Raw genomic sequence first — 72,089 nt, 5'->3', positions numbered from 1 at the left:
GCAAAAAAAAAAAAAAATACTAAAATCACTAAGGTGAGCAAATACCTTTAAACTCTAATATGTGTTGCTTATCTTGACAGATAGGCCTATTTCGTCTGCGACTTACAGACTTCTTCAGTGTCGAGTGCTCGACTTAATACGTTGCGAAACGAAATTATTCCGTTTTAATCAACACACAAAATATGATTTTTTATTTTCCAAATGTTAAGAATATAAACAAAATACTAGTTTTGAAGCAATTCAAATGCTTTTCAACAGCCTCAGAGTTGAATTTTCTAAATTATGTTAAAGTTGAGCACCTACGATACATGGTAGGTGTCAAATCATATACGATTCAATAAGGTTCGACTCCTTCTTTTACACTAATCAAATGTAATTTTTAAACTAAGCATTTTCTGTTGGATAAGATTGACCCATCCTTCAACGATCGAAGGTTGCTCTGGCCACGTCCTAGCAACTACTGGAATTTGTGATTAGTTCAATACGCACTTGAGAGAGTTGATAAGAATTCTTTTTTTTTTTCTTATATAACAAGGCATAGAAGAATTTTCTATGTAATTTGATAGACATAGGAGCTGTCCATTAATTACGTTAGACAATTTTGGCGAATTTTCGACCCCCTCCCCCTATGGTATGATTTTGTATGAAAATAAAAAAAAATAATAAAAATAAATACTAGGAAAAAGGGGCTTTGTACTAGCAGCAAAAAACTCAGCTAGAAAATTTGTGCATCAGCATTCACGTCAATCCTTGAAAAACCAGTACTTTACAGTCCTTGTTGAGGTTATTCTCATGATTGTTATCCCGGCTTCAAGTGTAGTCTCGGGCTGATGAACTCCGAGGTTTTAATAATCTGCTAGGTAAAATAAATTCAATTCCAGAAACTGTTGCCAGTAACAAGAAACTGTTGCGACAAACAAGATGAGACTAGGGTTCAAATTGTTAGATCTTACTCCGTAACGCACCACGAAAAGGAGATCTACCCGCGTTATGGGTAACCCCTTATGTGATTAATGGACGATTCCATATATATGTTCAGTTCTTTTTTTTATAAGGAATGCACTGGGAATGAACTCAAGAATGTTTGGGCAACAGAAAGAGACATGATGCCATAAAGAAGCAGACGGATGAGTAGAAAAAGAAGTTGTTTGTTGTATAATCTTTCTTATAAAAACAGTGATCAGCTTGACCCACTTCTTCGTAGATATTTTACCAATAAGATGCAAAGGACATTTATGTGATTATCGTTTTATTTTCTATATTACATTTATTATAATTCTTACCAAGAAAACTAAAACTATTGATGATTTATTACAAAATCATACTGATCGATAGGAGTCTGCAATCAACTTTCATTATGAACCTACAAGCTAAGCTGAACCTATAAGCACAGCTCCTTAACATCAATATTGTGCATTTATATGATGAAAATGTGTGTTATCCTGATAAAATTGCAATCTTCTTTTCAAATTTGTAAAATATTATGTGTAAAGAAATTATTCCGCTTTTGTCTCGGTTCCGTTTTTGTCAACTGAAAATTGCCAATCGTGTTGATAAAAACGGAACATATCTGTACTGCCCATAACTGCATATTTGTAACAATCGACAAAAGTAGGCATTGAGTAAATGGAACATTTAGTGTGCATTTTACGACAGTATGGAAGGAAACTAAAATTTCTATAAATAACCAGGAACTCAAAAGTGCTCATTTGAGGTTGATATTTTGTACAACTGATATCGCATACTAGGTGAATAGTCAGAAAATAATTCTGATAGAAATTTTATTGCTATTACATTACGAGGCTCATTTAGAATCTCAGTGTGACTGTTATGCGGTTATAATTACCAATGTGACAAAACAACTTGGTATTTTTCTCGAATTTTCCAGAACATTCTCACAGATTTCAGTAAGTTAATCGAAAGTATTTATCATTTGATGACTCTCCATGATATAAACTCCAATTTGTCAAAAATGTCGAATGTGACTGTTATGCAGTTATGGGCAGTGTATTGCAATACAAAATTATCATAAATTTATGCATAAAAAATGAAAAATAAGAATATCACAAAACATACACCGGATAATCAAGTCCAAAAATTTTGGACCAAAATTCCGGATAATAGAGTCCAAACTATACTAAGAAGAATGCAGAATTTCCTTAGGGAATTTCCTACCTGTAGGCGTATACGGCGGTTAAAGTTGTTTTTATTTTTTAAATAACTTAAAAAAATAATGACTTGCAAGAGTTTGGCCTTTATATTCAGCTTCAGGGGCCATGATTTTTTTTAAGTAACGCCATTTTCAATAATACCAATAATTGTTTACTTGAGTGATCAATGTTACCCTATATCAGCGAAATTAAAAAATCCCAAAAACATTTTTATAAAGATGCTTAAGTCTTTCAGAAAACAAAATACAATATATATAGTCATTAGCAATGGGTGCCAGTATTTGTTTCAAAAATATAAAACTTGCAACATTTACATTTCCAAATTAAATTTTTAACAAATATCCATAAAAATAACACAGCGTAACAAAAATGACACTTTTGCGTGTTTCAAGGATCAAATTATGTGTCTCTAGTAGATTTTGGGTCGCTGAATCTGATGCCGTTCTCAGAAATGTTCCAGCACGTCACAATTTTTAGCTACAGGTCGCCAAAGTTGTATAAAACACTGTTTTAAGTGATGTTTACATGAAATTCAAAGTATGATTTATCAACCTTTTTTGTGATATGATCTTCCGAACATGCTAAATAGGACTTGAACTTTCAATTTAGATACAAATCAGTTGATATTTAATGATAAAATCTAGTTTAAATCGATTTTTTTTTAACATGCTTGCAGTCTTCATATAAAATTGTTCGTTTCTCTTATATGGCATAATACAATACTTTTCAGAACCACCAAAAAATAACATTTTACCATCGAAAATATTATGAACTTCGATGATAATTATTGTTCTATACATGAAGTTTGAATTCAGTGACAAATTGAGCAAATAAATTACCGAACAAGTTGGAACACTTGCATGCAAGTTGGCTAACACAGTCATATTTTGCATTTTCAACAGTCAATATCTCAAAAACTAGACGTGCCATGATATTTCTGAAAACGGCAATGGACTCAGCAACCCTTAATTTAGTGAATAGCGGTATTTTGGTGCTTGAGACAAAACCGTGTTCCGCAGTGTAATCAATGTTAACCCGAATTCCGATACAAGTTATGTTCGTAAGAAATAATTTTTTTTAACAAAGCGCAAAACAATACTGAGATCGATGGGTTACAATCCCTTCGGTCGATAATCTTTCCGGATTGAAAATTTTCTCCACTTTCCTGGACAAAGAGTAATTGTAGAAGTGCCCTCTTAAATGTTGTGCCTCATAGAAAAATTAAAAAAGTCACCTACTGGATAACTGACAAAAACAGCTGGAATATGGAAGGAGAAAAAATATACGATGAGAATTTCACCGGAGCATTTTGCGGACCATTAGTTACCCTTTAGTTACACTTTTCAGGGTAATTGCTCATTCGGGATAATGGCATTCGGAGTAACGACCTGTTCGGGGTAATGGCTTTCAGGGTGGTGACACTTTCGGGGTAATGGGCTGGAGCCATTCTTGTTATCAAGTTTGTTATGTTGCCTGCTTATTCAACCAAAATTAAACCGAATTAAGTCATCAGAAGCTTGTTATCGAATAACTCAATGTGTTATCTTTTAGTTACTCAACTTTGATCGGAAATACCTTACGGTTTTAACTGAAAAACAAAGTATACTGTTTCTTTCAAGAAATGTAGAAGATGTTCAACAAATTTTCTACTAAATTTTCCAATTGAAATTCGATCGAAAAAAAAATACTCTTCATTTCAAACTACTGGTCCCGAAAAACTTTATCTTGTCATCAAGTGAGCGGTTCCACAGAAAATGACGACTTTTTTCCCAAATATCATTTTTATATTTTTTGATTTGGATGAAATTTTGCACATGCTTTCTTTATGCCCAAAAATGCCTTTTTGCATCATCGGCTCGCCATTTTGACTCTAGCCTTACTTTTGAGAAAGGCCTAAGAAAAAAATCCTTAATAATTTTCAAAAAATTATAACTTAGAAACGGTTTGTCCGATCAGTTTGGTGCCTTCCGCAAAGTTTTAGGTTATTGTTGGGACTATCTGGAAAAAAATATACACTGTAAAAAATATGTTGTAATTTTTATATATCGAAAATAAAGCTTAAAAATCAATTTTCTCAAAAATCGTTTTTTTGATTTTTTTTTATTTTTTTATATGTTTAAGTAGACAAAAAATGAAGTCTTTTGCACAGTGGGTCAAGATGGAGAAATCATGGACAAAAAAGTTATGATTTTTTAAAAATAGCTTGATTTTTCAATATGGTCTAAATAAACTTTTTGAATGCTTTTCGACCCGATTTTATGAAAGTACGCAAAATTTTCAACAAAAAAGGTATATGAGAAAATTTTGCTAATGGCTACCGAAACATTTGAAAAGTTTATTATGACCATTTTCAACAAATTCACCTTTTTTTAAAAATCATAACTTTTTTGTCCATGATTTCTCCATCTTGACCCACTGTGCAAAAGACTTCATTTTTTGTCTACTTTAACATATAAAAAAATAAAAAAAAATCAAAAATACGATTTTTGAGAAAATTGATTTTTAAGCTTTATTTTCGATATATAAAAAATTACAACATTTTTTACAGTGTATATTTTTTTTCCAGATAGTCCCAACAATAATCTAAAACTTTGCGGAACACACCAAACTGATCGGACAAACCGTTTCTAAGTTACATTATAATGACCGAAAATTGAAAATTATATCATAATTTTGTATTAAAATCGATGTATCTTTAAAACGGTAAAAGTTAGTCTGATTTTTCCGTATACATTTTTTGTTGTAAATTTTGCGTACTTTCATAAAATCGAGTTTAAAAATATTTAAAAAGTTTATTATGACCATTTCCAAAAATTCACCTATTTTCAAAAAATCATAACTTTTTTGTCCATGATTTCTCCATCTTGACCCACTGTGCAAAAGACTTCATTTTTTGTCTACTTTAACATATAAAAAAATAAAAAAATTAAAAATACGATTTTTGAGAAAATTGATTTTTAAGCTTTATTTTCGATAAAAAAATTACAACATTTTTTTTTACAGTGTATATTTTTTTTCCAGATAGTCCCAACCTGGGAGGGAGAAACCACACTGAGGCAAAAAAACTTAATAATTTCTTAAGGAATAATTATGATTTGGCGCCACAACGATTATTGTTGAAATTTGTAAGTTTTACTTATGATTTTGGTGAAGAATTTCAGTAATAAATTTCATAAGTCAATCGATGAAATTCGGTAATAAACGCAATTGTATTTACTCAATTCGTTTTATCATTCGATAATGTTGTTCGCCTTTTATTTCAGGCGTGCACAAAAATTGACATGTTTTGATAACATGTGATCTGCCATCGATTAACTTGTAGCCAACATCGAAAGCGGAGTAGTTCTTCTAGCGATTGCTATGATAAACATTTCAAGTAATTGTTGTTAAAGAATTCAAAGCTCTCACTTATGAAACTTATGATACCATTTTCGAAATGTTTAAGCGTGCAATGAAACCATAATTTGGTTGGTTCATAAGTCTTGATTTATGGAAAACATAAGTATTTTTGCCTCAGTGCAATACAAAATTTCTGTACGTCATAGTGAGCCGAGATTCCGCTGTCACGAACTGTCACTGTGAGCCCAGATCTCAAACATTGGACTAACATGAAAAAAGCGCGTAACTGATTAAAACACATTTTCGTATTTCTTCAAAAGTGATAAAAATCGAATGAAACTCATTGCATGCACATAATGCAAGTAATGTCACGTGAGCACCATTTAATCTGATTGAACATAAAGCATTGAAAAACGCATCGTTCTACTTTTTCCAATGAAAATGAATATTTAGTGCATAGAAAACTGTGGCCCTTTTTTCATGTTTGTCAGGAAAGATCGAAGGTGCACAACAAAAGGAAACTACCGATTTTCTCGAAGCCTGCCTTGATTGTTGTTGGCATACTGGAGTTATCTTGCAGTGCAAAATATCGTTGTCTTATATTTCGTGTGTAGTATCGGTGCCTCCCTCCCAGGTCCCAACAATAACCTAAAACTTTGCGGAAGGCACCAAACTGATCGGACAAACCGTTTTCCCGTTGTATATCCTAAGTCTTTAATACACACAATACGTCGGAAGGTTAACGAACTGTTAATGAAAGAACTTTCAAAATCTGATAGCCGGTTCGCAAACCATTTCGTGACATGTAAACATCAATCCACTTTTATTCATATACAGTGTCCGTTTGATTTTGGCAACACGTCCGAAAATTGCATCGAACCGTCTTTTTATGATGTATTTTTCTAACACTTTTTATCGAAAGTTGAATTACAAAGTCAGTTTGAAACTTTGATTGAATTTTTGGAAATTGTTGATAGTAATTACAAAAATCTGAGCAATTTTTGAAAATCGTTCGATTTTAGCCAGCACGTCGTCTAAATCGAATGGACACTGTAGATAGATTGATAACTGGATTACACTTTGTAGATATTTTAGGTGATAGAATCTGGGCTCTTGAAAATTTAAGTATTTAGAGATGAAAAACCGAATTTAGTACTATACCATTAAATCCAATAGAGTTTGAATCTTTTGGCAGATACGCGTAATTCAACTGTAAGGCCGTCTTCAGTGTTGTGTACTAGACTCGACTTGTCTAGTCAAGTCTAGTGCACGACGCTGAAAACGGCCTTACAGTTGACGTCAAAATACGCGTATCTAACAAAAGATTCAAACTCTAGTGGAATTAAATTGTATGGTACTAAATTTGGTTTTTCATCTTCCTATAGGTATTCCAGTTAACAGCTCGAAGATTTGTTATAAAGTATTAAATTAGACTGCATTTTTGACGACCATCTCTGATTTCTAGCAACTTTTTTCTTCAACAAAAAGTTCAATGGCCGAAGCTTTGCTGCAGTGAGGACAACTAATTTTGTAAACGCCAGCCTTGTTCAGTGTGTTAACCAGTTCCTTGGTAGAGCAAAGTCTATGTTGGTCAATGAAGTAGTCTCTAGAGTCAAGGAACACTTATCGGAAATAGGAAAAGCTCAGAAGACGATAGACAAGGGGGTGACTCACGATTTCAAATATTAGGTAGCAGAGCATGCCTTTACAAAGGGTCATGCAATAACCATGGCGGATATCAATATTTTGTGAAATGTTTCTTCACCTTGGAATGAGACTCTATTTGGAATACTGATTCTCAGTTATTATTGGTACAGTCATGTCTTTAGCAAAATATTTGCATGATATATCATCAAATTTACCCTAAGTACCGTTGATAGGTTGATATTTGTTGATGCTGATAAACAATTAATTACTTATCCAAGCAAAATTATTGATGATAATGGAACATTAAATGCCAATGATTTATATGACATTTTACTGAAGCAACAGAACTTAAAAGTTCCTTAATGATTCACATCTAATAAAATTTCTCACCGTTTGTAATACCTTTAGAAAATCATGTCCGTTACTGCCCCACAACAATTTGACCAATAAATTGACCACTCTCACGGCTCTCAAAACCCACCCTGATCACCATCGTACCTTCAAACCAACAAGGAGGGAGGGCGTAACACAAGTGGCTTCTTGTCACATTTGAATTCATAATCCGTCCACTCTCTCATCTTGCCTTATTATATTTTCGCCGTTTTGATATACATAATGGCAGTCCACCTAGCTTCAAGCCCCTCCTGCTTCTCCTCATCCGATGGAATACGACAATGACGACTCGCGAAGCATCTCAGAAACAGTAGCAGGTCGAGCTGTCCGATATCAACGAAGCTACTGACCACCGCACAGTGGTCCAGAGTTTAGAAATGCAAAATTTATGCATTCTCATTATTTGACAAGTTTCGATCAAGACCAGCGTTGCGGATTCTTTTTGGAAATAATATTTTTTTGGTTTTCGTAGAGCTCGTTGTTTCTCAACCAAACATATTTGGAAATTGAGTTTGTGAAAGCTTCATAGAATTCAAGACCCCTGTGTTCCACCTCCCCGTCGAAGTCATGCTGCGCGATCAGGGGTCTCGTGAGGGGTTCATCAGCCAAAGCAACCGACGTGATCTTCATACTTTGCTGGTGGCTCCGCAGAGTGGCCCTCCAAGCGGTCATCAAACGATCAAATTAGCTATAAAGTGGACCCCGGAGACTCTTTGATTAGTGCAGTGGGGAGGTGAGGTAGGAATGGCTGTCTGTCTCTTTGCTAGACACGCCAAGCGTTCACCTCGTCATGATCGGACGGTCGGTCTTTGGTTCGATCGGCGATCGGTGGAATCGACAGGCACTTTGATTGGAATGGAGAGACAGCACCATGGGCGTAGCTAAAGAATTGCTTAAAAATCAGGATTAACTGACATGGTATGGTAACTTCCATTACACCTCTTTATCAATCGAAAATCCCAACGGAGAATCATCAGAAAAGGTACCTACTTCTTGTAATTTCCCTCCCTTTGATTTTTATTTTCTAATTGAACAATCGGGGTACGGGGTAAGTGGGGCCTCCCGTGACGGGAGTCCTGTCATAGCTCACTTAGGAAAAGTTTTTCATTGGGGTATTCTTCTAGAAAGTCGACTACACGCAAAAAATGCGGACTGTGCAAAAAGTCTAGTGAAACTAGAGAGTATTGTCTTTGAAATCGTTCTTACACCCCCTCCCCTCTCATGAAAATCCCGGTTACCCCTATGAACAAGACGAGAGCAAGATCGATCAGAGTCCGAAGGGGGAACTCCGGGAGCCGAAGTCTGGTTTTGATGTGTTTTTAGTCATAAAGACCGCGAGATGGACAGCGGAATAGTTGGTATGATGGGACGTGGTAATTTAATCGAAATCAATTTTATGTAAATCAATAGCCAAGGAAGAAGTGGTAAGTAAGAGTGTGCCTTTTCGAAACACAAAATCTCTTCCACGAGCATGTTTAGATCGGAGAAGATTGAATTGATGTTTGGAATTTAAAATCATTATTTTTATAGTGCTTTTGAACATAAAAATTAGCTGATCGAAGTCTTAGCTACCAAAACCGAAAGCACAGAGGAAAATGTCAAGAAGGATGTCGTTTTCGAGAAACAATTCCAAAACCGACGCTTCACTCGAGATGCCTTCGATGGATTAGCAGGAATGCATAAAATTAACTACGCGCATTGCAGCGACGCGATCCGGCTGAGTTCCAACACTTGCAAGTGTCACTAAATTGCTGTCAGTCAGTGGTAATCAAGACATTTTTATTCCTGTCGTCACGCTCCCGATGACAACGCGACGTCGCTTTGATAAACTGTCAGACACTTTTCCTTCGCGAGTGAGAAAAATTCAGTAGCACATCTGTGAGCTTGACGACGAAGACGGGTGGACACGCCGTGAAAAACGAGCTTTCTCAACAAAGAGAAGTGCACATCACGATCGATTCGGGTTTCGGATCGCGATCGCGCACGCGGGTGCTTTCCGATGGGAGTTTGTATAGTAACCGTGCAGAAGTGAACCTTAAATCAACTGTAAACTGAAAGAAAAACCATCGCAAAGGAAATGGGATGACTGACGGGAAACATGGCATTTAGACACAAAGACTCGGAAAATATGGACAGATGGGAATGCATGCGGTCAGGTTGGCGTGAGTATTTTACCCGTTACAGTAAGAATTGGAGGAGTTGAATGTGACTATTGAGAGAAATCCATCAAAGAGACAGATGACTAGGAAACATCTCTGACTCCCGGAGGATTTGACAAGTAAGGAATTCAGTAATCCTAAAACGATTTTCAATCCTAGTGGTAGAATCCAAGGCTTTAATACAAAATCTTGCTTTATAGCACTGTTGCTCAACTTTGACGATCACTGAAAAATGGCTCGTTGCAAGATGCTCGTTTGAGAGATCTTCTCACCCCCTGTTGAGAAACATGGTTGTAATGCCTGAGAACAGCGTTGCGGTTAAAAATACTATATCAGAGGGTTAAATTAAATAGGGGGAGATCCCCCAGTACCGGACAGCACCCAAGACCGGACAAAGTCCAAACATTGAGAAATCATGGTCCAATCAAGATGGTGTATTAGTAGGAAAGAAAGCTATTATGAAGACAAATGTTTGCGTAGAATGACCCATCCTTGAAATATGCATGCGTTTAAAAAAAAAAGTATAAAAGTTTGAAAATCCTAAAAAAAATACGTATCGCCTGAATTCTGAGCCTATTTAGTAATTATTATGAACATGAAAAATAAATACTTTGGATTGCGCAAGCATGATCGAATATAATCGCAATTTGATAGTATGAATTAATGTTCTGTCATAATTGAATTAAACATGGACAAATTACAATTTTGGTTAAGCACCTCCTGTCCCCCAGTTTCGGACAGCTTGATTTGTTATACGATATATTTGTAATTATTGCACCAGTGTCTCGAAATACATTTATTTTTCATGGATTCCATCGATCATGATATCAAACAAGTAATAAAATTAAGAAGAATGAACATTCAGAACATCGTAAAATGTGCCACTTTTCATCATATAAGAGAGAGGTTTTTTATGGAGTTGTGTTTGATCCTTCGACCTTGACGCTTGCTCCTGCGGGGGCGGGCGATGAGGGCAGGATCAAACATGTCGCGCAGCGGTCGAGTAAAGTGAAAAAGTGCCGCGTTCGATTAGTTCTTTTTGATCTTTCGACGTTGATGCTTGCTCCTGTGCAGTGCGTCAAAAAAGCCCGAGCAGTCGTCAGTTGTTTTCGCTCTCGGGTCGCGCGCCTATTTTCTATGAGTGCTTTTGTATAGCCGAGCAAACGAGTGAAGCTGAAAGTGGATTGTTGCTGCTCAAGGATGACGGATCAATTGGTGAGTTCGTTTCATGCTACTATTTCTAATCTATAAAATATGTATAACTGCACCTTTAATCGTTACAACGGTGAGACGTAAATATAATTTTCCAACAAACTATGAAAGGTTCGTCACTGTGAGTGTCGACATAAACTCTGATTCATAAATTATTTATGTCTAATTTATTATTCAAAACACCTTTTTACCTTTATTTTTGTAATCAAAAAAACTTTGAATGGTTCGACACTACAAGTATAGACTTGCGAAAGGTCCACTTTATTCAACAAACTTTGAAAGGTTCGTCACCTCAAGTGTCGGCATAATTTTTCTCTACATAGATATTGTTCATATCAATCAAATATATTATATTTACATGTAAGCATGTTTATATCTCACCAATAATTATTTATCATGGTCTAATCGCTTATCAAAGTGAATCCTGTGACCCAACGATCCACCCCATTAACAAGCATCCCTCCCAGTAACCTTTGTGGAGATGCAGAGGCAAACACGGTCTCCAAATAGCAAATTTTTCGCACTAACATTCCTTCCCCCAATCCCACCTGACTGCAATGACTTGGCCGGCGCCGTTATTGACCATTTATAAATAGAGGCACTGAATTATGCACACTGGAGGAGATTATAGCCAATCCCAGCCGATCTTCTAGTTGATTCTTTGTGCATTTTCACTGACTTCGGTCAATCACGGAATAGCAACCATTGATATGTATAGTCAGTCTAAGCTATGCTAAGCTAAGCTATAAGAGAGAGGTTTTTTATGGATATCTTGCAAACTAAAAACAACTCAATTGTTCTTGTAAATGTTGCAAATGCGTTAATTTAGTAAACACATTCAATGATGTTCAAATTGAAAGAATTCGAGGCATTTTCAGATCATGTCCGATATTGGGTGCCACCTTCCAAGATCGATCAATTTGGTACTAAAATACATCATCAAAATTCAATGTAAAAATTAATATTTATATTTTCAAATTTATTTTTGTGTACTATAAAAATGATAATACATATCATAAATGGGTAATACGAGCACATAAAACTAATATTTTTTGAATTATGAATTCCATGAACATCGAGATGCATGTGGAAAGAATTATATGTGTTTTAATTCATAACATTTGAACAAGATTAAAGACAATAGAATGCCCTTTCAACTTATTTGAAATTACTCAGCAAACCGAACATCGTATATCAATGTACAACAAAAATTATATATCTAGATGAACTTTATCGGAATCATATAGTGATATGTATAAGAAACGTCAAGGGTGATAATAAATCATATTTTTCGACAATTGATATCATTTTACGATTATGTTTCTCAGAATCGTATTATACCTTATACGGGAATAACCAAACTCGTATGACATCGGATAGCATCGGACGAATTCCTAAAGAGATAAGTAGTTAAGTTGGCATGCGAATCTATGAATGTCGTTTATCTGGTCATGTTCAGTTATGAAAATCATCTTTCCATCATCACTAGACTGGCCCAGCTCAGTATGGGAGAAAAATAAAGTTGAATGATTCCACGGGGCACCCCCCAGGATCATTTCTTGGGGTTAAACGAAGCCTTTCTGAAAAATTCAGCTCATTTGGTCGTTCCATGAACTGGCGCATTTGAATTGAAGTTAATATGGGATTTTCAGCTCAAACATATGAGCAACAGCACATCATGTACTGTTTGGTTCAGGAAAATTGATGATCGCGTTCAATTGGACCCAGAATGTCAAAAACACTACTTGATGTAATAGCGAAGAATATTGTAGAAGATTGTACCATGATGAAAAATAATAAAGTTGGTGTTTTAGCTATCTGAAGTAAATCATGCAACACTGCTTGTATTTCTTTAACATAGCTTGGAGGTAGCCACAAAGCGCATCATAGCCACCTATGACGCTGGGCGAACTGAGGCACATGTCGCATGCATATAAGTGACTGTACGGGAGTGCTGATCTAAGCCTAACTTTCAACAACTGAAAGAGTAATGAAAATGATATTAAATCCAGATACAACCTTCTGCAATTATGTTCATTAGGGTATCAACTAGTGTATTTGTCATTGGCTTATTTAAACGCGAACAATTAGTATACGGAACGAAACAGTGACATAGGATCAATTTTCAATGTATTTGAGACGAATATCCCATACAAACTTCAAATCGAATGCGCCAGATGGTGAAGCAACAAATTGAGTTGAAATTTTGAGAGACCGTTTTTCTTACCCTAAGGCCCATATCTAGGGGGTGCTCCGTTGAGTTTTACAACTTTTTTGTTTAAGGGCCAGTCTAATCATCACTCAGAAATGACATAGGTTTTTTTCTCATTGCAACCGAAATCAAACCAATCGTCACACTTAGATTTTTTTCTCACGAGCTCGGCTGTGCGAATCTCGGTTTCCCGATTTTAACCGGGACTCATCTAACAAATTGTCCGGTTGTTTAGCAACGAAGCACGATTTACTGATACTCGGCTTTTATTTGCTGAGATCCCAGGATATTTGTTTGTCGGCTGTGCGGATCTCGATTAAAATTAGCCGAGATTCGGCATTCTGAATAAAGTGTATAGGTATATAATAGACCTATTCATATTTTCAAAAATGTCTGGAAACTCCCCAGTCAACAAATACTTTGATTTTTCATTGCGAAATGAACTTCTGGCCTAAATTTCACCCAATTTAGAGTAAATTTAGTTGTGCTTCAAATCAATTATGTGTTTTTGGGCTATTTTCAAGCTTTAAAAAATCATAACTACCGAACGAAACATCAAAATTTATCAAAAATACTTATACATTGTAATTTAACCAATTCTACGAACTTTTGCCGAACACAATTTTATGATTGGAGCAAGTTTTAACATAGCTTGGTTGAGGTTTGTATCTCTAGGTTCTTGAAAATCTCTTTTTTCGGGAATTGTTTTCACTGAACAGCATGCCTGCATGAATATTTCGGATTTTTAATTTCCAGACATGATGACAATGCATATCTAAAAGTCAATCCCGTTCAAAGTAACCATTTATCTTATGAAAATAAATTGTAAAAAATAGGTAATTATGAAGCACATTTGTAAATCCACTGTGGGTGAGCCAAGAGCACCACCGTGAGCTTCAATGAACACAAAAAATGAACACGTTAGCACTGCCTTTTCTCAGTCGATGATGATGATTGTTTTCAAATCGTTCTAAATGATCAGTGAAATGCGATCAAAACAATCATCACTCGGAAAGAAAAAGCAATGCTAACTTGTTCAATTCATTCGTTTCCGGTACATGTGTCATGCATGATTTACCTATCATCAGGTTGCGCTGCGGTGCTCGATCTTTGGGCATTTATTGTAATTTATTGCCTTTAGCAACATGTAATCTGTTGATGGTCAATGAATTCATAAATGTATTATGTTTGATTCCCGTTGACTAGGGCCTGAAAAAATAATACCAATGCATGTTTTATATACTATGTATATTGAGAAACCTGTAATTTCTGGGTACAGCGAAGTACAAATTTGGATCAAACAATGTCAAAACTCAATTTAATCTTGTTAGCGTGTTCGACAAACTTTAACAGAATGAAATTAGCTTTCAAATAGTGGTAATAGCAAGTGGTTTTGATTTTCCACATGCTAGTTATGATTTTTCAAACCTTGAAATAAGCCCAAAAACACATTTTCAACTTGAAGCATACTGAAATCTTTATCAAATGAGCTGAAAATTTGACCAGACATTGTTCTTAGCATGAGAATTCCGAATACTGCTTGACCGGTAGATTTCCAGACATTTTTTTTAAAATATGAACAGGTCTAGTATATAACGATAAGAATGATGTAAATTTTTCAAACGTGTCAAACAGAACTCTTACACTCCCGTGCATAAGTTTGGGTTCACCCCCATCTGGGATTACACGTCCAATTGCAACTCTCTAAGCCGCATTCGAAAGGCAAAGAGTTATTCCTACTTCGTATGTATTTTTCCAAAAAACATTCTCTGGACTTTGTATACTAAATTTTTACTTAAATTTGCGACATTTTTCAAAAAACTCACTGAAAAATCATATCTAATTTCCTCAGCATTGGATCGACCAAAATTTTAAATCAAAGTGTCATTGGAATCGTAATCTTATATTCTTTGAAGAGACCCCACGAAATTTTGGCGGAAAAATCTCGAAAGTATTTAAAATCAATGAAACAGTCAGTCAAGTCATCGTGCAAAAGTTTGGGTTCACCCCTCAGTATGGTGTATCGTGCAAAAGTTTGGGTACACCTGAACTAACTTAAATCTGTGAAATCTCAAACCAATCATGTACGCGCCATTATTTGCGCTCGAAAAGGCTTTACACTATTAAAATCGGTTGAAAAATGGCAGAGATATTGACAAAAAATATGTGCGTGCGGCTCAGATGAATCCAAACTTTTGCACGATTTTCATCATACAGAGGGGTGAACCCAAACTTTTGCACGAGGACCTGATTGACTGTTTCATTGATTTTGAATATTTTCTAGATTTTTCCGCCAAAATTTCGTTGGGTTTCTTCAAAGAATATAAGATTACGATTCTAATGACACTTTGATTTAAAATTTTGTTTGACCCAATGCTGAGGAAATTAGATATGATTTTTCAGTGTGTTTTTTGAAAAATGTCGCAACTTTAAGTCAAAACTTAGTATACAAAGTTCAAAGAATGTTTTTTCTAAAAACATATACGAAGTAAGAATAACTCTTTGCCTTTCGAATGCGGCTTAGAGAGTTTCAATTGGACTTGTAATCACTGAGATATGGACAGATGTTTTGCTTTCGATATTCGATATTTTGGTATCGATATTTTCTATTCAATATATCGGTGATATCGATATTTCCTTCCGATATAACGTAAACTTATATAAAGGAGATAATTGTAGCGTTTTAGCATTAGCACTAGCATAAGCATTAAGCATTTGTTGGTGGTACAGCCCTGGACCGCGGTTGCTTTCTTTTCGTCAGTTACCATAGATAAATATTTGAGACAAATTTGTATCTTAGAAAAAAATAATGCATCCTTCAGCAGTTAGAAATTGTCTTGGCCATGTATTTACAAAAGCTGAGGGATAAGAAATGATAATTGACCGGATACCTATTAATACCCAGCAGAAAACTCGCTGGATTATTTAACGACCCGAAATGCTCTGAAAGCGTGGACGAAGCTGCAGTCCCTTATTTTTCAAAAATGTGAAATATTTTAAGTTCGTCATTGTAAAGTGATCGGTTTGGTAAAAAAAATCAAGTAAAAATACGGACTTCAACGTACGTGGACGCTAAGTGGTCCCTCAACGGCCCGGAAAGTTTCAGGTGTAGATGAATCCGCTTGCCTCTCTAGTGCACGCAACACGAGTACGGAAAGCCACTAGTCACTTCGAAAAATAAGGGACGGCCTGCTCTACATGCTCTAAGTTAAAAACAATTGTAGGGTTTTCTCCAAATATTTAAATTTATATTTGTTTGAATACAGAAAGCAGAAAACACAAAGCAGTTTCCGTTCAAATTGTACTAGAATGTATGTTAGCAGAATATATTTATTTAAATGTCGATGAGTACAGCAATAATCTTGAGTATTCAAATCTTTTTTTGTCGAATTTAAGGAAACTAAACGGCACGTCACTAAGTGATATAGGAATTTTGTTCCATTGAAATATATCATATGATATTCCGATATATCGATATTTTGAATCAATATATCGGTGGTATCGATACTTTGTTTCGATAATCGTATCGAATCAAATATCGATACTTCGCAGTATCGGAACGTCCCTAGATTGTTCTCACTTCGCCCTTTTGCCACCACACAAGACATCCATATGCCAATATTGGTCGAACAACTGTTGTGTAAATCCATTTGATATATTTGGGTTTGAGGCCCCAAGTTTTACCAAAGGTTCGCCGGCATTGACCGAAGGCCATGCAAGCTTTTTTGACTCTGAAATCAATGTGAGGTGTCCATGAAAGTTTGGAATCTAGAATGACTCCGACATACTTTACTTGATCAGTCACATTAATCTCAGTGCCAAAAAGACGTAAAGGTCGAATTCCATCGCGGTTTTGTCTTTCCGTAAAAAGAACAATAGATGTTTTATTCAGGTTAGCCGAAAGGCCATATTGGCGACACCAACTCTCGACTACCTGAAGAGCACTTTGCATCAGGTCGAATAGGGTGCTTATTAGAGTGATGCAAATTTCGAAATTTGTGCTCCCCTATGCTTAAACCATTTAAACTATGGTAAAAAGCATCCTCCCAAAATTTGAAATGATTTGGAAGAAATTTGACTGTGCACACGCCATTTGAAGTTTATATGGAGATTACTATGGAAAACGCCAACGTTTTGTGTTCTGCCCTATATCTCTTCGTCATAATATTTTATGGAAAAGTGAACACACTCTTCTCATGTGAAATTCTTCCAGCTACAACTTTGCTGAAGACCACATTTTGATTGGACGTCAGGAAAAATTGTTATTCATCGTCATAAAGTGGGTTTGCCTTCAGTAAGCTTTACCAACTATTCGACAGGCAACAGTGGTGCTCCTGGCGGGAAGAATAGATCAAAGTAATCCAGGCTACTATGTTCTACAGCAAGAAAGCAGTGTTGCTCTGAAAGTAATTGAATGATCATCTCAGCATGGTTTAGACTTTGGAATCAAGAATAACAAATTAGCCTTACGTCCCAACAAAATATGATCTTCGGCAAAGTTGTAGCTGGGAAGATTTTACATGGGAAGAGTGTGTTCGCTTTTTCATATATTATTATGGCAAGCGGATAGAGGACTGAACACAAAACGTTTGGCTTTTCCATAGTAATTTCCATATAAACTTCAAATGGCGTGTGCACAACCAAATTTCTTCCAAATCACTTAAAATTTTGGGAGAATGATTTTCATCATAATTGACACCGTTTAAGCATAGGGGAGCAAAAACTTCAAAATTTGCATCAGTCTAGTGCTTATGCACATACCAACTATCAGAGCTAGATAGTCGTCGGCAAATCCATATGTTGGAAAACCGCTATTATTGAGTTGCCTCAATAGCGTATCTGCTACGAGATTCTACAAAAGTGGTGACAAGACTCCCCCTTGGGGGCATCCGCAAACACTCAATTTTCGAATCGCTGCTTGACGCAATGTCGAGAAGAGATGTCGGTTTTTGAGCATTTGATGAATCCAATTGGTAATCATTGTAGGTAGCCCATGGTTTTGTGCGGCTTCCAATATGGCATCGAAAGACACGTTATCAAAGGCACCCTCAATATCCAAGAAAACACCCAAGCAGGATTGCTTCTGAGCGAATGCTTTCTCGATATCGTATACAACTTTGTGTAAAAGAGTTACAGTGGACCTTCCAGATTGGTAAGCATGTTGATTCACATGAAGAGGCATGTTTGCCAAATAAACATCACGGATGTGATGATCGATAATGCGTTCCAGACATTTCAGAAGAAAAGAGGTCAGACTGATTGGTCTAAAACTCTTCGCTTCCTCATACGACGCACGTCCTCCTTTTGGGATAAACTTTACAGTAATATCACGCCAGAATTAGGGAATGTACCCGGTAGAAAAACTGCTTACAAGTAGCTTTTTCAAAACATGTTTGATAAACTCAAATCCCTTTTGGAGCAGAACAGGATAAATCCCATCCGCTCCTGGAGATTTGAAAGGAGCAAAACTATTAAGTGCCCATTGAATCGATTTAGTAGTTACGATACTGCGAGCCGAGGCCAGAGACTCATAACTACATGAAAAGACATTTGGTTCATCCGTAGATGCTATGTCCACACATCCGGGGAAGTGTGTATTGAATAAACATTCTAAAACTTCTTCATCGGAAGAAGTAAAGTCACCATTAGGTAAGCGAATTTCGTTCACTTGGAAATCCTTAGATTTTGCAAGGATTTTGTTCAGCCGACTGACTTCACTCAAACTGGAAACATTTGTACAAAGGTTTTTCCAGCCGGATCGTTCAGCAGAACGAAGAGCCTTCTTGTAAGCCTTGCGAGCCGACTTGAACGACTCTGATCCAGCTGAACGGCGTCTGTTCCAACTCCTTCTACATTGTTTCCTGAGTCTAGTCAGATCGGAATTCCACCATGGGGTCCCTCTTGTAGTCTTTACAGACCGCAGAGGACATGCTTCTTCAAAAGCTTCCATAATGTAGGATGTTGTAGTATCAACGGCATCATCCAGATCACTTGGATTTTCAACGGACGAAGAATATCCATGAAATTTGGTCGCAGCCAATTCAATATAGAGTTCCCAGTTTGTTGATCGGGGATTCCTAAAACGCAAAGTCTGCGCAGTTACATTTGAATGTTCAAAGAAGATGTAGCGATGATCAGATAATGATTCCTCATCTGATACATGCCAATTCGTCAACTCGTGACTGATTCTATTCGAGCAGAGCGTTATGTCTAACACTTCTTCTCTATTAGAAACCATGAAGGTTGAGCGATTGCCTATGTTAAGTAATCCAAGGTCTGTACTACTTAAGTATTCCATCAGACTGGAGCCTCTCAAATTGATATCTGAGCTGCCCCAGATGATGTGATGAGCATTGGCATCACTGCCCACAATCAGCGGAAGGCCTTTTGTTACGCAGTGTACGACAACTCTTTTGAAGTCATCCGTTGGGGATGGTTCATCATGTGGAAAATATACCGAACAATAGACGTATTTCCTATTGAGGTCACCAACAGAAACATCAATTGTGACAGCACATACATCTCTGGTCGTCAACTCAGAAATGAGTGTAGCAACGATTGCTTTATTTACGAGCACGCATGCGCAGGGCATGGAGCGCGAGTTTGCAATTTCAAGTTTGTGGAAAGTAGCAAAAACTGGGTCCACAAGGTTACCTAGAAAGAAGTTTCCTCTACGAAAGTAGGGTTCTTGAACTAGCGCCACTTGGGCTGCACCATTTTGCATGAGTCTGCAAAGATTGATCGTTGCTGTTCTTTTATGCTGAAGATTGATCTGAGCTTACCTAACCGTAGCCACTACCCAAACTACGCAGGATTAAGCTTTTTGCAATCTTAGCACGAAAAAGACCAGCAACGAAAAAACCAGATCTGTATCTATTTAAAGTCGCCAAAGGCGAAAGAGCACAGAATACACTGTGTAAAGCGCATAATGCGAATCCATATAGGTGATAATTTAAATTAAATGCCAACATATTCATAATCCCACCCTTATTAAGCCTCAGGATAGAGACTGAAGAAGGGCAGCAGATTATCTCGGAGAAACACAAGGTCACCTGCATCATTGCTCCGGGTAGCACAGGAAGGACTCAATACTGTGGAGAGCGCCCTGGTACCCCACAGGCTCCGTTAGCGGTTAGGTTTTATTTAGACCCCCTAACCATTCATTCCTAGGCACGGTACGCATCACACCATAAATTAGGGGTCACCTGTGAGGTGGACTTTTTCCACCGGAACAGGCAGTCCGTAGTGTTAATTCTTAGCCAGTTGAAACAACCGCTACCGACACTACGCGGCTATCTAGGCTGCTCGGGAAAAGGAGGTTAATATTGATGATTAACTCCTGACGTGCCCAAGCAGCCAATGCTGAGGAAATTTGATATGATTTTTCAGTGTGTTTTTTGAAAAATGTCGCAACTTTAAGTCAAAACTTAGTATACAAAGTTCAAAGAATGTTTTTTTCGAAAAACATATACGAAGTAAGAATAACTCTTCGCCTTTCGAATGCGGCTTAGAGAGTTGCAATTGGACGTGTAATCACTGAGATATGGACAGAACACTTTTATATGTTTTTAACGGGGTGAACCCAAACTTTTGCACGGGAGTGTATATACGGAAATGGAATTAACATAGTCGTATATAGAGTAATGAAATTGTAAAAATTCACAAATCTGAATAGTTTTTGAAGGATGGGGACACAGTCGTTGTTGTCGCAAGTTATATCGTTGATGTGTTTCAACAAAGCAGCAATTATAGTGCACAAAATTGGTTGTATTAACTGTAGAGCTGGAATTTTTGATAATGTTTTGTAAAAGATTTAAAAGTATAATGATGCATTTACAAGCAAAGTTTTATTTTATCACTATTCAAACAGAATAACATGTGCTGAAATAAACTAAGCAGTTTGCAACAACACTTGGAATGAATTGGAATTTCGATGAAGTGCTGCTGCTCAACGCCCAAGTTATTCAGAACGACTCTTCCAACTTGTTTTTCGTCATTTCTACTGTTTGAATTCAATCAAACTCATCTCAACTAGTTGATATGACACAGACAGTAGGGGTGCTTGAAATGATCAAATTATCCAGGTTCGAATCCAGTGAGACTTTTTTTCCTTGCAAGAGCTTGTTGTATATGACTACACAAAATCGCAAAAATATGATTTTATCTTGTCGTATATTCTGATTAACGAAATCGAATAGCAAAGTCAGGTGTTTATGAATACAGTTGTAAATAATTTTGAACACTGCTAGTGCATGACGGCTCACCATAATAGTATGTCCGAAAGAACTTAAAACTATTGAGAACCAGAGCTACAGGTCCAAAGCCCTGATAAAGGTGGATGGTTGTGATGGCTCTGACCGTGGACAACGTCAGAGCAGTTCTCTGGTCACGAGTTTCGGAATTTTTTCGGAGCGATGGATCCCGAGCCAATCTCCTTTCGGTTCCTAGAAGACCGCCGGAACGCTATGTCCTTCGATTCACCCAATCTTGACACAGCGTCTTCCACCTTTGGTAAAGCGACCGTGCATCGACCGCTAGTCTCCCGTTGAACTGTACTGGAGAACCACTTCTCGCAGCGTGCCTCTTCCGGTGAGTAAGCCTTGCCTGATTCCACCTCCTCACAGGACCAAAAGCGAGTGATCAAGCTATCCAAGTTATCCAACGTGGAACCGTTGCAGCTGATCTGAAGAGAACGAGCTGGAACCGAGATACCACCACTGATGATCCAACCAAATACGGATTCGGTTAAGGTGAAGATGAATCGAAGCCAAAGTTCAATAGGAAGGTCCAAATACCTTGGGTGGATAGCTCAGTCGGTTCCTGTCCCCAACATCGATGGGATTTACTTCACAGCCACACAAAGGATGCCCTTTCATGCACAATCGTCTTCAATCGGGGCGTTCTAACTGTTCTTACAGCTTTTTCGGGGTTTACACCAACCAAACTTAACACTCGCGACTATTGAAACATTACATTTATTAAAACTTAATCACGAACATGCAAAGGGGTTTATTTGGCTTAAACTATCAAATTTAAACTAACACATATAAAAAACGGATTAAAATTAACCGGCCGTGGGTCCACCGCCCGTGTGCCTTGGTGACCTGATACAATTGGACTGAAGGTTGCTCCAACTCTTCGGGCTATGGATCCGCTGCGATGATTTACTTCCTTGGTTCTCAGAGCGATTCTCGCTGCTCTTATCAGGTCCTCCTTATCACTCCTACGGCAGTGATGATGGTGATGATGATAATGATGATGACTGGGATGGATGCTGGGATCGCCTAGAGAGTGCAAGACTGGATGCCTGGGAGATCCATGCTTCGTATTGGTACGGTGATTCGGCTAGGCTCACTGCATCGCTGCTTGTAGGTAGCCAGTAGAATGGATGGTTTTCTGATTTTTTGGCTGCAGAAGCTGACGGCCTCCAGTTAGGCACAGGGTCGTAATTTAGGGGTTTTTAATGTGCAATCAAACATACGGCATTCCGGAAACGGCGTGGTTATTTTGTACGGAAGATCCACAATGAAATGACCGTTCGCATATTTCGCTGATTGTTTAACGATATTAAGAGCACGCCGATCACCTTCTGAGCGTTGACGATCAACCTTGTTCTGTACAATGCCCATATTTTCAAGCAACATATACGATGCAACAAGATTGTGTAAAGTATCGTGTCAGCACCGAGGAGGCAGCCATTTTAGCACGATGTAGGTAGCGCAACCTTGGTTAGGTGGCCTATCGAAGACTCTTCACCAACCAAGAAAGGCAAAGGTAGAGAAAACGGATTGATTTTATGGCTACAGACCCGGCAACGAATAAAGGATAACGATAGGAAAGTTGGATCTTGGAACGTGAGAACTTTGAATGAACCAGCGCGTGTGAACTGCGGAATGTCGGCGTGAACGTGGCAGCTATCCTGGAAATACGCTGGCCGAGAACCGGAGAACGTAAATTCCGAGCGGTGGACCGCATCGCCAACATTTATTTCAAGTACCACATCTACTACAGCGGTGGCAACAGAGCAGAACGTAGAGTTGGCTTTATAGTGATTGGGAAGCATATGAAGCGAATTATTCGGTGGAAACCGGTAAGCGACCGAATCTGTGTGTTGAGAATGAAGGGCAAGTTCTTCAACTACAGCCTGATCAGCACATATGCGCCAACGAACGATAAGGCCGATGACATGAAGGATGAGTTCTATGAGAGCCTGGATAAGGCCTACGGAGAGTGCCCAAAACAAGACGTCAAGATAGTCAACGACGACGCAAATGCGTAGATCGGGAAAGAAGATTTCTTCCAACCCGTCATTGCAAAGGGAAGCCTTTATTCCGTTATTTTTCGTTTATTTTTGGATAGGTACCGATTGCTCGATGACATAAAACGATTTATGAAAGGAATTTCGAATTCAGTTGAGGAATAAAACCTTCTCAGCAATTGTTGAGACACAAGCAAGTTTTTATTTTTCAATTAATTTATATAAACAGCAGTAACAGTCAACACATATCATCGGATTTATCAAGGTTGACAAACGATTATCACATATTATAATAACTAAAATACTTGACGTTTTTGCAAGCACCCTTCATGAACCATGTGAATGTATTGAAAAGACGATTCTTTTGGTGTTTCCAATATCTATAGTCCACACAATTTTTTTAAATTGTCGTCTGGAAAGAATGAGAGAGAATTCCCTCTCATAGATATCGGAGAATTAGTCATCCTGGTTTATGAACAACCCTTTCACATATATTATAATGTAAGATTGCTCCATCACCAGTGATGTCACAGGCTTGTTCGCTTAACTTTATCCGTCTGTCCGGCCAGCAAGTGTTTGAATATAAGTCCCGTCACTCTTTTCCGAATCGAGAAAGGAACGAGGTTGCTGAGCACGTTCTGCAAAGAAAGAAATCTTATCATCTTAGTAACTCATTTCTTATGCACCGAACTGACCCAAAGGCCCTGATACCAATGTCCGGCCGTTTGATCCGTTTTTCCAATCAGTGGCTGCTTGGGCACGTCAGGAGTTAATCATCAATATTAACCTCCTTTTCCCGAGCAGCCTAGATAGCCGCGTAGTGTCGGTAGCGGTTGTTTCAACTGGCTAAGAATTAACACTACGGATTGCCTGTTCCGGTGGTAAAAGTCCACCTCACAGGTGACCCCTAATTTATGGTGTGATGCGTACCGTGCCTAAGAATGAATGGTTAGGGGGGTCTAAATAAAACCTAACCGCAAACGGAGCCTGTGGGGTACCAGGGCGCCCTCCACAGTATTGAGTCCTTCCTGTGCTACCCGGAGCAATGGTGCAGGTGACCTTGTGTTTCTCCGAGATAATCGGCTGCCCTTCTTCAGTCTCTATCTTGAGGCTTAATAAGGGTGGGATTATGAATATGTTGACATTTAATTTAAATTATCACCTATATGGATTCGCATTATGCGTTTTACACAGTGTATTCTGTGCTCTTTCGCCTTTGGCGACTTTAAATAGATACCGATCTGGTTTTTTCGTTGCTGGTCTTTTTCGTGCTGAGATTGCAAAAAGCTTAATCCTGCCTAGTTTGGGTAGTGGCTACGGTTAGGTTAGCTCAGATCAATCTTCAGCATAAAAGAACAGCAACGATCAATCTTTGCAGACTCATGCAAAATGGTGCAGCCCAAGTGGCGCTAGTTCAAGAACCCTACTTTCGTAGAGGGAACTTCTATCTAGGTAACCTTGTGGACCCAGTTTTTGCTACTTTTAGCAAGCTTGAAATGGCAAACTCGCGCTCCATGCCCCGCGCATGCGTGCTCGTTAATAAAGCAATCGTTGCTACACTCATTTCTGAGTTAACTACCAGAGATGTATGTGCTGTCACAATCGATGTTTCTGTTGGTGACCTCAACAGGAAATACGTCTATTGTTCGGTATATTTACCACATGATGAACCATCCCCAACGGATGACTTCAAACGAGTTGTCGTACACTGCGTAACAAAAGGCCTTCCGCTGATTGTGGGCAGTGATGCCAATGCTCATCACATCATCTGGGGCAGCTCGGATATCAATTTGAGAGGCTCCAGTCTGATGGAATACTTAAGTAGTACAGACCTTGGATTACTTAACATAGGCAATCGCCCAACCTTCATGGTTTCTAATAGAGAAGAAGTGTTAGACATAACGCTCTGCTCGAATAGAATCAGTCACGAGTTGACGAATTGGCATGTATCAGATGAGGAATCATTATCTGATCATCGCTACATCTTCTTTGAACATTCAAATGTAACTGCGCAGACTTTGCGTTTTAGGAATCCCCGGTCAACAAACTGGGAACTCTACATTGAATTGGTTGCGACCAAATTTCATGGATATTCTCCGTCCATTGAAAATCCAAGTGATCTGGATGATGCCGTTGATACTACAACATCCTACATTATGGAAGCTTTTGAAGAAGCATGTCCTCTGCGGTCTGTAAAGACTACAAGAGGGACCCCATGGTGGAATTCCGATCTGACTAGACTCAGGAAACAATGTAGAAGGAGTTGGAACAGACGCCGTTCAGCTGGATCAGAGTCGTTCAAGTCAGCTCGCAAGGCTTACAAGAAGGCTCTTCGTTCTGCTGAACGATCCGGCTGGAAAAACCTTTGTACAAATGTTTCCAGTTTGAGTGAAGTCAGTCGGTTGAACAAAATTCTTGCAAAATCTAAGGATTTCCAAGTGAACGAAATTCGCTTACCTAATGGTGACTTTACTTCTTCCGATGAAGAAGTTTTAGAATGTTTATTCAATACACACTTCCCCGGATGTGTGGACATAGCATCTACGGATGAATCAAATGTCTTTTCATGTAGTTACGAGTCTCTGGCCTCGGCTCGCAGTATCGTAACTACTGAATCGATTCAATGGGCACTTAATAGTTTTGCTCCTTTCAAATCTCCAGGAGCGGATGGGATTTATCCTGTTCTGCTCCAAAAGGGATTTGAGTTTATCAAACATGTTTTGAAAAAGCTACTTGTAAGCAGTTTTGCTACCGGGTACATTCCCAAATCCTGGCGTGATATTACTGTAAAGTTTATCCCAAAAGGAGGACGTGCGTCGTATGAGGAAGCGAAGAGTTTTAGACCAATCAGTCTGACCTCTTTTCTTCTGAAATGTCTGGAACGGATTATCGATCATCACATCCGTGATGTTTATTTGGCAAACATGCCTCTTCATGTGAATCAACATGCTTACCAATCTGGAAAGTCCACTGTGACTCTTTTACACAAAGTTGTATACGATATCGAGAAAGCATTCGCTCAGAAGCAATCGTGCTTGGGTGTTTTCTTGGATATTGAGGGTGCCTTTGATAACGTGTCTTTCGATGCCATATTGGAAGCCGCACGAAACCATGGGCTACCTACAATGATTACCAATTGGATTCATCAAATGCTCAAAAACCGACATCTCTTCTCGACATTGCGTCAATCAGCGATTCGAAAATTGAGTGTTTGCGGATGCCCCCAAGGGGGAGTCTTGTCACCACTTTTGTGGAATCTCGTAGCAGATACGCTATTGAGGCAACTCAATAATTGCGGTTTTCCAACTTATGGATTTGCCGACGACTATCTAGCTCTGATAGTTGGTATGTGCATAAGCACCCTATTCGACCTGATGCAAAGTGCTCTTCAGGTAGTCGAGAGTTGGTGTCGCCAATATGGCCTTTCGGTTAACCCGAATAAAACATCTATTGTTCTTTTTACGGAAAGACGAAACCGCGATGGAATTCGACCTTTACGTCTTTTTGGCACTGAGATTAATGTGACTGATCAAGTAAAGTATGTCGGAGTCATTCTAGATTCCAAACTTTCATGGACACCTCACATTGATTTCAGAGTCAAAAAAGCTTGCATGGCCTTCGGTCAATGCCGGCGAACCTTTGGTAAAATTTGGGGCCTCAAACCCAAATATATCAAATGGATTTACACAACAGTTGTTCGACCAATATTGGCATATGGATGTCTTGTGTGGTGGCAAAAGGGCGAAGTGAGAACAATCCAATCAAAATTGGGCCATCTCCAAAGGATGTGCTTGATGGCGATGTCTGGTGCGTTCTCTACAACTCCCACAGCAGCGCTCGAGGCCCTTTTCGACGTTGCGCCACTACACATATATCTTAAACAAGAAGCACTTTCTTGCTCTTACCGTTTATGGGTACTGGATCTACTGGAGAAAAATCCAGTGAATCGTAGATCTACACACACTTCGTTGTTTCCACTTTTGGTGAATTGGGACAAAATTGTCCTTGCTCCAAGTGATCTCACAATTGCTTGTAACTTTCCTTACAGGACATTTACCACACAATTCCCTTCACGGGAAGAGTGGACGTCTGGCTATTTGGAAAGAAGTATATCAAACAATATAGTATGTTACACTGATGGCTCCCTTCTTGAAGGTAGAGCTGGTGCAGGAGTATATTCTCGTGAGCTAAGGCTGAATCAGTTTTACTCACTTGGTAGAAACTGCACCGTTTTTCAGGCGGAAATATTTGCTCTTATGTGTGGAGTGCAATCAGCACTTCAACAGCGCGTAATGGGTAAAGTCATATACTTCTGTTCAGATAGTCAGGCTGCTATAAAAGCTCTCGCTTCGGCCAACTCAAGGTCGAAGCTTGTTATCGCATGTCGAACTCAAATTGAGGAACTGAATTCAGTCAACTCTGTAAACCTTGTATGGGTACCTGGCCATTCTTCCATCGCTGGAAATGAATTGGCTGATGAGCTAGCTCGCGATGGAGCATCGCATGACTTCATTGGCCCTGAGCCGGCTATTCCAATTTCGAAGTGCTGGGTGAAGCTTCAGATAAACTCTTGGGCGGCAACTCAGCACAAGCAATATTGGAATAGTTTGGAGTCGTGTCGTCAAACAAAATTGTATATTACTGAGCCATCTCCAAAGGTGGCGAAGTATTTAACAAATCTGTCAAAGCAGAATTGCAGTCTCTTGGTCAGAGCGTTGACAGGCCACTGCCGACTCAACTATCACATGGCAAATATTCAGCGTGCTGACTCATTTGTGTGTGATAGTTGTGACTCCGATTATGGAACTTCGTATCACCTGATATGTAACTGTCCAGTTTTTGCGCAAATGCGATTCCAATTACTTGGTAAACACTTATTAAGTGAAACTGAATACAGAAGCCTGAATCTTCAGGACATCCTGTTATTCTTAACCCGCTGTGGTAATGAGCTATAGGCTCTCTTTACGCTCACGCGTTTTGCAGTGCCCTTTTTAGGGCGCTGTTCGAACCCATTGTGGTATGGAGCTACATGCTCTCATTTCGCTTATGCGATCTTCCCTCTTCAAGGGACCCACTCCTATTTCCTCCCATCTTTCCCTTCCCTTTCCTCTCCCATCGGGTAGATGATGAAATAGGCTCAAATATGGCGATGGCACAAATCTCCCAACTGGTGGGGAACGTGCCTTTGGAGCCGGCCTTCTGATACCTGATACCTTGATCCGTTTTTCCAATCAGCCACGTGGCACTGGCGCAAAACTGATGGACATCCGGCAGCAGCCTTCCTCCAATGTTCTTGAATGACAAATTTTCGATCATATTGGTCCTGACGAAACCTGGCACCACAAGTTGGCACTCAACACCAGAACCTCGAAGTTCTTCCTGCAAGGCCAACGTAAAGCTGTGACCGAAACTTTTCGATGCCGAATACGAGGCGACATATGGACCAGGAAAGACTGCCAATCCAGATGAAATATTGATGATGATGCCTCGGGCAGCTTTCTTCAGCTTAGGGAGGACTATGTGCGTCATTAAGAGCACCGACAGTACGTTGACGTTAACAATCTGAAGGTGGTGTTGTTGCGAAAGGGTTTCGAATGCGTCTAAACGTCCCATCACTCCCACGTTGTTCACTATGAATAATAAAAAGGTTAGTCAAAAAAAAAAAAGGTTAGCCATTATTATAAAAAAAGGTCTGGCGTACCACCGTGTTAGTCTAAGCATGAGAAAATTGCATTAAAACTTACCAAGCATTCCTATATCGATAGATTCGAGCTGCTCGCGGATGTTCTCGTAGATCGGTTCTCCATGGGAAAAATCCGCCACGATCGTTTTGACCTCAACTCCCGTCGCGATTCTGATTTCTTGACTAACCTTGTTCAGCTTTGCTTCCGAGCGGGAAATCAACACCAAATTCATACCTTTATTTGCCAATTGTTGAGCATAGCCCTTGCCGATTCCATCGGTAGCACCGGTTATAACTGAAATAATTGATATTTGTAATCGAAACAAATCCACATTTATCGTCTTACAATAAAAATCACTCGCCTGCCCACTTGCCATACCGCTGAGCGAGTGATTTCTTCCGACTCGCTGACAATCTGAGCGAACTCCATGTGATGATTGCAGCTGGGATAATTAAGTTCTCCAAGAGCCACCAAGCCGTGGCGTATGCTCCAACGATTGCCAACAAAAGCAGCAACATCATAATGTTTCAGACTTTGAGGCGGGAGAAAAAATCGGACCTAATTGTCCGAAAGCAGCACTTCAAATGCATTCGATTCATTGTTGTACTTCTACTCGGATAATCACTGAGATTATTCCCATGCTTAGGAACAAACGCAGTACCGTAAAACGGGGAAACTTAAATAGTTTCTTACAGAAAGCTTAATTCATCTGCATTCTGCTTTCAAGATTTTTAATTTATGTTTTTGCATCAAGTAAAAGTCCCGAGCAGAAGTGAAGTTCTGACTATCAAATCGAGATATTGATTTGATTGACAAAATTCAATTCAAATTTTTCTACAACAAGGCGTCAAACAGAAGTGACGAACTCTTTAAAACTTTGTCAAATAATGGTTTCAGAGCGGCATTTCAACATGTAATTATTACGCCTCAATTTTTTTCGCTTTCATCTACTGTCATACTAATATTTTCCAATTATACTTTCATTTAGTAAAACTCATTTAAAGAAATTATTTCATTTTATTTCGCAAGTTCTGGATCACATTATCAAAGAAACCTCGTTTTACGGTGCGTAAGTGGCGCATATTGCGTTTGCAAACACGTTTGTTGGGCGTGGGGGAGGGTGATAAAAATCCAACTTGAATCTGAACCCGATCGTCTCCACGTATGCCGGGAAGTTTATTAAATACTTCTTTCTTCTTCTTTTTTTTCTGGCATAACATCCCAACTGGAATAGGGCCTGCTTCTCAGCTTGGTGTTCTTATGAGCACTTGCACAGTTATTAACTGAGAGCTTTCTTTGCCGATTGACCATTTTTGATTGTGTATGTCGTGTGGCAGGTACGATGATACTCTATGCCCAGGGAATCGAAAAAAATTCCTTTACGAAAAGACCCTCGACCAGTGGGATTCGAACCCACGACCATCAGCATGGTCATGCTGAATTGCTGCGCGTTTACCGCTACGGCTATCTGGGTCCACATTCAACAAATGAACCAAATTTCATTTTCAATAATCAAAGGTTACGCAATAAAAAGTAAATGATCTAGAGAAGACTTATGAAACCATTTACGACAACTTTCAGTATTCAATATAAATTCGGCTATTAAAGAATGTGAGGTCTGGGTTGCGCACTTGTAGCTCACGCAACTCAACAGCTAAAGCATCATGCATAAGCTTGTAAGTATCATTCCATCATTCCACAGTTTTTACATGCAAAGCAATAATTCTTTGTTTTCTGATAGATATTACCGTAAAACTGGACAACATTAATTAGGCGGCGTCCATTTATTACGTATCGCTAAAATTGGAAATTCTTGACCCCCTCCCCCCCCCCCTCCGTAACGCTTTTTGTATGAAAAGTTTTGAAATTTTGTATGAGCCATAACGCTGGAGCCTACTCCCCCCTCCCCCTAGAGCGTTACGTAATTTGTGGATGCCGCCTTAGCAAGCAACTTGTTGATAGATCGAATCATCGTTTGCCGACGAAACATTTTTTTTTATTCTTTATTAGTATTGTTCCAAATATTATATTCATTTCTTATATCTAGGTGTTCTGTGTTAGGCAACACTTTCATCCTTATTGGGTAGAACAAAATTAAGCTTTTATTAACATTTTGTTAACAATATATGGACCAAGGAATGCGAGGAAATGAAAAACATTTCAATAAATTTAGTCAGTTTTTTCGATATCGAATGATTCTTCTACTCATGTATCAATATAAATTCTAATAAAATTGCTTAATTCGATGCATTTGATTTTGATTTTTGACCATTTACCTCATTTCGATGGGTGGTCATAAATTGCAACGATTTCCTGATTGATTACAAAGCGTAACAAAAATGGCAATTTTGCGTGTCTCAAGGATCAAATTATGTGTCTCTATTAGAATTGGGGTTGCTGAATCTGATGCCGTTTTCAGAAGTGTTCCATCACGTCACAAAGCTTACTACAGGTCTTAAAAATAGTATAAAACACTGATTTCTCTGATGTATACAAAACAATTTAAAGTATGATTTAACATACATTTTAGTTATCTTATCCACCGACCTTACAAAATAGGACTTCACCTTTCATTTCAGATATAATTTGGTTGAAATTGCACGATTAAATGAAGATTAAATCAATTTCTTCAACATGCTTGTAGTTTCCATACAAAATTGTTCGTTTCTCTTATATGACAAAAATACAATGCTACCCGACGGATTAAAATTAGTTTGTGAATGAGCATGATTAAAATCTTCCTGATGAATATGATTCTTAATAAGCGATTGTTAACTGAAAAATAAGCTTTGTTCGATACTCTACCAGCCAAATTCAGGAAACAACCGTTATCGTAACGGATATTACTGTTCATCTGCCTGGCACGAGTCGCGACGACTCGCATACGCGAAGGGCAAGCTCAAAAATTTGACGCAATTTGCGCATACTAACTTATCGGAATCTTCCTTCACTGGACAGACGTCTTTAGCGTGAGAAGAACCTCCGCATATCATGCATTGAGCACTCATGCGGCAATGTTTTGTACCATGTCCCCACATTTGGCACCGACGGCACCGAGTGGGGTTCTGGTAATTTCCTCCAGGTTTCTGGAAATGATCCCTGTGACATGGGACATCAAACATAAGTCTAGTTTTTTCTAAAGCTTCAATATTATTTAGATCTTTTTTGTTAAAGTGAACTAAATATTATTCAAGATTGAGAAAGCCCTTTCTGAACAATGCCAGATTGGGTTCTCTTTTTCATAATGATTAATTGTACTGGGGAAAATCCAAGTAAATCATTTATTCCATTTTTGAGCTCTTAAAGTGACTTATAGTCACTTGAGAGACCTTTCAAGACGACTTTAAGTAAAAAACTTGCTTCTTCTCTTCAAGATATTTGAGAAGAAGTTCACGATCTTTAAGAGTTTCCGGCAAAACGCGACAGTCTCCTTTCTTTGCGGTTTGGAAGGAAACCTTGATTCCCCTAATGGAGTTCAAGATCTCCTGCCTTAATCCCCCAAATTCGGAACAACTGACCACGATAGGCGGCACTGTTTGCTTCCTCACTTGAATCAAAGAGCCTGGGCTAGAGGCTGCTTCGATTTGGTGTTCGGAAAATTTGTCTAGAGCATCGAACTGATTGCTCATTTCGATACAATTATTCATTTCACCCTTGGAAGAAAGTTTGCATTCCGGAGAAACGTCCTTTCTTCCATTCTTGCCACGTTTAGTGACAGTTTTAAATCCCACTTTTTTGGAAGGAAGTTGTGAATTCAGAGATTTACCCTTCTTTTTGTTTGTTGTTGCCACCATGTTTAGTGAATAAACGAAAGAAGACGTGATCTTCGAGAGGTTTTTTTTTTTCCCAAGACAGTGTCCAAGAAGGATTACCACCGCTAGCTTTCGCCAACGGGTCCAACGAAAAATCGAAGGCACGGGTCCAAACAAGGATCGTAAAGGGATCAATAGTAGAAAAAATAGTACTGAAAAGGACTGTTTTTGTAGCACTGAAAAGTACTGTTTTATTGCTTAAGGTAGTTTTTGAGAAAACTTCCAAGAGCAGAGAGAATTCGTGTACGCACAGCACGAAGGTACAATGCGCTCTGTCCTCGTGAGGTGCTTCGTGATGCGAATTTTTCCACCACTGCATAGCATTGAGGAACTGCAAATTACATTCCATTCCTCATACCATGGCTTCTTTTGCAAGCTGTGAACGATAAATCAAAACCACTCAAAATTTTCGGTGCAAAATGTGCTGTTTTTATGTTATTAATCTTTCAATTAGTGAAATTTGCGATTTTCCATGATTTTTCGTGCTTTAGATGTGGGAAAAATCGGAAAAATAATGTTGTGCTTAGAAGAGCCAAAGACGAAATAAAGACCTCCATGTTCCTTGCGGTTGCCCGAGATATATTGGCATATAAGGGAACACAACAAAGTCTATAATGTCATTAAAGGTGTTCCGATTTGACTCATATTTCGAACACTTAAGGCCAACAGTGACTTCAAATGTATGTGGTTGTCATAAATAAGCTGATATTTGTGAACATTTCAATTTCTTTGCAAAGCCTAACTGTTATCTGTTAGGTGTGCCGATAAAATTGTTTATTTTACCTTGTTTAGTATTATTTTTACGCCAAAGTATGGAACAATATATTGATTAAAATGCCGAACACTGCGTTCATTCTGTCTCATATTCCGAACACCTTGATTCAAATTCCGAACAGCACAAATAATTCGTATTAAAACAAATAATTTCACAAATAGATTTACCTGAGCAAGTTTTACTGGTCTCAAACTAGAGAATCGTCGCTACTACCGAGGTATAAAATAGTTTGGAAGACGTTAAAATTGAATTGCAATTGAATTATTGCTCAATGACGTAATTTGACGTAAGTAAATCTTTTCTAACTAACTTTGCCGTAGACAAAGTATTGCTTTATGGATGATGAAGCTGAGAAAGGTGACAAAAGAACTGAAATACTGCTTAATTGTATAATATCCCTATGATGGCACTGGCACAGCATCTTTTTATTGAAATGTGTGCTTTTCGCTTTTACTAGGCTTCCTAAAAATAGATCTAATGAAGATTCTTACTTCGTAGGGTTTGTGCTAACGTGAGAATGCCGACCACATAACGATAGACCACGTCGCATCATATGAGCTTTGCGCACGTACAAAATCACTTGAATTAGTAATATGTTCCGGATCTACGATTATTAGATTACCATACTGTTCATCTGCTGAGGTTCCAGTAAAAATTCTGCAGCTTAATGAGTAGGTGTAATTGTAAAGATTCTAAACTGCATGCTAGAGCTATCAGCAAATGTTGCATTTTTGTATTATTAGCTACATTTTCAGGCGTACTTTACGAGTCGCCATATTCGCCTCAAATCACCTCATCCGACTCGCTGAAAAATCCTGTTTTTTAATGTAATGGCTTTGATCCATCTTGAATGAACGAACGACATTGAAAAATCAAAATAAAAAAAAAACGCTTTTGTTTTGAAATACCTGCAGAAGGGTGGAGTGGTTTTTATTTTTTCTTGTATTTATATTAAACTTCCGGAATAACATTCAGCTTTGAATGGAACGCACATCGAATCCTGTGTTTACTACAGTAACATGCTGAAATCCGCAAACGAAAATGAAATTAGGAACTGGCTTTATAATATATGTGTCATTCACTTTCTTTCAACATTTTCCCTTTGTTATTATTTAATATCTGAGAATATACCTCTCCCCATATTTGCACTTTAAATTCACTGTCCAATTCTAGGCATTGTCCAAACTGTTTCTGATAACCGCATGGATAACTGTGTTTAAAAGATTTCATCTAGCATCAAAGATGAAAGATCGATCAAAGAGCTCTAAGATAATATCCTAATATTCAAACCATATCTTTCTCAGATGATCAAATGATGAGATGAAATGCAATGCCTGCTTTTTGCAGTACCAAGAGACCAAATGCAGTACAAGAAGTGGTACCAATTCTAAACCCGACTACTATGTTTGTATTCGTCCCTTGTTTAGCTACAGTGGGATTCCGTTTTTGGCAACAAACTCTAAATTTTCAGTTGCCAAAAACGGAACCCATTTTTTAATTTTATTTTTCAATTATTGGTTTTTGAATCAAATGTCATCGAGACAACGGAACGGTCCTCTTCGAAGCCAATTTCCGTAGGTAGGGTTGGACTATGCTATGAATCTGTAGCCTCGTAATGATAATTGTGACATACGTTCACAATTTTAAGGTGAAGATGAATCGAAGCCAAACCTCAATTTTTCAAGAGCACGGATCTGAAGAACCAAACACCCGCTCAAGTTGAAAACTTAATCGATTGGTCACTCGCTGGTGGAGACCAATCGATTAAGTTTTCAGCTTAAACGGATGTTTGGTTCTCCAGATCCGTGCTCTTGAAAAATTGAGGTTTAGCTTCGATTCATCTTCACCTTAATCACTGTAATGTCTTCAATTATTTTTATATGCTCTATGCATACTATTTGTATGGGTGGGCCATATAAAACAGTACTCGTATAAGTGACCTTTTTTCAAGAACTGGACATTTATTTAAAACTGTGTGAGAATACGATGAAAACAATGAAAATTATTACTATATTTTTAAACAAAGACAAATTTACAAAAAAATGCTCTGAATTTTACAAGACTGCATGAGTTTTTTAGTTTATTGAACATTTAAGAGCAATTCAACTGTAAGGCCCTCTCGAAAAATTTGACAAAATTCGATAAGTTATAATGGCTGCTTTAATTTATGTTCCTAGCAACGTAAAGCATCTCATAACGAATGATTAACTGCAGTCAGTGGGGCAAGCATAATCAACTACATCTCACGATTCATAAATGTGGCGAAGAATAAACCAATAAACTTTAAATGATTTGTATTTAAAACTGAGTTTTATTTTTGTTTTAAAGTTGAGCTTGATACATGTTAAACTTTCCTTATGGAATCAACGGAAATTTGCAGGATCCTGCCATGAATCGTTAAGAACCTGATAGGAATATTCAAGTGCTCGCCTAGAATTCTCAGGATCCCGCTTAAGATTCCGATAGGAATTTACATATGCCGAAAGGTTAGCTAGAACTTTTGAGATTGTGGCTTATAATCTCTTGCAATATTGGTAAATATTTTCAAGTCTCCGACCAATATTTTCAAAAGTTTGGTTCTCCAAAGTTATCACTAGTTCCCCAAATTTCACTGAAAACCTTTTTAAAGCCCCCAAAATGTTGTCAAAAAAACTCTTTACTAATAAAACCCACAGTATTCTGCTAGAAATATTTATTGTTTATTGGGAATTATCGTATTTCGCTCAGGATTCTGAATAACCATTTATACGTTCTTAGGATCCCATATGAACCTATTGACCCATAGGAATCTCCAGACATCCTCAAGAATCCTTTGAAAGTTCTAAAAATCAGAAACTCCCTAAGGGTGCTCAAGGGTACAGTAAGGAATCTTATAGGTCCAGCTCGTAAGGAACATTTTTGATAATTTCGTGAGACCCGTATCTTTGATAAAAAATCTTGTATAGAAATTTGGATCCTCTCTTCAAAAATCTCTAGCTCTAACAAATTGTAAAATTATAAAAATAATAATTATACGCTTTAAATCGTTTTTATCGCATGCTTCAATTATTTTTGAGAATAAAGTGTAGTTTGGACCTTGTTATGCATTTGTCATGAAGTCGGTATTAAATGGCGCATTAAATGAAGTTCTTAAAAAATATGTGAAATGCATTGAAATATGCACACTTTTTATGGATTATATGTTTACACTTCTGTAATTCACTAGAACAACGCAATTTATTTTATGAAATTCCTTCAAAGCTAAGACACACGGCTTTTTGCTTTATTTGTTTCTATTACTGCTGTGTGTTTTCTAGTACACAAGCAATATATGTAATTCCATTATAATAAGAACTGTGAGCTGAAAAGGTGAGACAAATTTGATGATTGAAACTCTGTGTGAGTCAGAGACTTTTCATTGCTCTTATGTTAGTGCTCGTTCTACGAAGTATACGCTACTACGCTAACGCTCCTGTGTCATTGCTTGTGCTTTGTTCGAACGAGTTGTTCCAAATTTGAAAAAGTGTTTTTTAAACTGGCTGACTCAAGTGGGCTGGTCACACAGTACGAATTCCTGAAAAAGGTTTGGTCTCTAGTTGCGATACTGGTGGAGATGTCAATAATATCAATGTATTGCAATAAAACGTTGTGAATGCAAGATCAATGACCTTCCCGAAGTAAATAAGCACCTACGATAGCCCTTAGTAGTTGGTGGGATTTAGGGGAGTATCGACGTAGATGGAGCGCTAGAATGCAGTCTTTGTGTTTCTGACCTGTTGTCGAAATGACTAAAGCAACAAAAACGATGATGTTCACAAAAACTTACAAATTTTAACGATATTTAAAAATGTTGCCAAAAACGGATCCATTTTGTTGCCAAAATCGGGGGGTGCCAAATATGGAGCCTGCCAAAAACGGAGCATGCCAAAAACGGAATCCCACTGTACTATGTTATTTGACAACTCTTGTAAAAAATCAAAAAATTGATATAATGAATATTTCTGTGCGCGTTGGACTTGTGCTTAAGTAATTCGAAGAAATCGATAAAGGCTTTAAAAAACATCCCTCAGTTATCTCACCTAAGAACAAAAGTCGGAAAATTTTCTAGCCAAAGCAATTCTGCCGTTTTCAAGCCATTTGGTTTTTTTTGAAAAATTAAACGAAAAAAAATATATATATATTAATTTAGATGTCAAATTGTCACAGTGTAAGCCAGAAATAGAGCTTAATCCATAAAATAAAATGAATATTTTTAGATTGGAATTTAAAATTTAAAATAAAATCAATATTTATGAAATATTGATCAACATAAATTTTACTTCACAAAGGGTCGATTTTTAACGTGTAAAAAATCTGGATTTCAAATGTAATTGTGATGAAGAACAGGTGCTCCCAGCAATAATTTTATTTCAAAATGTACTCCGCGAAGTAAAAAGACTGAAAATCCTGCTCTTTTAATTGTAAAAATGAAATATTGTAACTGAAATACGTGAGACAATTTCATGATTCTTGAAAAGGTTTATCTGAATCATACCAAAATTGGATGTTTTGCACATTTGTGAACTGCATCACTTAGAAACAAGTCCCCGAATGACTGGCGTTCGGGAAATGACAAGCTTATAAGCGTGTGAAATTAAATTGATTATCAAATTACAGGTAGGTTCTCTATTGGTTATGAAATTCATAGTAATAGTAATAGTAAATAATGAATCCCATATAGCACATCAACCTCTTTCAACCAGCATCACCACATTGTTCTTGACACCACGACGCACCATTCTGATTGCAATACTCGACAATTTCTCGCCTGTCATTATGCTTCCCGACTAGCAGATGATATAAAAATTTTATAACAAATTGTATATTGGGATACAATTATCTCCCGTTGATGAAATTTAAATATTATGTACTATTTTTCCAATGATCCATAACAAGATTATATCAGAACGTGTTACAAATCATTCAATAACATATCATGTTGCAAAAAGTTGCAACATGTCTTGTTATTACTGGAACAAAATTTAAGCTATATTCATCATTAAAGCAAAATTATATCATAGGTTGTAATGATAACATGACACGAAACAATTGTGTTTCATTATCAATATTATACCAAGAACGAGTAAGTTTATCTTTTATATACGTCACTAACTGTGACGTCATATTTTCTCAACTCATTCGCAGGGGTAATTTTTAAAGCATTCCCGCTAATGACTTATTGTTTTTACACTTTAAAGCTTTTTTTATTTCATTTCTAAAAATATTCACACCTAAATATATTCACCCAAAAAAATTAATAAAAATACATAATTTTTACCCCAACTAATTATTACTCAAAGACGTTGGGGAAATCAGGGTAAAACCGACACTGTGGGTAAGATCAACGCCCTTTGATTTTTCATGTTTTGAGCAGATTTTCATGCAGTATCCACCACGCTCTATCTTTACTTGTGAAATGTTGTGTTTCGGATGACATTACAACTGACGCTACCAATAAACTACCAAAATAAACAACAAAATCATATTTTTTTTTTTTTTTACTAGTTCGTTTATTTGGGGCTCAAATGCGTGTAACGCTTTACGGAGCCGAAGTTCATTTTTGTACTATTTACAATTTATTTACATTTTCATTACCAAAGTTAGTATGGGATGGAGCCAGGGTACTCGTGGCAACTCGAGGTTAATGGTCACAATTTTGAAAGGGAAGGACATGGTAAGGATTGGGTTTAGGGTTCTCTGCAGCTCATCCGGGAGGTATAGCGTGGTAGCTCTATTATCGTGTCATGGCGTTGGTACCAATTTCTTGCCGGTATTCGTCTGCCGGATGGCCAGGATCCTCAATCCAACACAAAAGGGACAACACAGAGAAAAAAAAAAAACTGGAGAAGAGAACACAAGAGAATTAAACTTTTATACAAGACAAGCGAAGGAAATCGTAAATTGCGACCATATAAGTGAAATCGCGGGTGCCCAACACATCTCTAACTGGAACATAGGGTTGTCTACCTCGGGCCGCAAGGGTATCCAAAAGTTGCGCTCTGGAGGCGTCCATATCCGGGCACTGCCAAACTACGTGATCGATGTCATCATAACCGGAACCACACCTACTACAAATATTGCTCAGCGCGAGGTTAATCCTATGTAGATGTGCATCTAGCGAGTAATGGTTGGCCATAAGTCTTGACATCACGCGAATGAAATCTCGACTTATGTCCAAACCTTTCCACCAGGCTCGCAAGGAAACTCTAGGAATTATGGAATGTAACCACCGTCCCAGTTGGTCATTTAGCCAATCGCTTTGCCAACCGTGAAGAGAATTTTGACGTACTAAATGAAAAAATTCATCGTGTGAAATTCGTCTATCATAAATCTCACCTTCCTCAGCGCCCACCTTTGCGAGAGAGTCCGCCTTCTCATTGCCATAAATTAAGCAATGTGAGGGGACCCATACAAAGGTAATCTTATATGATCTTTCGACCAGTGCACACATCTGCTCTCTTATTTTTGTAAGAAAGTAAGATGCATGCTTTACAGGTTTCATCGATCGGAGAGCCTCAATAGAACTGAGACTATCCGAGAAGATGAAGAAGTGGTCTGCGGGCATGTTTGAGATCATCCCCAAAGCGAAGTTGATTGCTGCCAGCTCAGCAACATAAACCGTGCAAGGTTCCTGAAGTTTTCGGAAGGCGGAAGAGTTTTCATTGAAGACACCGAAGCCAGTGGATCCATTTATACGGGACCCGTCAGTGAAATATCTCCTGTAGGAATCGACATTCTGGTACTTTGCGTTAAAAATACGTGGGATAGTAATACATCGAAGTTGATCTGGAATTCCATGAATAGCTTGTTTCATGGATAGATCATATTCAACAGAGGAACTGTCATTGGTGAAGCGTACACGTGGGGGGTTGTAACATGGAAGGCTAATGTCAGATGACATGTAGTTAGCTTTAGCTTAGCTTAGCTTAGCTTAGACTGACTACACATATCAATGGTTGCTATTCCGTGATTGACCGAAGTCAGTGAAAATGCACAAAGAATCAACTAGAAGTTCGGCTGGGATTGGCCATAATCTTCTTCAGTGTGCATAATTCAGTGCCTCTATTTATACAGGGTCAATAACGGCGCCGGCCACGTCCTTGCAGTCAGGTGGGATTGGGGGAAGGAATGTTAGTGTGTAACCTTTGCTTTTTGGAGACCGTGTTTGCCTCTGCATCTCCACAAAGGCTACTGGGAGGGATGTTTGTTAATGGGGAGGATCGTTGGGTCATAGGATTCACTTTGATAAGCGATTAGACCATGATAAACAATGATTTGTGAGATATATACATACTTATACGTAAATATAATATTTTCATTTGATATGAACAATTTCTATGTAGAGGAAAATAATGCCGACACTTGAGGTGACGAACCATTCAAAGTTTGTTGAACAAATACCTAAATGTAACATTCCTACAGCTGTCAGGACGAAAGCATGTGTTATTATATTTTACTCATTTGAAAAGAAACAAAAAACTCGATTGGTTGGGACATCATAGAACACTCTTATTATTATGCCGACACTTACAGTGGCGAACCATCCAAAGTTTGTTGAATAAAGTGAACCTTTCGCAAGTCTACACTTGTAGTGTCGAACCATTCAAAGTTTTTTTTAATTACAAAAATAAAGGTATATAAAAGGTGTTCTGAAAAAAAAATGTTAAACATAAATAAATCATGAATCAGAGTTTGTGTCGACACTCACAGTGACGAACCATCCATAGTTTGTTGATAAATCATATATTTTATAGATTAGAAATAGTAGCATGAAACGAGCTCACCAATTGATCCGTTATCCTTGACTGAGCAGCCACAATCCACTTTCGGCTTCACTCGTTTGCTCGGCTATAAAAAAGCACTCAGGAAAAAAAATAAGCGCGCGACCCAAAAAGAATAAAAAAAAACTGTTCGGGCTTTCTTGACGCACTGCCCAGGAGCAAGCGTCAAGGTCGAAGGATCAAACAGAACTAACCGATCGCGGCACTTTTTCAGTTACTCCAACCGAACTCACCGATCACGCCACTTTTTCACTTACGAGACTGACGCGCGACATGTTTGATCCTGCCCTCGTCGCTTGCCCCGGGAAAAGCAAGTGTCAAGGTCGAAAGATCAAACAGAACTAACCGATCGCGGCACTTTTTCACTTACGAGACCGACGCGCGACATGTTTGATCCTGCCCTCGTCGCTCGCCCCGGCAAAAGCAAGTGTCAAGGTCGAAAGATCAAACAGAACTAACCGATCGCGGCACTTTTTCACTTTCTTCACCCGAACTCACCGATCACGCCACTTTTTCACTTACGAGACCGACGCGCGACATGTTTGATCCTGCCCTCGTCGCTCGCCCCGGCAAAAGCAAGTGTCAAGGTCGAAAGATCAAACAGAACTAACCGATCGCAGCACTTTTTCACTTTCTTCAACCGAACTCACCGATCACGCCACTTTTTCACTTACGAGACCGACGCGCGACATGTTTGATCCTGCCCTCGTCACTCGCCCCGGCAAAAGCAAGTGTCAAGGTCGAAAGATCAAACAGAACTCGCTAATGTCAGATGACATGTAGTAGAGATAAACTCTCATGAATTTTGACTGAGCATTCAGTTTGAGCAATTCTTCGAAATTTTCGATAACGAGTGTGTTGCTCACTCCACACTTAATCAGTATTCTTAGCGAGAGCTCCCAGAATCGGTTCTGTAGCGGTAAAACCCCTGCCAGAACCTCTAGGCTCGCATTATGTGTTGAGTGCATACACCCTAAGGCGATACGCAAACAACGATATTGAATTCGTTCCAATTTAATCAGGTGGCAGTTTGCTGCTGAGAGAAAACAGAAAGAGCCATACTCTAGAACAGAGAGAATGGTTGTTTTATAGAGTTTTATGAGGTCTTCCGGGTGAGCACCCCACCATGTTCCGGTAATTGTTCGTAGAAAATTGATCCTTTGTTGGCATTTTTCCGTTAAATGCCTAATATGGGTTCGCCAAGTGCCTTTTGAATCAAACCAGACCCCAAGGTATTTTGAAGTCAAAGACTGGTCGATGTCTGTTCCCAAAAGCTTAAGCTTCAGTTGGGCAGGATTCCGCTTCCTAGAAAATACAACCAGTTGAGTTTTTTGCGGAGCAAACTCGATCCCTAAGTTTCTAGCCCAAGTGGATAGATTATCAAGGGAATTTTGCAATGGTCTTTGCAGGATTTCCGCTCGTGGACCCTTCATAGAGACCACAGCATCATCTGCAAGTTGTCTAAGCGTGCATGGTTCTTCCAAACAGTTGTCAATATCTTTAACATAAAAATTATAAAGCAAGGGACTCAGACATGAGCCTTGGGGAAGGCCCATATAGCTAATTCTGGAAGTTGTCAGTTGACCGAGAGTGAAGCTCATGTGTTTTTCTGACAACAGATTGTACAAGAAATTATTCAATATTCCAGGTAATCCACTATTGTGCAGGCTTTCTGACAATATTTCTATGGAAACTGAATCAAAAGCGCCCTTAATATCCAAGAAAACCGAAGCCAATTGCTCCTTGTCCGCAAAGGCTAGTTGAATATCTGATGAAAGCAACGCTAGACAATCGTTTGTTCCTTTGCCCTTGCGAAAGCCAAATTGTGTACTGGAAAGCATGTTGTTTGATTCGACCCAGTGATCGAGTCGGGATAGGATCATTTTTTCTAACAATTTCCTTAAACATGATAACATAGCGATCGGGCGGTACGAATTATGATCAGACGCTGGTTTCCCAGGCTTTTGAATAGCTATTACTTTGACCTGTCTCCATTCAGGTGGAACAATGTTGTGTTCCATGAATGAGTTGAACAGGTCAAGCAACCGTCTTTTAGCGATATCAGGGAGATTTTTAAGAAGATTGAACTTAATCATATCGCTTCCCGGAGAGGAGTTGTTTGATGAAAGAAGAGCCATAGAAAATTCCAGCATAGTGAATGGTCTATCCAAAGCATCGTCTCTTGGAGTTTCCCAAAAAGGCGGATGAGCTGGAACTGAGTCTGGACAGACCTTTTTTGCGAAGTTGAATATCCAACGATTGGAGTATTCGTCACTCTCATTTGAGGATGAGCGGTTTCGCATGTTGCGAGCCACTCTCCAAAGCGTCGTCATTGAAGTTTCTCGTGAGAGGCCATCGATGAAACGCCGCCAATAGCTACGCTTCTTCGCTTTAATAAGATTCTTCAGTCTTTTTTCGAGCTTCGAGTACTCTAAATAAAGTTCTGAGGTACCATATCTACGAAAAGCTTTAAAGGCATTAGATTTTTCTCGATACAACTGAGTGCATTCATCATCCCAACCAGGTGTGGCTGGTCGTCTTTTGAAGGATGCACTTGGAACTCGTTGCTTTTGGGATTCTAATGCACTTTTATAAATCAATTCTGTTAGGAATCGATACTCATCCAACGGTGGGAGAGTGTTGAATGATTCGATACCAAAAGTTACCGCTGATGCAAATTTTTGCCAATCGATATTCCTAGTGAGGTCAAAAGGAACCTGAATTGACTGTTCTGACCTTTCACAATTAGTTCTGATAGAGGTTATTATGGGCAAGTGATCACTACCATGGGGGTCATCGATCACCTTCCACATGCAATCGAATGATAGTGAACTTGATCCTAAAGACAGGTCAAGACGGCTTTCTTTGCCGTCGGATGAAATACGTGTCACTTCACCTGTGTTCAAAATGTTCAAGTTGAAATCGTCGCATAAGTCATAGAAAATAGCCGCTCTATAATCGTCATAAGATTCGCCCCATCCAGTACCATGTGAGTTCATATCACCCAGTATTAAAACTGGAGATGAAAGCATAGAGACTGCATTCCAAAGATGACGGCGGTTTATTGAAACTCTTGGAGGAATATAAACAGAAGCTACGCAAAGATCTTTACCCTTTACGTTTATTTGGCAAGCAACGATTTCTATGCCTGGATGAGTCGGGATGGGGATTCTGTAGAATGAATGGCACTTTTTGATCCCTAAAAGCACACCCCCGTAATTATCATCTCGATCCTGGCGTATAATGTTAAAATCGTAGAAGTTAAGATCATCTTCAGAAGAAAGCCATGTTTCACAAAGTGCAAATATATCACAATCTGAATTGTGAAGCAAAAACTTAAATGTGTCTAATTTAGGTTTTAGACTATGACAGTTCCACTGTAACACAGTGATCATATCTTGTACCTCACTCGATGAATTATCCATCGAAAGATATGATCGAAGCAAGGAGGGGCCACGAGATAGTCAATTCCCTGAGATACTCTTCTATTGCGGGGAGAAAAAGGTCGAGTATGCCTCTGAATGAGTCTGAAACTCCGAGGGCATCACATATGCGATCCACAAGGGCCGTAAAAGTTATCAGTCCTCGCTTGGCCCGGGGGGTTTTCGAGGAAGAGCGAGGAACTTCAGTAGCTTTTTTCTTGCTATCTTGTCTAGAGCATCTTTTCGAAGTATATTTAATCGGCGGAGGCGGGGGCGGCAGATCTTTGCTGCAACACGGAACGGAAGCATCAAAGACCTGTTTCTTCGGGATTTTCAAATTTGCCCCACCTCCTTTAGAATTCGGCAAACTTTTGAGGGAAGATTTCATTACCTTACGGCGCAGTCCCGGTGAAGATGGAGACTTTCGTTTTCCGGGTGCGTGTACCTCCGAAGAATCTCCCCCATCGGTTTCGTCGTCGTTCGCTTCGTCGGAAGACAACTCTTGAAAAGAGTTACCAACTGGGATGGCTGATGAAGACTCTTTTGCAGGCGGATTTAAAGCTTTCACCATTTCCGCATACGTCTTCTTGGAGCGCTTCACAATGGAGCGACTCTCATTTCGAATGCGCCTTTTGTATGCCGGGCACTTCTGCAAATCATGAAGATCCTCACGACAGTAGCTGCATTTTTCAGCTTCCTGTGTGCAATCATCTTCCAAGTGAGCTTGGTTGCATTTGCCACAACGGGGCTTGTTGTCGCAAAAGCTAGCACTATGACCAAGCTGTTTGCAGTTGGTACAATTGAATACCTTCGGCACGTAAAGGCGCACTGGGTAAAAAACACTATCAATGCAAACAAATTTCGGGAGAACGGAACCAGGAAAAGTTACACGAAACGAGGCTGACGGCGAAAACACTTTTTTATTTCCTTCCATGGAAACTGATTGTAATTGTTTACAATCCAGTATAGCCACATCAGGAATGGACCGGTTCTCAAAAACACCTTTGCCAGTCTTAATGTCTTCGCATGTCAGACTCGCGTCGATAATTTTCCCTTCCACCTCGACCTCTCTGGCAGGTATGTAGATAAAATACTCCACAGTAAAAGCCTCATGCTGAGCAATCTCATTCGCTGCTTTGTAACTAGGTGCAGTTACACGCAGCTTGGATTGCTTCACTTGGTGAATAACGGTCCCAGGATATTTACGCGTCAGCTCTCTAGAGATCGAGAGCACATTCAAAATCTTATTTTTGCGCCGGAAATAGACAACCCAAGGCCCAGCCGAAGACGGTTGATAAAACCGCGTTCGAGCAACGAGATCTTTAGGAGGCGTATCGCCTCCATCCGATTCGTCCATGCGGGATAAAAATCAACCGCAACCAAATAATTATAAAAAAAAAAAAACAATAAAGTAAAAAAAAAAAAAAAGAAAAATAATAATAATAAAGTACAAAAAAAAAAAAAAAACAAAAAATGCTTAAAGTTAACTTATCAGTGGGCTATTTTGTACACACCTCCCCTATACGGGCAAAAAAAAAAAAAAAATAATACCAAAAAAAAAAAAAAAATATATCGAGAAAAAAAACTTAACCGATTAGGGCTGTTTTGTACAAGCCTCCCCTATTCGGGCAAAACTGGCACCGGGAGAGAGACAGAAGTGAACCGAAAAACAACCTTGAACTCAACCTTGTTTGTTCGGAGATGCGAAAGCAATTCAAAAGGATGTGGAGTAGGTATACAATTGATACTTATCCGTTCCCGTTCGATGACCGCAGCTGGTCTTCTACACCGTAGGTAGGCAGAAAAAACGTGTCGTCGTTTTGCTGCTGATGCAAACGGGGAATCCAATCACCAGGGGATGATGGTGACAATATCTTCTCGTGGCACGATACCAGTTGACCCTTGCCAATCTGGTTCGCTTCCTTCACGATGCGCGGTTTAAAGCACTACGGTACAATACTGCACTGGTAAAAACCACACGGGCGGTGGAAGAAAAATCCAAAAAACTACCGACTGCCAAAAACTGAACTGGCTTGTTCAAGCGCACAGCAAGGAATGGACAAAATCATATTGGATAACATAGAAGCAACAGCAGTTGCAATATTTTGCTCTTATTCTTTAACTATTTCGCATGTGAAATTTTTAAAAAGTCATTTTGTTGTTCTGCGTTTACATCATCATTATCATTATTACGTTCATAGAACATGAAGGAGAATTTAGTTTTTGGATTTTCGACAGCTGAAAATGCTATTGAAAAATAAATGTCCACTCGGGGTAAGATCGACACTTTCATTTGGGGTAAAATCGAAACCTTTGTAACGTTTTGCGTTTTTCCGTTAAAAACATGATAAAAAAGTTTGTGAACTTTTGACGTTTTTATCTTTTTAAGCAAAATCATCTGAATTTGAATTTGATTGAGCTCAGTGTTACGTATATTGTCGATAAGGTTTGTGTCTAGACTAAGTGTACTAAATTGACGTTACCCAGTATGGGATATGTGTAGTGATGTGCAAACCTTTGTAGTGTTCATTTTCGTTTTAGCCATGTTCGTTTACCGAAGGCACGAACTCTCGCCATATCAAATTAGTTTGGGCGCAATTTTTGAAAGAATAGGCTCTTTATGTGAGCAGGTTTCTTGTCTGCTCCAAAGAAGTAGACTCGTTCATTTCGCTTCTTAAACGGCTGGAGTTCAGAAGTTCGTAGTTCAATTTTAAAGTTAATTTATTTAAAGTGTGTTAGATTCGTTGTAACTAAAAGGTATTAAAAGTGATTGAAGTGATTTTTCGTTTGTACTTTGTTCTAATTTTGTTCTATTTGTTTGTTCTATAAGGTAGTGAAACGTTTCGGAGTCGGTGTGTCCGACAAACGCGAACTGTTCTGTTAAATTTATAATTGTGACTCAAAAAGGTAATTTCAATGTACTCGATTTTCTAAATTCAGTTTTTAAAATAAATTTCGCGTTGGACTTTCTAGCGCCCTGCGCTTTTTGGGTACAGGCTGGAGTTTTTCGAGTATCGACCGAAGTCGAATACGGTCCCCGTGGCGTTTCGGGCCACCATTTCCGTCCGAGGACGTTGTTTCGAGTCCGTGCAACCACCAAGGCCCGCCCTTCGGGGTAGTCAAACGGAGCGTGGTGTTTCGCCTTTCAAAAAGGAGCGAAAATTCCCCGACGATCGCCAACTAATCGTCGTAGACGGTCCACCAACGTTACAACCCCGGACCAAGCTAAACGAGAGTGCGGATCGTGAACTGCGTCGCCAATTGCGCATCACGTTCCGGATCAGAACCTTAGGGGAGGAGTTCATTTCATCACGTACGGTCAGAGCGCCATACGCGAGGCCGTACGGAGGTACGTTGGCTCTAAACCGAAGGAAGAAGATCAACCCCGGGTCGCACGACACTCCGTCGTAGCCAAAGCTCTCTGGAGAAAATCGGAGGCCATCCGTCCAGCCGCCACCCGCTTCGCAACTTTAGTTCGGCCATATTTGCACGGGCTCATCGCGCTGCACGCCATTCCTGCAGCGACGGCGAAACGATCCCCTTCGCCGCCATCGTTACGAAGGTTCTCGCCGCCATCGCCGAGGTTCCTGGCTGTTTCGAGTCGTCGCCGAGATTCAACAAGTCGACGAAGAAAAACCCTGCGCAGGTATGTGGTAATTGTAGACATGGCCATGCTCTAAAGTGTTTCCCCAATCCAAACCCAACCCAAACCGTCCAACCCGAAACCGAATAAATTGTGGAATTTGGAATTAATAGAAAATCGAGTAGTTTTGTTTTAGTTGAGTTCCGTTTAGTGCAATTGTGAGGAAGGTCACTTCAATTGCGAGTTTTGTTTCAGGTTGCTGCTTCGATTTTCATTAAGAGGTTTTTAAGTTCTTCAGTTCAGTGGGTTGAACGAGTCTAAGGCGGAATTGAGCGTGTTGTGGGAGATATTTCAGCTTTCAGAGATTGCGCTTCTTTGTTTCAAATTTGAGCCAGCGACCGTTCGAGTACCCCTGAGGTAAAAGTCGAAATAGTCGGGCAAATCAAATCGACCGGCGGTCTCTCCTATCGCGAGAGTGGCGCTTAAATCGCCGGTTAACTATCCTCGAATTTGTCGAACGGTTACACCTTTATTTGCTTCATAATATAACTTCAGGGAATCATTCTTGTCGGAAGACTTCCTCTGTAGTTTATGTGAGTCTTTATTTTCGAATTCCAGTGAAGTTTATGGATAGCGCACTTGTAAACATGTAAAATATAATTAAGCATTTAAAAAATAAGTCTATGTTTCACTTTCAAACTTATTTGATAAAACTTGAAGAATTGAATTTGAAATTGAAGAATTAATTAAATGTTTTCACTCAAATTAATCTTATTGTTGATTTACAAACCATGAGGTTCCACAGTTTTCAATAACTAAAAATAATTACACTTTTCTGTCTTGTTAAAATAAAACAGTACTTTTTTTTAACAAGACCAATACTGTTTTTTAAACCAATCATTCACCACAACATCATTTTCGTAAACAATCCATGAACACAAAATAATCATATCCATATGTATTAACCCCAACATTATAATCTTAGCATGGGACATTTGAAATTTTCACATATATTTAGTGGATCTTTGGCCTCTCCTCAATAATTTACGTAATATGAGTATAATCTTTTAGAGGAAGGAGTCATAAAAGTCGAAAGTCAAGTTTAAATCATACTTTTTAATATGCCATGTGATGGTGATATTCACAACGTATAAATTCTACTCAAAGTACATGTGTTGGTTTTACCCCAACAGGGTGACGATCTTACCCGCACTTTCAATTGTCTCACCTAAAAATGATGAAATATCAATTTGATATAAATCACTCTATAAGCTTACTATATCATCCAGTGATCGCAAGGAATGATAGATTTATAACCAATATGTGATTCTACAACAATTTTAGGTTCGTTTAACAAGCGAAAGTACACAAATTTTATTAATAAACTTAGGGTGTCGGTTTTACCCCGAATTCCCCTACTTGTAACAAAATCTTATTTATAACAATCGGTGTTACAAAAAATAACATAACTAAATAACACATCAAGTTACAATTTTGATAGCTATAGCTAGTCGGGTTTGCATAATAATAAATCACGAAACAAGAATAATCTAGAACAAAAGGGTAGACCCCTAATCAAGTGTAACGCTATTTGACACAGCACGATGTTTAATCAAAGCATCTTCTTCTATCTGGCATAACATCCCAACTGGGACTAGGCTGCCCCTCAGCTCTGTGATCACTTGAATGAAAACGATGTACACTCCGGGAAATTTCCAACCCGGAAAGATCCTCGGCCGGTGGGATTCGAACCCACCACCGCCAAGTCGGTCTCGTGCAATAGCTGTACACCAAACACTTTCGCTATCTGGGCATTCTCATTAACCTGATGATGATATTATGATCGCGGAATCAGTTGTCTCATTAAAATAATAACAGTCACCCATATGAGACTCTATCCAATCTGCTGTGTAGTCTGGCGAATGACACCGCTTAGTCAACACGATGATGCTCGAGTGCGCTTGGAGCTCGGTGAGCTTATACTTGCTGTACGCTGTTGGTTTGTACGCAACCATTCTGTATCTGTACGAAGCACTTGAATCTCCTGTTTGCATAGTTTGGAATGTTGTGTTTCCATCGCCAAGTCTCAAGGAACGATATGGACCGTGGGCTGGTAAGTTGAATTTAAATGGATCCGGGTTTGGTGTAATGCATCATTTTCTTAAATTCAGTTATAACAGGGTCATCTGATGGGATTGGGAAGCAGTACGCTCTGAATCTGGCTCGTGAAGGGATGAACCTTGTGTTGATATCCAGGACCAAATCCAAATTAGAGAAAGTGGCGCAGGAAATCCAGGGTGAATGCAATGTGGAGGTGAAGTTGATTGACGTAGATTTTTACGATGGAGATCATGTGTATGACAGAATTCAGAAGGAATTGAAAGGCTTGGACGTTGGAGTTCTTGGTGAGTTATCAATTGGCATGAATGAAATTTCAGTTATTTCAATCGATTATCATCTAGTTAACAACGTGGGATGCGTCCACAAGTTCCCCGCAACGGTAGATGAAATTTCCATATCAGAACTGCGACAGACTTTCACAGTGAACATGTATCCTGCGGTAAGGATGGTCCAAATGTTGCTCCCGGAAATGAAACAGCGCCGTAGAGGTATAGTGGTGAACGTATCTTCCGCAAGTGGTCACTGTGCACTGCCCTACGCAACGATGTACGCAGCCTCAAAAGCATTCCTCGACTCGTTTAGCCGAGGATTACAGGAGGAACTGCTAGGGAGTGGAGTTGAATGCCAACTGGTTGGACCAATGCTAGTGGATACCAATATGATCGCAGACATTCGGCAAAACCTTTTCATCAAACTGATGAGCATAGATGTGGAAGCTTTTGGCAAAACGGCTGCCTGGTTGATTGGCAAAACGAACTACACCACGGGTTGTTGCAAACATGCGATACAGGTGAGATATTACTGTTGTTTGAAAATGGAAGCTTGAATGAAAAAATATATTAATATTTACGTTGCAGGCTATAGTGATCACTATTTTGCCACGATGGATAATCACTAAAATGCTTGGGAGCATCGTACTTAAAATGGGCAGATATATGGAAAAGCAATCGTAAATATTAATTTTAGCTATGCAATGTTCTAAAGAAACTTTTCGTATATGTGGCATTGAACTGGTGATCATTAGTAAGAAGAGTTGTAATAAATTAGTTTTTGGCTACAAAGTTGATTGAATACATTTGAATAATTTCAGAATGGAAAATCTACGAAAGACTGCAAACCGGATGTATCATACGTTGAGAAAACGTAAGTTACATGTTACGCTTGTATATCTGAAGACCTTTTCTGACGTCAATAAAAAAGGTTTACATCTAAACAGGCTAAACCAAATATGAGCCGCCGAAATTCAAAATAAACGGTTGTTAACATTCATCCAAACAAGCCTTTGAGTAAAGTCGTTCGAATACACACGCGTAACCAGCGCTCTTTCGAAGGTTTACAAATAAGGTTCATACTCAAGCATACTCAAACAAGCACATTCTATAAAGTTTGGAGTCTAACAGATCTCTAGGATTAAACAAGACTTCCATAGAGCTTAGTCTGTCTTCACATCAACATACGTAGTCAGTAATCTCTTGACGATAAATCAACAGTGATAAAACTCGTATGAGCACATACAATTATGATAAACCATGTTGAACATTATTCGGTAGTTATTGAATTGCTTTGAGTAAAGGCCTTCAGTTCTACTAGCGTAGTTCTACTAGCGTAACTTGTAACGTTCCTGACATTAATGAAACAGGTTCTCAGTCAAACAAGCTCAATAAAATATGCCCTATCAAGTTTCGAAGAAATGAACTCAAAAGAAATTTAGAATAACCTTCAATGGTCGCTGAACTAAAATCTTGATAAACCTTGATCTTGATATTTATATAAGCCTCTGTGGATGTTACCCCAAATTGCAAGGTTCTGAAAGGCCACTCTTTGCGCTTGTAGATCTGAAAATCTGAACCCAAGTAGTTCTTGGATAACTTTAAGCAGTCGAATTAATTGTTGGTAGATAATAACTATGAGCCCTGTTTAGATATCCCCTACGTTATTATCATCTGAAAGGTCGCTGGTTACGCTTGTAGATCTGAAGACCTATACCTGTACTTAAAAAGGTTTTGGATAACCTTCAATAGTCTTTAAACTCAAAACATGTTACAGCCTAACCATTTGAGCCTGTTTGGATATGGTGGTAGGTCATTTGGCATAAAGTCGTTTGGCATGATGGTCGTTTGGCATAATAGTCGTTTGGCATAATGAGTCTGAAACCAAAAATTTCTTAAGATGACATTTGTTTTTACGTTTCTTTTGAATCTTTCTGATGATGTCAGGCTTATTTTGGAGTCAATTAATACAAAATGATACTTCATTCAACAATCATATGCTCCTAAATAAACTGATGCATATTAGGAAAGTTATTGCCAGTACTATTTAATTATTTATCCAGAAAATACCCTTCATTCAAATATTTTTTCTTCTTTTGAGTGCGTTCGTTGAGTTCTTTTCAATAGTGAGGAATATTTTTTTGCACTGGAGATTTTGATATATATATAGAGCAAATATACCCTTCTTTCAAACATTATTTTTCTAAATATGATGTTACCTTAATTATAGATATAAAAACTGTTGATTTAAAATTTTAATAAATTTTACCTTCTTCCATATATAGGCTGTTTTCTGGAGCTATATATTTAAGATATTTTGTTGTTTCCAACTGACGAAAGGGCGGCAATCGATAACTGATCTGCTAAAGTTATCGGCGAAAAACAAATAATATCGATTACTGCAGTTACTTAGATGGGATGTACTACTTTTCCCAGATTGTCGGTTTCCCAAATGTCGTTTCCCCGAACGCCATTTCCCCGAATGCCAGTTACCCGAAAATCCCATTCCCCGATTAACCAACTTCCCCAAAAAGTTTTTGGTACTCATAATTGCCCTAGCTTTATACATTTCAGGGTGGTGAACGAATTGGTCATCTAATGCACCCTTCTTTATTTAATTGGCGGTTCTTCAGAGTTTTACCATCATCAGAATTGTTGTCAACATGTGTATAGCCGAGAATGACAAAATATCTCCTTCTTTTGATTGCTTATCGTTCTTTCTCGTTCACTATACAGCCACTGAAGCCTATTATAGCACCTATTTAAACTGCACCACTTTTCTGTGAAACCGGTCATTCCGTGATAAGGGTCATTCGGGGAACCGACATTCCGAGAAACGACATTTGGGTAAAAGTAGGTTCGATGGTTCTGAACGCAATTTTTGATGTATTTTCGTTTTATTATGTCGCAATAATTTTTGGCGTCCAACCTTCTATTGGTTCAATCATAAATTTTGCCTTCTTTTAAAAATAGGCTGTTCTTTATATTTATACTGTTTTAAATTTTATTATCTAGTGAAGCTAAATGTTAACCATTTTTATATTTTGCTGTTTTATCAATTCTTGCAAGACGTACTGTTAGAACGATAATTATTTAAGAATCTGCCAATATTCGACATATTTTTTTGTAAACACATGATCTCCTTTCCAGATATGCTGGAAAAAATATTATGTCAATCACAAATTTTCCCTTTCTTCGATAATAGACTGTTTTTGATGTACACTTCCAAAATTAAAAGTTATATTGAATCGTTCAAAAGTTTTGCCACAAATATTTTCTTTTAAAAATGTGTTGTTCATATGAGTTATGCTGTGAGAAGATTTTTTTGCGTTTGAACCTTAAACATTATAAACGAAAAATAATTTGCTCTCGTATATAGGCTATTTTTACATTATGCTGCAATAATAGATCTTTTTGGATTAGACCTTTTAATATTTTGCAAATAAATTTTCTCTTATTATATCAAGTAATTTTCATCATGTGTTACGTCCAAACTTTGGCAGAGTTTGATCTGCAGCGAAATATTCTATGCGTGTTCCCTATATAATAACTGAAAACTTTCTATTTTCAAATATGTATATCGCAACAAGCTTCTAGGATGTACAGAAAATTATTATCCGAAAAGATCTTCCACCTATTTAGTTATGCTCTCTAATGTCACAACAATTTTTGACATTCATTGCTTGGAAAATCTCTGATCAAACAACACACTTGTTAAGAACCTACCAAAATATTTTGGTATGGATTCGGTGGTGTTGATCTCGGTAAAAGCTTCAAAAATGCCGATATTCATTCTTAGTCAATCTTTATGCCAAATGACTATAATGCCAAACGACCTTATGCCAAACGGGGTACAATCTTGGATATCATCCTACTTTGCTAGACTCTGTAAGGTCATTCGGTACACTTGTAAATCTGATGTCTCATACTTCAAGCAGTTTTCGGGTGGATGTAAACAGTCGTTGAACTCAAATTCTGATAATGTGTTATTATATAAGCCCGTATAGGTATCGACAATGTTCCTAATTTATCGAAAAGTCACTGGTTACGCTTGTAGATCTGAAGGCCTGTACTCAAAGCAGTTCTTGTATATCCTTAAACGGTCAATGAACTCAGAACTTGACGGATATATTTTCATGAACCTTTCTTCTTCTTTCTGGCGTTACGTCCCCACTGGGACAGAGCCTGCTTCTCAGATTAGTGTTCTTATGAGCAATTCCACAGTTATTAACTGAGAGCTTACTATGCCAATGACCATTTTTGCATGCGTATATCGTGTGGCAGGTACGAAGATACTCTATGCCCTGGGAAGTCGAGAAAATTTCCAACCCGAAAAGATCCTCGACCGGTGGGATTCGAACCCACGACCCTCAGCATGGTCATGCTGTATAGCTGCGCGTTTACCGCTACGGCTATCTGGGCCCCATGGTTTCTAGTACCACGCTGGCCAAATAAAGATCTGTAAAAATTCAAAAAACATCATATCGTAATTGTCATAATTAGTAATGGCAATTTCGACTGGATCTTGAATACTACTTTCGGATGGCTTTCTCAGTCTGGAAGTTGAAAAACCATGTTCTTTACATTCCCGATGTTTCGGCCGATAGTTTTTGGCCTTTTTCAAGGGGCGTAAGATCTATCGTCTCCCGTTATAAGTAGATTGTCGTCTGATTGGACCCAATCAGACGACAGTCTATTTATAGCGGGAGACGATAGACCTTACGCCCCTTGAAAAAGGCAAAAATCCATTGGCCGAAACGTCGGAAATATAAAAAATATCCTTTTGACTTCCAGACTGAGAAAGCCATCCGAAAGTAGTAATTATCAGATGCCTCAACGAATACTGAACCGATGTGTATCATTTTCTCTGAGTAGATCCTTATTACCTGGCATTGTGTAGTCCACATTTTATTCTTTTCATAAATTGCTCAAAACTACAGAAACTTAAGAAAAAATGGTGCAAAAATATCAAAATCAAAAAAGTTACAGCGATTTGATTTTATTGCAGTTAATTTTTTACTGCTAGTGAAGGGGTTAAATTAATTAATTCATTGCGCGTGGTATATTATATTGACAGGCAGTTATTCAAAGTTTATCTGTTCTTAGGAATTCTAGCATCTAATGCTCAGTCGATATGTATTCAAATTCCCTTTTCCATTGCATCTCGCTCGTACACGGTTTCTTCTCTGCCACTGAAGAACTTAGGCCACATTTTTGAGTATCATTACTTTTTCTGAAACGGGGTTATTTCAACGGTTTTTCTGAAGCATCACAAATTGGCTTGCTAGAATTTCGAATAGGAAACGTATTGTGGTGCCAGAGATGACAGTCCCCCGCTATAATTACAAATGTTACGAAATTTATATTTTTTGTGAAGTATTTGTCACTAAAACTTCCGTCTCATATTGCTATACAAATCAGTTGCTAATTAATTGTTTAGGCAATTTCCATTTAAAACTATCAATGTTACCCGAAAATACGGTGGTAATCATAGATCAAAAGTAAACTACTAACATTGATCAAGAATCAATGTTTTAATTATTTTAAGATTTACTACACCCCCCAGCACCGCACCGATTGTTATAACATTAAACGCTGCTGGCTACACGGTTGCATGCAAATGATTAGCTCACGGCAGCTTGTTCAACTCAGGTGATAGTGAAGGCTGTTGAGATGATGCGTTTCACGGTGCTCCCCGGGCCGTTATGATCGGAATAAAATCTCCATCGAAAGTGTGCTAACCAATCGGTTTCAATGGCTTAGCTGCATTGTTGTGGCCAACAAGCCACAGGGGTGCATCATACCGGACCAAACCAGTGGATGAAAATGTTGAGGCCACAAACACAGCACATATGAGCACTTTTGCCAACACTGCACTGTACTCACCTATTTGACAGCTGCACTAGATAGAAGAGTGCATGGTGACGTCACGAAAAATTCTCCTTCACTGTCACTCTTTCATAACGCTCAATTGACTGTCCTGCTTTTTGACATTCACTGATGGAATTGTTGACATATTTTTATATGGAGTTTCGAGGTTATGTCAGGCGTGCAACGATCTATACATCTGTGATACCCTTTGTATAACAGTCGACACAATTGGCTCTTCTTCAAGGCGACCGTCTTTCCGTTGGCCATAATTGGTGTTTTTGGTGGGCGGTGGTTTCAGTTGCAAATGTGAAGTTTTGAGCTCTTTTCGGGCGCGATGTCCAGCTGCCGTGTTGCCAGCTCATTTGGTGACGGCATTCACTGTCGCTTGCATCTTCCGGCGGATTGAACGGGGATGTTTTCTGGTGACTAGCAGCAAGATGTCGTCCGCGTATACTAATATATATATACTCCTTTCGGTAGCACCAGAAAGATGCCACTCATGGCTACGAAGAAGAGTGTGACCGAAATCTCAGAGCCTTGAGGCACTCCGGTCTCCTCCCTCGTGACTTTTGATCGGTGATTTCCTATCAGGACCTCGAAGGTTCGATTGTGAGGAAATTCTTTATGAAATTCAACAGGTTACCGGATACTCCCCATTCTACTAGTTGCGATCATTTATTTATTTCATCAATAATTTGTAATATAAAACTTAGCGTCTTTTTAAATTGTTACATATTGTTACATAACTTAAGGAAATTGTATCAGGAGTTTATTTCTGGTCTAAATGCGGTACCATAGAAGTTTACCCTGAAATACCCATTCCATAATAGATTCCACATATAACCATGGTTGACCACAAGCACTTATCAATGCACCCTAGATAATATTGGCTTGAATTTCGTAGAAATTATCGAAGGAGTTTATTTCTGGTATATGACAGGTGCCACGAATGTGCAAGTGTACTCCAAATATTTGATTTTTGATCTATAAGCCGCTATTATACAAGATGACATTTGAACAATTGTGTTAGAAGTTCCCCAAAGGACCATAAGTTGCATGAAGTTTGTAAAGAAATATAATTTTGAATTTTGTACATCTTCACACGGTCGAACAGGTGCCTAAATTCTGTTCATGGAAACGACAATGTGTGTGACATAGTGAACTGAAGAATTTCTCTTGGTAACATTAAGAATATCCTTTTGGGCCTAAGTAAAAAAGACAAAAAAGTCAAAACTGAAAACCGTTTTCTCTTTTAAATAGACAAATCGAAGAAAATAAAAACAAAGCTCTCCTATTTGCCAAACAAAATGGCTGTGTGTTTTTATTTTCTTCAATTTGTTATTTTAAAAGGAGAAAACTGCTTTTCCAGTTTTGACATTTGTGCCATTTTACTTGATCCTTAAACCAAAAACAAAGCCTGATATTCCATAGGAAACCAACATAAGAGTTTTTCAAGAAATTGTTCTAGCATTTTTAGGAATCCCTCCGCATTGAATGTTATAGTAATACACCTTCAGAGATTCTGCTAAGAACTCCGGAAAATCTCCAAGGTGTTATATTCTTCAAGGGATTATACAATTTTTATAGAGTTACTATTATTCTGAAAGGTTGACATGACTTCAATCGCCTTCCTTGTTTTTTGATTTCATAGAATGTTTCCACTTTTTCTCACCAATAGGAATCATCTACTAATTCTTTCAAATGCGGCGTTGTACAGGATGTTGTACATGAGCTTCTAGAGTTCTGTAAAATTTTCTGCTGAAGGGGTCTGAAGAGCTAAGTTTTGGCAAGCAAATTCCTGAATATCTCTTCTCCTATACGTCGGATTGAATTGATCTCTTCAGCAAATTTCTTTAATATCGTTTGAAGAATGAGTTTTTACTAAGGGTGATAAGTTTGTACTTACATTTCAGTGCTAAAGTGTTTGGAACATTTTTCATAATTTCTCCATAGTAATTTCCACATAAATCTTTGTTGTATTTTGGCCACCTTTAGATCAACACCTACAAAGCTTAAAATTTCACAATTCACGATTTTTATGATAACGAAGGTTAGAAAGATATGAGACATTGGATTTTCAAACATTTTTGAATTTTAAGCTGCCTTATTGAACCTACGAGTGTTGACGCACATCGTTTAAACAACAACGGAGTAAGGTTGTCGTCTTCAGCTATGCATATTGACAGCTAGTAGCGTTTATGGGCTTCCATATTGTCGGATGCTGTGCGTCTCAGTATACGGCCGATTGATGCTGACGACCGTGTGGAGCAAGTGCCATGCTGAAACTGGTGAACGGATCAGGAATCGAACGGCATACACTTAAATCGAACTTGCCTGTGGTAACTGCTCGGAAGTTCCCTTATCGCGACTGTGCTGGGTGGTTGAGGGCCTTCCATAATACCAGCCAAAGAGCGTCCCCGCGTTGATAAGGTATCGTGCGATTGTTTGAGGCTAAGGTCAGAATTGGATGCGTATTGTGTGTGTGTTCGATGCTCATTGCAGTCCGGCTGGAGGAACAGGCCACCAAAAGGCCTTCTACGGTGTATCGTGGATCATGTTTAGCTCTTCGATCAAATTTAGGTGGCTGCAAACTGCACGAATGTTTAAAGGGTTTGTTAGGCTCACTCCATATCTGCGTGAGGAATTTATGCAAGCGTGAGAGGTTTTAGTTAACGAAAAAGAGCTAATGTCATGATACTAGGCTGAACAAGCAAGGAACACAGGAACGACTACAACGGCCGGAACAAAAAGCAATACTGGAACATTCGCATAGTTCGACTGGTTCGACTATGTCGGGTAGCTTAGGGCTCCAACGTGCTTTTTGGCGTACGTTCCGTTGTAAGTAAACTGGGGTGTAAATTTATTGCAATTGATTCGGAGAGGTTGCTGGGATCCTGTCGTCGATTCGAGGAACTTTCGCAGGTCCCCAAAAATCCCGTTTGGATTGCAGATTCTCAAATTATCTTTTTAATGTATTCGAATCCTCTGAGCAGAATCTCAATAGAGAAACTTAAGATAATAAAACGAAGCCAAACTTTAAATTTTCAAGTGCAACAGACTGGAGAAACTGACAACAGTTCGCGTTGAAAATCAATCAAATTAATTGCTTGCCTGTGGTGACCAACGGGATAAAATTTCAACACGGAGCGCTGTTTGTTTCTCAAGTCTTGTGCTCTTGAAAATTTGAGGTGTGGCTTCGTTCTATAATCGCCTTAAAAGTAGATTGGAGTACCTAGTACCTTTTAATTCCGCCTCAATTTTGAATAGTTCTGAAATATTCACTTTGGTCACATGACGAGCAATCCTGGACAAGTATATCAAGAATTTTTCTGCTGCTTTCGCAACGGTCTCGACAATCATATTATCTGCCTCAACTGACTTCGTACCACCAATTAGCTTGACATCAGGACGGGACTTTGGTGTACTCCATATAGCAGTATCACGGGTTCGTTTTATATTTGGTCTAGGTCGGTTTCGAGTGAATCCAGAAGATTTATCTGGTTGTTTCTTCTCAGCAAGTGATTTGATTAGTTGCTTGGTTTCACGAAGTTAAGTTTTTCATTCGTCTAGTTAGAACTTGATTGACTCCGAAATTTCACTGACGACGTCGGCAGACGACTTTATGGGATTTTTCGCAACATATTCAAGCTGGTCAACGCATTTATCGCAGAACCATACAACTTTTTGTGTTCGTTCACAAGCTTCATATCCTGCCTTTTGAGACCGATGCATTTGATGTTGTTGGCGGTTGCTACGTCATAGGCGCTGACACACTGAAGTGAGAGAAAAGAATATTACCTTGAATGTGTATACCGCCGTGCGGGGTGACATTGGGCCTAGGGGGTGACTTTGGCCGCCTCTTTCGATGCATCTCATGGCTAGTAGGAACGTCAAAACACTAATCTATGACCATTTATTGGCCATTTATAACGTATTCTTGAAGCTCGACACATTGTATTCATTATTCTGGCATTAGCTTGCTGAAAAAACCTTGCCCAAAGTCACCCTTATGGCCCAATGTCACCCCGCCTTAAGGTACCTTGTTTTTGTTTTGATTTTTTTCTTTGTAACACTTTTGCCAATGCGAGAATAAAGACGTTTCTTTAAAGTTAAAAGTAATTTTCGTAATTCTTACGCCATAACAGTTCCCTGCGGTTATTCATTCTGTTGCTGGTTGTTTTCTGTAGCGACAGATTATTTGGCCCAGTTTCGGAATTGCGGAATCGTTTCGGTTCGTCGGTGAAAACGCGAGTTTTTCAGGCTGTTGTTTGGCGTCGCCGGCTGTTGCAAAAGCGGTGAGGTGTGGAATCGTCACCCACGAGAAGTTGCTGGATGTGAGCAGGATGGCTGATGTTGGAAAATTCTCGATTGTCAAGCTCGGGAACAGCAACTATGGTACATGGAAGTTCCAAATGAAAATGTTCCTGAGCAGAGAGGAGTTTTGGCATACGGTGAACGAAATTTAGCCAGAGCCGAAATTAAGAGCAGAGCCAATACCCTCTTATCAAAGACTGTACGACGGCAAGAGCGGTATGGGATGCGCTAAAAGCGTATCACGAAAAAACAACAATAACATCCCAGCTATCGTTGTTAATCCGACTTTGTGATTCAAAGCTCGGGGAATCTGGTGATGTGGAGAAGCATCTACTGGAAATGGATACACTGTTCGACAAGTTGGAAAATGCTGGCCTAGATCTGGAGGAAAAGCTGAAAATCGTCATGGTACTGCGAAGTATGCCGGAGTCGTACCATTTTCTGGCTTCGGCTCTGGAGGCTCGGCCGGACGATGATATCACCATAGAGCTGGTTCGTTCGAAACTGATGGATGAGTATCATAAGCGGCTGGAGCGGTCCGGCAAATCATCGTTGAAGGAGCAGGTCCTCAAGACACAGAAAGGAAGCACTGAAAAAGTTTGCTTTTTCTGTAAGAATCCCGGTCACTTCAAACGGGACTGCAGGATGTGGCAGGCTCATGTGAATGCTGGCGAAGGCGAGCCTTCCGGGAGCAAAACGGCTGGTAAGAATCAGCAAGCGAAAGCGAAGGCGTTTTTGGTGAAAGAAAAAAGTGAATCCACAAGTTTTGCAAAAAGAAAATGTGTTTGGACTGTAGACAGTGGTGCATCGTGTCATATGACCGGCGACGAGCGTTTTTTCGAGGATTTGGTGAAGTCGTCCAATGTACAGGTGTCAATGGCCAACGGAAACACTGCACCGTCTGGCGGTATTGGCAGTGGTAGTGTCAAAGGTGTCACGGGAGCAGGGAACCCGATCAAGGTAGAGCTCGGAAAGGTTCTCTACGTGCCTGACTTGGACAGTGGGCTACTGTCTGTCAGCAAAATAGCGGATAACGGCTACAGCGATTTGTTCAAGCGTGACAGTGTCGAGGTAATCGACTCGGCGAGCAAGGTCATAGCTCTGGGTGGACAAAATGGAGACTTGTACGAGTTGAAGCAATCCGAGTGTGGAGCGATGGTGAAATCGAGCAACCATTCTACCAATTGCCAGCATACGTGGCACCGCCGGCTCGGGCACCGACACCATTCAGTGTTCGACAGGATCAAGAAAGAGCAGCTTGTGATGGGCATGAAGTTAGTCGATTGCGGTGCGAGAAACGAGTGCGAGCAATCGCATGCCTCGAGGGAAAAAAGGCGCGTTTACCGTTCCCGCAACATTCTGTACGGAAAACCACACAGCCATTGGACTTGATACACACAGACTTGTGTGGTCCTATGAGCAATACGACGGTCGGAGGTTGGAAGTATTTCATCACGCTAATAGATGATTTCAGTAGGTATCTTGTCTTGTACCTGTTGAAGGATTAGTCTCAGGCGAAGGATTGCATCAAGAGCTATGTGCGGTTGGTGGAAAACAAGTTCGGAAGGAAGCCGCGCATCATTCGTTTCGATCATGGCGGCGAGTTCCTCAACAAGGAGCTGAAGCAATTCTACTTGGACGAGGGGATTGAAATGCAGCTGACGTCGGGTTACTCGCCGGAACAGAATGGTGTTGCCGAGCGGCGCAATCGGTATTTACAAGAAATGGCAATGTGCATGCTTCTCGATGCCGGTTTAGGGAAGCAGTATTGGGGAGAAGCAGTAGCAACAGCTGCATACATCCAGAACCGATTGCCGAGCCGCGCAGTGCACAAAACTCCATTCGAGCTGTGGAATGGTCAGAAACCGGATGTCAGCCATCTGAAGGTGTTTGGCTGTGTAGCTTTCGTTCACATCCCTGACGCAAAGCGAGGTAAAATGGAGAGCAAGGCGAAAAAGCTCATCTTCGTTGGTTATGATTGCGGATCAAAGGCCTACCCGTTTCTAAACAAGCAGACGAACCAGATTACCGTTAGCCGAGATACTAAGTTCCTGGATTAGGCTCACAGCTTCAGGAGGAGCGAGTACCGGAACAAGTGGAGGAACCATTGCTTGAGTTGGCGGCATTACCTGAGGTGAAGTTGGATGTTTCGCATCATCAAGTGGACATCGATGGGGGACCACCAGGAAGTGGCGCTGATGTGAGTCTACTAGAAGAGCCGACGTTTCATGGTTTAGATGACACGGGTACAACCGATGAGGAATTTTTCGATCCGGATGAAGTGAATGCAAGCACTGAAGAACCAAGGAGATCGCGGCGGCCAAATGCCGGAGTGCTGCCGAAGCGTATGGAGGATTACATTGTCGGCGTGGCACGACTGAATGAGAGTGAACCAAGGAACTACAAGGAGGCGATCAGCAGGGTCAACAAAACGCAGTAGGTAAGTGCTATGAATGAAGAGTACCATTCCCTTCTATCTAGAGGTACCTGGACACTGGTGCCGTTACCTGCTGGACGACATGCGATTGGATCTAAGTGGGTGTTTAAGGAAAAGAAGGATTCGCTTGGGCAGACCGTGAGGTTCAAAGCGAGGTTGGTAGCCCAAGGGTTTGCACAGCGATTTGGTGTGGACTACGGGGAAGTATTTGCGCCAGTGGCTATGCAGCCAACCCTGAGAGTTCTTTTAACTGTGGCGGGACACCGGAAGTCTCGAGTACGCCACTTGGACGTGAAAAACGCTTATTTGAATGGTCGCTTACAGGAGGAGATATATATGCGGCAGCCGCCCGGATACTCGGAACCGGGCAAGGAGAAGCTTGTCTGTAGACTGCAGCGAACCTCTACGGACTCAAACAAGCGGCAAGGATTTGGAATGGCACAGTTAAGGAGATCTTATTTGAAGCTGGCTTTTGCCAATCGGAGTCGGATGCTTGCTTGTATTCGAAACAGCTGAAAAGCGAAGAGTAGATGTACGTGCTCCTGCACGTTGATGATATGATAGTGGCGACTAAGGAGGACCAGGAAGTAACACGGCTGGAAAATACTCTGCGGAAGAAGATCGATATCACATCTCTCGGCGAGGTAAGTCATTTCCTCGGCATCAAAGTTAGGAAAGATGATCGTGGAGTATTCTGTCTAAGCCAAGGAGCGTTGATTCGTGAGATAGCTTCCCGTTTTGGGATTGATAAGGCCAAGCAATCCAAGTATCCACTTGATGTCGGTTATTGGAAGCAGAAAAGTGAGGTTTTACCAGATAATGAGCAGTACCACAGCCTAGTCGGGGCGCTCCTGTATGTGTCAATAAATACGCGACCAGATATTTCGGCGGCGGTCTCAATACTAAGCCGAAAGAGCAGCTGTCCCACACAACAGGATTGGGTGGAACTCAAGCGGGTAGTTCGATATCTACTTCGGACGTTAAACTACGAACTGAGATTGGATGGTGGCGAAGCAAAAGGGCTACCACTCAGCGGATTCAGTGACGCCGATTGGGCTGGGGATTCGCTGGACAGGATGTCTACCAGTGGTTTCCTATTTCAAGTCGGACAGGCAACGGTTAGTTGGGCGAGTCGAAAGCAGAACTGTGTGGCGACTTCCACAATGGAGGCCGAATATATTGCACTCTCCGAGGCGTCATCGGAAGCAGTTTGGCTACGCAGGCTGTTGGGTGAACTTGGCGAGGTGCAGCAGGTAGCCACCATAATACACGAGGACAATCGCAGCTGTATCGGTTTTGTATCGCTATAGCGGCAGAATAAGCGGAGTAAGCATATTGATACTAAATTGCATCATGCTAAGGATCTGTGTGCCAAAGAGGTCATTCAGCTGAAATACTGTCCTACCGAGAATATTGTCACCGATCTTTTCACAAAACCGTTGGGGCCTACAAAGATCAGCCAGTTCGCGATGAATCTCGGGCTCGTCAAGAAGGAGTAAGGAGACAGTTCAGTGCTCAGCGAGGAGGAGTGTTGGCGGTTGCTACGTCATAGGCGCTGACACACTGAAGTGAGAGAAAAGAATATTACCTTGAATGTGTATACCTTTTTTTTGTTTTGACTTTTTTATTTGTAACACTTTTGCCAATGCGAGAATAAACACGTTTCTTTAAAGTTAAAAGTGATGTTCGTAATTCTTACGCCGTAACAGTTCCCTGCGGTGGTTCATTCTGTTGCTGGTTGTTTCCTGTACCGACAGATGTTAACTGCTTGGTTGCAAAGACCGCATTGTTAAACTCGATTGATTTAACCAGATTGAATCAATGATAGCATTTTCAATCCATATTGCTGGTGTTAGATGATAGAGGGACAAAGATACGAAAACCCGTAGATGGGGCATAATTTGTTTCGATACGCGCTTGGAAAATTTACACATCAAAACAATAGCGATGATGACGCGAATTCAGTAAGAAGCAGAGGTGCTCAAATGTGGAAAATTCAGAATTTTTAACTTAAAAACGTAATTTCTTAACATAAGTTCAAAACACCTCGAGAGTCAAATATTTTTGACTGTGAAATGCCTGTAAAATACGATGAATTCAACCTTTTTGAAATCAGAAAATACTCATTCGACGAAAAACTGATTTCAAGTTTTAAAATAGAGAATAAGTATTTACGGCAACACTGTATGCAACCAAAATATTTTTCTAGACTCCTCAAACGATTTCTTTCAAATGTGCTAAACCAAAATTTTCTCAACGTTCAATTGATGAATGTAAGCAAAATCATGGATTTTTGTCAAATTATAACAAAATAATACATGTACTTTGCAATTAGGTTAAATGGACAAATTAAATCAACTTATTAACTTTTTTTTGTAAAATGATTCCCATACAAAGTAAAGTGTCTGGAATTTGAATCAAAATGGTATTATAAAATAAAATCAGAAAAATGGGTTATGGTTTTGGCATGTACCGCTTTTGACAACTGCAAATTTCGATGATGTTGCTAAAAATGAACTTGAACCAGCGAATTCCATTGTAGCTTTGAAACGTACTTCACATTATTTTTCAAATTTGGTCCGAACATGCAGATTAGCCATAAAAATTGACTAGTGAGATCTTTTGATGGATTTTTTTTTCTGATAACAACAGTCTGGGAAGCACCGTGGCGCGTTTCACCTCGTGTGCCGATGCACTGTCACTGCCGGTGAAGGTTGAGCACTTAGATAGTATTACGCGCACTCGCTGCTTCTCAGTATAGAATACAAACGTCGAACGCTATGGAAGTACTCTCACTGATCGGAATCGCAGCGCTGCTGCTGTGGAGCTATGGCACCTTCAAATCACTGTTTGAACTTTGCTGGGGCCTTTGGAAGCAACGATCGGAAGGAGTGGACTACGTTCGACGATACGGGAAATGGGCCGGTAAGATGACATGGCGTTTTTTTTTTTGATTGTGTGATTGAATTTTCAGTTTATCTTTTTTGTAGTCATCACTGGAGGATCGAATGGAATTGGACTACAGTACGCTAGGTTCTTTGCGCAGAAAGGTCTTAACGTTGCGATCATTGCCATAAATGATGAACAATTAGAGCAAACGTCGAAAGAAATCCAGCAACAGTATGGTGTCCAGGTTAAGAAGATTCCGATAGATTTCTCGGAAGGATTCGGAGTGTACAAGTTGATTGAAGAAAAACTTATTAACATGGAGATTGGCGTTCTGGGTAAAAACATTTTCTCGTGGAATATTTGAAGTGCTCAAAACGAGTTTAATGTAAATATTTTCTTCAGTGAATAACGTTGGCATCACTCATGACAAAGCATACTTTGAAACCATTGAAATCGAGAGCTATGAGCGTTTCGTCAACGTTAACATCAATGCAGCCGTTATGATGAGCCGAATTGTGTTGCCTCAGATGAAACAACGGGGGCGTGGCTTGGTCATCAATATCTCCTCGGCATTCGGATTAACCCCGGTGCCAATCTGTTTGATGTACGGTGCATCGAAGGCGTTCATGTTGAGCTTCAGTGACGCTATGCGGGAAGAGTTACGCCCCTTTGGAGTAGAATGTCAAACCGTAACGCCATTATTTGTAAGGACTAGCTTGACGGAGGATTTTGCCAGGACGACTCTGGGTGCACTGGTGTGCGCGAACCTTGATTCCTTTGGAAAGTTTCTAACAATGACCATCGGCAAATCCACCAGAACAACTGGATACTGGATGCATGGGATAATGGTGAGCTGGAATTTTAAGGTTTATGCTTGTCAGTTTTCATTAAAATTTCTTTTTTAGCTCACAGCCAGCAATCTGATACCAAGAGATATATTGTGTAGACTGCTTCATTTTTTCATTAAATACGCTGCAGCGAAAATAAATGAAAATAAATAAAACCAAAAGCCAAAATTGACATAATGAATTATTCTAATTTTCTCATGAAGTACCTTATTCTCAATTATATCAGTCCAATTTTCACTTTTAAAATTGCGGGTTGATATATAAAACACAGATATCGCAATGGAAATTTCCTTGATTTCCCTGTGTATAGACTATCGTCGTACCTGCCACACAATATACGAATGCAAAAATGGCAACTTTGACAAAGAAAGCTTTTATTTAATAACTGTGGAAGTGCTCATTGCTGAGAAGCAGGCTCTGGCCCAGTAAGGACGTAATGCCAAGAAGGAGAAGAAGACCACATCTCCACCTTTTCTAACGTGTGGTTGGCGATAATCAAGCTATTGCGCGTACGATCGTGCCTTTCAAATTATGCTGCACAAAAGACGTCGAAAATGGGCAGATTTGAACGATTATCAACGGATGCACGCTCATCCCTGCAGCGCTCACACATACGGTTCCCGGTAATGTACACAGAGTGCACTCGTTTTGAATGGGACGACGGTTGCTATCGCTCGCTGCAAACGATAATAGCATAAGCCAAAAATAATTGCAGCTTTTGTGCAAATTGCGAAAACGTGATAAGCGCACACGCCTTCAGAGTGCAGTGCGCTGATCCGACCGGGTGCGCTTTGCGTCGATGTTCGGTATTTTCTTGAAGCTTGAGATGTGTTGGTTTTGATTGTATGCATAGTTCGCAGTCATACACTGGACTTGGACACTTGGTTGAAACTCATTTTCTTGGATGTCTTTTCGTCGAATTAAGACTTTTAAAATGAAATTTTGTTGAATGGACATCGAGTTCTTTGTTAAGATTCTTTTTGAAAGATTATTTGGTCGCAAGTACATTATGGCGGCTCAAAACTCAAAAAAAAAAAATAAATAAATAAAAATAAAGCTCAACCTGTCATGTCTTTTTTACCATTCTAACTATAAAATTGTATTCTTTGAAGTTCGCTGCTTTGTTTGCGGTGGTTTCAGTGCCGGATTTGGGCTTCGGGGGGGGCTCGGGTCAGATTTATTGACAGGGGCCCAGCGTACAAAATGCGTTCCCCGCAAACATAGGAAAGTTTAGTATTATATAAATAGAATAATCGGAAAAGTCCAAAAAATTGTAATATTACTCAAATTTGACTATATTTACATCACTTCGTGAATGTTGTGTGGAACAAATTATCTTTATAAATAAAACACTTGAAAAGTCGTGCATAATAGATGAGGAGATTGAATTTTAACTGAATCGTTCTCAATCTAGTTCAAAATTAAAAATGTTCCATTGTGATAGCTTTCACAAATGGAAATTAGTACAGTAGAATATGGAAATATGAAATTTCCGGTAGAACATCAAATGTGTTTTACTAGTTTCACCCTGGTAGAAAAACCATGGAAATGTATGAATTACAAATATCTTAGTCTTAGTCTATTTTTTGTTCCAGGAATTGGAACAAGGTTAGAAAATCTTTCCTGAAGAATTTTTTCAGCCTCTGAATAGTCATTTTCAGTTGAATAGATAAATTTCCAATCTTTTTTAAATTGGTCTTTCACCTTTTGCGACACAGCCCAGTCGAAAAAATGTTTGGCGTTATTAATTTCCGCTAACTTTCTAATACTAGCATCTCTAGACATTCGCTTAATGTTGCCACCGATACTATCACAAGGACCTTTCTCATGTGAGGTTGGGAAAAAGTGCCATTCTGCTTTAATTTTAAAATCATTTTCATGGTTGCATACATTTTTGAAATTTGACATTAAAAAATTTAAAACCAATTTAAAAAAGATTGGAAATTTATCTATTCAACTGAAAATGACTATTCAGAGGCTGAAAAATTTCTTCAGGAAAGATTTTCTAACCTTGTTCCAATTCCTGGAACAAAAAAAATATCATTCATTTAGACCAAAAGACGAACGAAGCATTTTCGCTAGTGAATTCTCAAATGCACATGAAAACCAAGAAAATACAGCATGCTTTGTTCTTAATAATACAAAGAAACGAAAATCTTCTGGAGTTAGCAACCAAAAACAATCATCCCGGTTGAAAAAATAGATAGTATTAAGATGAAAATGTAAGTTATATACTGAATAATTGAATAAAAAAAAATTAAACACAAGTAATAATTATCTTATTTGTTGAATAGAAAAGAAAAAATCCCTCTTCAGTGCAATGAAAAATTGAGGCAGAAACAGTTTTTTTCAGTTTTTCTTAGCGGTGAAATTTTTCATGAAAATTATCATCCATTCCGACTTATACTTCATAAAAACCAATCCCATATCTTTTTTCAGATGTTTTAGAAAATTTGCAATTGCTTTGATAAAAAATCTTTGTTTTTCCGATATGGTGGAAAAAGTTTCATGAAAATCTGAGACCTTTCGAAATAACAAAAAATCCCCATTTCGTACTTTTGTATTACAGTACTGTGCTACCATTACACGCATAATTGTCTCATGTTCCAAAATATGTAATCGAAAAAAACGAGTTTAATGATGTTAACATATTTTTACCTCGTATTGGCAAGGTTTATGATAAATTTAAATAAATTCATTGCAGTTGAATAAAGAATGGGGTGTTAGAATCAAGAAATGGCATTATCGGGAAAATGTAAATTTTGCTACGAAATTCAAAGTGGGACCACTGATTGTAGTGATTCTGTGCTGAGCATGCTATGAGCAAATGACTGTCCTTACGTATACGATATACCGATGCATATCATATCTTCACAACTATGTTACGGCTCCTAAAGAAGGCTCAAGTGATATGTGCCTAACGAAGCGAATTCTTGGTTTACCGAAAAAATGTCGGTTGCAATAATCATGATTTTCACGAATGTCATAGTTTGCATAAAGGAAATTGGTTTCTATGGTTCAATCGCCGCGAACTTGATTCTCCATTGGTTCATCGATTGGTTTTCGGCGAGAAATAAACACAAATTTTATTTGCCAGACTGTCCGGACGTTTCGGTCGATTTACTGGCTTTCGACCATCTTCTGCGGACTCTAAAATATATTTTTAATTTAAAAAACACATAAAATACATCAAAAATAAAAACTCACAATCTTCCAGCCGTTTGTTTACATTCGACGGCTATTACTTTTACACTAATTACAGTCCCTACATACATTACATACAAACATATCTTTTACATACATACATATTTTCGTTAGGTGCTAGGGGTGGATTTAAGCTTATTGATAATAGAGTTGTACGCTGTTTTGAAATTTGCGGAATCTCTTTGTATGTTGACAACATTTTCATCGCCCCTTATCTTTATGTAAAAAGTCTCTGTTATTAGTCTAGTGTAGCTGTTCGTAACTTTGTCAAGAATTTTTGTCTTGTCAAAATCGAAAACATGTCCTTCTTCTACAGCGTGTTGTGTCAGACCAGTGCCGGAAATATTTCTTGTTTTTACATTGTACTTATGCTGGTTTAAACGCTTATATAAAAACTGACTCGTTTCGCCAATGTAAGATTTCTCACATGCACCACATGGTATTTCGTAAACTAGGTTTATGTTTCTATTTTTGGTTGTTTTGTCTTTTGTTTTTGTGAATAGTCTATCTTTAATTTTGTCAACTGGTCTATAAGCTATTTTAAAGTCATGTTGTCGTAAATATCTAGACAGTTTTTCTCCTAAACCTTCAATGTATGGTATTGTTATAAAGTTGTTAGTAGCGTTTTGATTGTCTTGTAACGTGTTATACATTTTGTGTAGTCTTTCCCTTATAACTTTTTCCACAAGATAACAAGGGTAGTTATTATTCGCAAGAATTTGTTTAACAGTTTTTAACGTGTCTGTTCTATACTTAGCGTGCGTCAATTTCAATGCTCTATCTACTAATGCTACTATTGTGTTATTTTTATGTATAAAAGGGCTAACAGAGGTGAAGTCTAAATATCTACCATTCACATCTTTTGGAATCCATTCGGTTGTTATTGTGTCATTTTCGCGTCGTACGATCATATCTAAATACTTTAGTTTCCCTTCTACTTCCATTTCCACTGTGAATTGCAACCGTTGATGGAACCCGTTGAATTCATCCAATATTGCTGTCACTTCCTCTTCTCTCGCACACAGCAGACAGTCATCCACATATCGTCTGAAAAACCGGGGTACTATTCCCCGAACCCGTAGTTTCTCTAATGCGGATTTTTCTATTCTCTCCAAGACGATATTTGCAACGACCGGCGAAATTGGAGAACCCATTGGAATGCCGAATTTTTGTCTGTAAAACTTTCCCTTGTACTGGAAAAACGTGGAATCCAGTACAATTTGAACCATTTCTGTAAAGCTTTCTTCATCCAGTGTAGTATGTTCCCTTATTTCTGCCCACCTCAGGCGTATCGATTCAAGCGCGAAATCGACCGGTACATTGGTGAAGAGAGAAACCACGTCCAGAGAAAACAACACATTCTGCTCCGTTATTTGCTGTTCACGCATCTCTTCTGCAAACTGGAAACTGTTTACGATGTGATGTTCGGATTTGCCAGTCACGTGGTTGAGTATTTTGGACAAATACTTAGACATCTTATACGTAGCCGTCCCGAGGTTTCATTCGAGACACTGAGAGAACCCAGCTGAAGGTTTTCAACTGCAACCCGCCCCGTGTGTACGGTCTACCAAAGACTCATAAAGACGGCAGACCTCTGCGGATCATTAACTCTGCGATCGGGACGGCTACGTATAAGATGTCTAAGTATTTGTCCAAAATACTCAACCACG

The 72,089-nt window shown here is 39.1% G+C and overlaps 3 protein-coding genes across 4 annotated transcripts; 2 read left to right on the top strand and 1 right to left on the bottom strand.

Annotated features, from left to right (window-relative positions):
- Positions 1–23,570: 23,570 nt before the first annotated feature.
- Positions 23,571–29,672, bottom strand: LOC5565914 (inactive hydroxysteroid dehydrogenase-like protein 1). The gene is made up of 5 exons (XM_021848122.1): positions 29,437–29,672; positions 29,136–29,369; positions 28,627–29,021; positions 24,087–24,137; positions 23,571–24,029 (listed from the first exon to the last, which is right to left on the bottom strand). The coding sequence occupies exons 1-5, from the start codon at positions 29,594–29,596 to the stop codon at positions 23,919–23,921; spliced, it is 951 nt and encodes a 316-aa protein (XP_021703814.1). The 5' UTR covers positions 29,597–29,672; the 3' UTR covers positions 23,571–23,918.
- A 20,689-nt stretch (positions 29,673–50,361) lies between these two features.
- On the top strand, positions 50,362–51,856 carry LOC5565886 (very-long-chain 3-oxoacyl-CoA reductase). Of its 2 annotated transcripts, XR_002501015.1 has the most exons (5): positions 50,362–50,579; positions 50,638–50,871; positions 50,929–51,377; positions 51,445–51,610; positions 51,678–51,856. XR_002501015.1 is itself a non-coding variant. In XM_001650228.2 (4 exons), exons 1-4 carry the CDS (start codon positions 50,411–50,413, stop codon positions 51,538–51,540), a joined length of 948 nt encoding a protein of 315 aa, XP_001650278.2. In that variant the 5' UTR covers positions 50,363–50,410; the 3' UTR covers positions 51,541–51,658. The 2 variants fall into 2 exon arrangements, 1 of the variants encoding a protein (XP_001650278.2); XM_001650228.2 differs by lacking the exon at positions 51,678–51,856 and having other exon boundaries at positions 50,363–50,579; positions 51,445–51,658.
- Positions 51,857–66,151: 14,295 nt separating this feature from the next.
- On the top strand, positions 66,152–67,387 carry LOC5565887 (hydroxysteroid dehydrogenase-like protein 1). Its single transcript, XM_001650229.2, has 4 exons — positions 66,152–66,403; positions 66,469–66,702; positions 66,770–67,215; positions 67,273–67,387. Exons 1-4 carry the CDS (start codon positions 66,259–66,261, stop codon positions 67,366–67,368), a joined length of 921 nt encoding a protein of 306 aa, XP_001650279.2. The 5' UTR covers positions 66,152–66,258; the 3' UTR covers positions 67,369–67,387.
- The last annotated feature ends 4,702 nt before the right edge of the window (positions 67,388–72,089 follow it).

The sequence above is a fragment of the Aedes aegypti genome, chromosome 2 (assembly GCF_002204515.2).
Source record: "Aedes aegypti strain LVP_AGWG chromosome 2, AaegL5.0 Primary Assembly, whole genome shotgun sequence".
Classification (NCBI taxonomy): domain Eukaryota; kingdom Metazoa; phylum Arthropoda; class Insecta; order Diptera; family Culicidae; genus Aedes; species Aedes aegypti.
This window is presented reverse-complemented; position numbering and strand designations above follow the sequence as displayed.

Coding starts and splice junctions, on each gene's coding strand:
- LOC5565886 (XM_001650228.2), top strand. CDS start 50,411: ATGATGCTCGAGTGCGCTTGGAGCTCGGTGAGCTTATACTTGCTGTAC. Junction 50,580..50,637: donor ACGATATGGACCGTGGGCTG/GTAAGTTGAATT, acceptor TCTTAAATTCAG/TTATAACAGGGTCATCTGAT. Junction 50,872..50,928: donor CTTGGACGTTGGAGTTCTTG/GTGAGTTATCAA, acceptor ATTATCATCTAG/TTAACAACGTGGGATGCGTC.
- LOC5565914 (XM_021848122.1), bottom strand. CDS start 29,596: ATGATGTTGCTGCTTTTGTTGGCAATCGTTGGAGCATACGCCACGGCT. Junction 29,022..29,135: donor TATCGATATAGGAATGCTTG/GTAAGTTTTAAT, acceptor TATTATTCATAG/TGAACAACGTGGGAGTGATG. Junction 24,030..24,086: donor ATTGGTATCAGGGCCTTTGG/GTCAGTTCGGTG, acceptor CTTTCTTTGCAG/AACGTGCTCAGCAACCTCGT.
- LOC5565887 (XM_001650229.2), top strand. CDS start 66,259: ATGGAAGTACTCTCACTGATCGGAATCGCAGCGCTGCTGCTGTGGAGC. Junction 66,703..66,769: donor CATGGAGATTGGCGTTCTGG/GTAAAAACATTT, acceptor TATTTTCTTCAG/TGAATAACGTTGGCATCACT. Junction 67,216..67,272: donor ACTGGATGCATGGGATAATG/GTGAGCTGGAAT, acceptor TTTCTTTTTTAG/CTCACAGCCAGCAATCTGAT.